The 72,089-nt window shown below is 37.6% G+C and overlaps 1 long non-coding RNA gene across 1 annotated transcript; it reads left to right on the forward strand.

Moving 5' to 3' along the window:
* The first annotated feature begins 49,013 nt into the window (after nt 1-49,013).
* On the forward strand, nt 49,014-54,392 carry LOC108592763 (uncharacterized). The gene is made up of 2 exons (XR_001913012.3): nt 49,014-49,115; nt 54,134-54,392. It is a non-coding gene; the product is annotated as an uncharacterized LOC108592763 (long non-coding RNA).
* The last annotated feature ends 17,697 nt before the right edge of the window (nt 54,393-72,089 follow it).

A 72,089-nucleotide genomic window follows, 5' to 3' on the forward strand; every position in this document is an offset into this window, starting at 1 on the left:
AGATACACAGTCCAGTGGTATTAAGTCCTTTCATATTGTGCAACCATCACCACCATCTTCTACAGAGTGCTTTTGGTCTGGTAAAATGGAATCCATGTCCTCATTAAACAACGTCCTCTGTTCCCCCTTCCACCCCAGCTTATGGCAATCACTATTCTACGGTGTCTGTGTGATTTTAACTGCTCTATGTAAGTGGAATCATACAATCTTGTATTAGTGGGATCATACAATAGTCTTTTCTGTGACTGGCTTAATATCTGTGACTTAGAATAATATCCTCAAGGTTTATACATGATGTAGCATGTGACAGGATTTTTTGTTGTTGTTGTTTTGTCTAGTTCAATTATATTCCATTGTATGGGTTTATCGCATTCTACTTTTCCATTTATCCATGGATGGACACTTGGGTTACTTCCACATTTAAACTATTTTCAACACTTTTGCTGTGAACATGGGTGTACAAATGTGCTCTTTCAGGCCCTGCTTTCTGTTGTATTTCTTCCTCCAGGTCTTTGAGGAATCACATACTGTCTTCCAGAATGGTCGAACTAATGTGCACTCCAACGTGTCAAAGTGTTCTTGTTTTCATAACAACGTCACCAGCATCTGTTTTGTTTTTTTTTTAACCTTTTAGTAATATCCATTCACTGGTGTGAGACGGTATCTCATTGTTGTTCTGTTTTGCATTTCTCCACTGATTAGTGTTGTTGAACACTTTTTCATATGCTTATTGGCTATGTGTAGGTCTTCTATGGAAAGTGTCTGCGTATGTCATTTGCCACTTTTTATAAGGGTTCTTTGGTTTTTGTTCATATGCTTTTTTTTAAGTTTCTTATAGATTCTAGATACTAGACCATTGTCAGATGGATAGATGGCAAAAATTTTTTTCATTGTGTAAGTTGTCTGTTTGTTCTGATCAGTTTCTTTTCCTGTGCAGAAGATCTTTAGTTTAATTAGATCCCATTTGTAAATTTTTGCTTTTGTTACAATTGCTTTTGGTGAGTTCATCATAAAATCTTTGCCCATGCCTATATCCTGAATGGTATTGCCTAGATTTTCTTCTAGGGTTTTTTTTTTTTTTTTTTAATTTTTTATTGGCTTATAGGTTTTGGGGTACATGAGCAGAGCATGCAAGACAGTTGCGTAGGTACACACATGGCAGTGTGCTTTGCTTTTCTTCTCCCCTTCACCCACATTTGGCATTTCTCCCCAGGCTATCCCTCCCCACCACCCCCTCCCACTGGCCCTCCCCTTTTCCCCCCAATAGACCCCAGTGTTTAGTACTCCCCTTTCTGTGTCCATGTGTTCTCATTTTTCATCACCCACCTATGAGTGAGAATATGCGGTGTTTCATTTTCTGTTCTTGTGTCAGTTTGCTGAGGATGATGTTTTCCAGATTCATCCATGTCCCTACAAACGACACGAACTTATCATTTCTGATTGCTGCATAATATTCCATGGTGTATATGTGCCACATTTTTCCAATCCAGTCTATTATCAATGGGCATTTGGGTTGATTCCAGGTCTTTGCTATTGTAAACAGTGCTGCAATGAACATTCGTGTACATGTGTCCTTATAGTAGAACGATTTATAGTCTTTTGGATATATACCCAGTAATGGGATTGCTGGGTCAAATGGAATTTCTATTTCTAAGGCCTTGAGGAATCGCCACACTGTCTTCCACAATGGTTGAACTAATTTACACTCCCACCAACAGTGTAAAAGTGTTCCTTTCTCTCCACATCCTCTCCAGCATCTGTTGTCTCCAGATTTTTTAATGATCACCATTCTAACTGGCGTGAGATGATATCTCAATGTGGTTTTGATTTGCATCTCTCTGATGACCAGTGACGATGAGCATTTTTTCATATGATTGTTGGCCTCATATATGTCTTCTTTCATGAAGTATCTGTTCATATCCTTTGCCCACTTTTGAATGGGCTTGTTTGTTTTTTTCCTGTAAATCTGCTTGAGTTGTTTGTAAATTCTGGATATCAGCCCTTTGTCAGATGGGTAGACTGCGAAAATTTTTTCCCATTCTGTTGGTTGCCGATCCACTCTAGTGACTGTTTCTTTTGCCGTGCAGAAGCTGTGGAGTTTCATTAGGTCCCATTTGTCTATTTTGGCTTTTGTTGCCAATGCTCTTGGTGTTTTGTTCATGAAGTCCTTGCCTACTCCTATGTCCTGGAGAGTTTTGCCTAGATTTCCTTCTAGGGTTTTTATGGTGCCAGGTCTTATGTTTAAGTCTTTAATCCATCTGGAGTTAATTTTAGTGTAAGGTGTCAGGAAGGGGTCCAGTTTCTGCTTTCTGCACATGGCTAGCCAGTTTTCCCAACACCATTTGTTAAACATGGAATCCTTGCCCCATTGCTTGTTTTTGTCAGGTTTATCAAAGATTGTATAGTTGTATGTATGTTGTGTTGCCTCCGGTGCCTCTGTTTTGTTCCATTGGTCTATATCTCTGTTTTGGTACCAGTACCATGCTGTTTTGATTACTGTAGCCTTGTAGTATAGTTTGAAATCCGGTAGTGTGATGGCCCCCGCTGTGTTCTTTTTGCTTAGAATTGACTTGGCTATGCGGGCTCTCTTTTGGTTCCATATGAAGTTCATGGTGGTTTTTTCCAGTTCTGTGAAGAAAGTCAATGGTAGCTTGATGGGGATAGCGTTGATTCTGTAAATTACTTTGGGCAGTATAGCCATTTTCACGATATTAATTCTTCCTAACCATGAACATGGAATGTTTCTCCATCTGTTTGTGTCCTCTCTGATTTCGTTGAGCAGTGGTTTGTAGTTCTCCTTGAAGAGGTCCCTTACGTTCCTTGTGAGTTGTATTCCAAGGTATTTTATTCTTTTTGTAGCAATTGCGAATGGCAGTTCGCTCTTGATTTGGCTTTCTTTAAGTCTGTTATTGGTGTAGACGAATGCTTGTGATTTTTGCACATTGATTTTATATCCTGAGACTTTGCTGAAGTTGTTTATCAGTTTCAGGAGTTTTTGGGCTGAGGCGATGGGGTCTTCTAGATATACTATCATGTCGTCTGCAAATAGAGACAATTTGGCTTCCACCTTTCCTATTTGAATACCCTTTATTTCTTTTTCTTGCCTGATTGCTCTGGGTAGAACTTCCAGTACTATATTGAATAGGAGTGGTGAGAGAGGGCATCCTTGTCTAGTACCAGATTTCAAAGGGAATGCTTCCAGTTTTTGCCCATTCAGTATGATATTGGCTGTTGGTTTGTCATAAATAGCTTTTATTACTTTGAGATACGTTCCATCGATACCGAGTTTATTGAGGGTTTTTAGCATAAAGGCTGTTGAATTTTGTCAAATGCCTTCTCTGCGTCAATTGAGATAATCATGTGGTTTTTGTTTTTGGTTCTGTTTATGTGGTGAATTACGTTGATAGACTTGCGTATGTTGAACCAGCCTTGCATCCCCGGGATGAATCTTACTTGATCATGATGAATAAGTTTTTTGATTTGCTGTTGCAATCGGCTTGCCAATATTTTATTGAAGATTTTTGCATCTATGTTCATCATGGATATTGGCCTGAAGTTTTCTTTTCTCGTTGGGTCTCTGCCGGGTTTTGGTATCAGGATGATGTTGGTCTCATAAAATGATTTGGGAAGGATTCCCTCTTTTTGGATTGTTTGAAATAGTTTTAGAAGGAATGGTACCAGCTCCTCCTTGTGTGTCTGGTAGAATTCGGCTGTGAACCCATCTGGACCTGGGCTTTTTTTGTGAGGTAGGCTCTTAATTGCTGCCTCAACTTCAGACCTTGTTATTGGTCTATTCATAGTTTCAGCTTCCTCCTGGTTTAGGCTTGGGAGGACACAGGAGTCCAGGAATTTATCCATTTCTTCCAGGTTTACTAGTTTATGTGCATAGAGTTGTTTGTAATATTCTCTGATGATGGTTTGAATTTCTGTGGAATCTGTGGTGATTTCCCCTTTATCATTTTTTATTGCATCTATTTGGTTGTTCTCTCTTTTATTTTTAATCAATCTGGCTAGTGGTCTGTCTATTTTGTTGATCTTTTCAAAAAACCAGCTCTTGGATTTATTGATTTTTTGAAGGGTTTTTCGTGTCTCAATCTCCTTCAGCTCAGCTCTGATCTTAGTAATTTCTTGTCTTCTGCTGGGTTTTGAGTTTTTTGATCTTGCTCCTCTAGCTCTTTCAATTTTGACGATAGGGTGTCAATTTTGGATCTCTCCATTCTCCTCATATGGGCACTTATTGCTATATACTTTCCTCTAGAGACTGCTTTAAATGTGTCCCAGAGGTTCTGGCACGTTGTGTCTTCATTCTCATTGGTTTCGAAGAACTTCTTTATTTCTGCCTTCATTTCGTTGTTTACCCAGTCAACATTCAAGAGCCAGTTGTTCAGTTTCCATGAAGCTGTGAGGTTCTGGGTCGGTTTCTGAATTCTGAGTTCTAACTTGATTGCACTATGGTCTGAGAGGCTGTTTGTTATGATTTCAGTTGTTTTGCATTTGTTGAGCAGTGCTTTACTTCCAATTATGTGGTCAATTTTAGAGTAGGTGTGATGTGGTGCTGAGAAGAATGTGTATTCTGTGGATTTGGGGTGGAGAGTTCTGTAAATGTCCACCAGGTTTGCTTGCTCCAGGTCTGAGTTCAAGCCCTGGATATCCTTGTTGATTTTCTGTCTTGTTGATCTGTCTAGTATTGACAGTGGAGTGTTAAAGTCTCCCACTATTATTGTGTGGGAGTCTAAGTCCTTCTGTAAGTCATTAAGAACTTGCCTTATGTATCTGGGTGCTCCTGTGTTGGGTCCATATATGTTTAGGATCGTTAGCTCTTCTTGTTGTATCGATCCTTTTACCATTATGTAATGGCCTTCTTTGTCTCTTTTGATCTTTGTTGCTTTAAAGTCTATTTTATCAGAGATGAGAATTGCAACTCCTGCTTTTTTTTGCTTTCCATTAGCTTGGTAAATCTTCCTCCATCCCTTTATTTTGAGCCTTTGTGTATCCTTGCATGTGAGATGGGTTTCCTGGATACAGCACACTGATGGGTTTTGGATTTTTATCCAATTTGCCAGTCTGTGTCTTTTGATTGGTGCATTTAGTCCATTTACATTTAGGGTTAATATTGTTATGTGTGAATTTGATACTGCCATTTTGATTCTAAGTGGCTGTTTTGCCTGTTAGTTGTCGTAGATTCTTCATTATGTTGAAGCTCTTTAGCATTCAGTGTGATTTTGGAATGGCTGGTACTGATTGATCCTTTCTATGTGTAGTGCCTCTTTTAGGAGCTCTTGTAAAGCAGGCCTGGTGGTGACAAAATCTCTGAGTACTTGCTTGTTCGCAAAGGATTTTATTCTTCCTTCACTTCTGAAGCTCAGTTTGGCTGGATATGAAATTCTGGGTTGAAAGTTCTTTTCTTTAAGAATGTTGAATATTGGCCCCCACTCTCTTCTGGCTTGTAGTGTTTCTGCCGAGAGATCTGCTGTAAGTCTGATGGGCTTCCCTTTGTGGGTGACCCGACCTTTCTCTCTGGCTGCCCTTAGTATTCTCTCCTTTATTTCAACCCTGTTGAATCTGACGATTATGTGCCTTGGGGTTGCTCTTCTTGCAGAATATCTTTGTGGTGTTCTCTGTATTTCCTGCAATTGAGTGTTGGCTTGTCTTGCTAGGTGGGGGAAATTTTCCTGGATGATGTCCTGAAGAGTATTTTCCAGCTGGGATTCATTCTCTTCGTCCCCTTCTGGTACACCTATCAAACGTAGGTTAGGTCTTTTCACATAGTCCCACATTTCTTGGAGACTTTGTTCATTCCTTTTTGCGCTTTTTTCTCTGATCTTGGTTTCTCGTTTTATTTCATTGAGTTGGTCTTCGACTTCAGATATTCTTTCTTCTGCTTGGTCAATTCGGCTATTGAAACTTGCGTTTGCTTCGCGAAGTTCTCGTATTGTGTTTTTCAGCTCCTTTAATTCATTCATATTCCTCTCTAAGGTATCCATTCTTGTTATCATTTCCTCGAATCTTTTTTCAAATCTTTTTTCAAGGTTCTTAGTTTCTTTGCATTGATTTAATACATGATCTTTTAGCTCACAAAAGTTTCTCATTATCCATCTTCTGAAGTCTAATTCCGTCATTTCGTCACAGTCATTCTCCGTCCAGCTTTGTTCCCTTGCTGGTGAGGAGTCTTGGTCCTTTCTAGGAGGCGATGTGTTCTGGTTTCGGGTGTTTTCCTCCTTTTTGCGCTGGTTTCTTCCCATCTTTGTAGATTTGTCCGCTGGTCGTCTGCGTAGTTGCTGACTTTTCGTTTGGGTCTCGTTTGCGAATTCAACGCGGGCTCCAATCCTGGGTTGTTCTCACAGCGCCATCTTGAGTCCCCTCACCTCTTCTAGGGTTTTTATGGTTTTGTGTTTTACATTTAAGTCTTTAATCCATCTTGGGTTAATTTTTGTATATGGTATAAAAAAGGGATCCAGTTTTGATTTTCTTCATGTGTCTAGCCAGTCCTCCTAGAACCATTTATTTAAAAAGGAAATCCCTTTCCTATTGCTTGTTTTCACCAGATTTCTCAAAAACCAGATGGTTTTAGGTGTGTAGTCTTATTTCTGAGTTCTCTGTTCTGTTCTATTGATATATGTGTCTGTTCTTGTGCAATACTGTTTTGGTTACCGTAGCCTGGTAGTGTAGTTTGACATCAGGTACCATGATGCCTTCAGCTTTGTTCTTTTTGCTTAGGATTGTCTGGCTATTTGCACTCTTTTTTTGTTTAATGTGAATTTTAGAATAGTTTTTTTTTCTAATTCTGTGAAGAGTGTCCATGGTACAAGGAATCTATAGATAACTTTGGGCAGTATGGCCATTTTGACAATATTGATTCTTTCTATTCATGAACATGGCATGTTATTCCATTTGTTTGTGTCCTCTCTTATTTTGTTAAGCCGTGGTTTGTAGTTCTTCTTGAAAATGTCTTTTATTTTCCTTGTTATCTGTATTCCTAGATATTTTGTTCTTTTTTTAGCAATTGTGAATGGGAGTTCATTCATGATTTAGCTCTCTTCTTGCACATTGTTGGTATATAGAAAGGTTAGCCTTTTTTGCAAATTTATTTTGTATCCTGAGACTTTGCTAAAGTTGCTTAGCATAAGAAGTTTTGGACTGAGACAATGGGATTTTCTAGATCTAGGATCATGTAATCTGCAAACAAAGATAATTTGACTTCTTCTCATTCTATTTGAACACTATTTTATTCTCTTGCCTAATTGCCCTGGCCAGAATTTCAAGACAATATTCAATAGGAGTGGTGAGAGAGGGCATTCTTGTCTTGTGCTGGTTTTCAAGGGGAACATTTCCAGCATTTGCCCACTCAATATGATATTGGCTGTGAGGTTGTCATATATGGCTCTTATTATGTTGAGGTATGTTCCTTCAACACCTAGTTCATTGGGAGTTTTAACTTGAAGGGATGCTGAATATTATGGGAGGCCTTTTCTGTATCTATTGAGGTAATCATTTGTTTTTTTGGTCTTAGTTTTGTTTATGTGATGAATCATATTTATTGATTTGCTACATTGAATCAATCTTGCATCCTGTAATAAAGCCAACTTGATAGTAGTGGATGAAGTTTCTTAATGTGCTGCTGGATTTGATTTGCCAGTATTTTATCAAGAATTTTTGCACCGATGTTTATTAAGGATATTGGCCTGACATTTTCTCTTTTTATTGTAGCTCTGCCAGGTTTTGGTATCAGAATGATGCTGGCCTTATAAAATTAGTTAGGGAGGAGTCCCTCTTTTTCAGTTTTTTTATACATTTTCAGTAAAAATCATACTAGCTCTTCTTTGTACCTCTGATAGGATTTAGCCCAGAAAAGTCTTGGGCTTTTTTGATTGGTAGGGTATTTACTACTGCCTCAATTTCAGAACTTATTATTGATCTATTCAGGAATTGATTTTCTTCTTGGTTCAGTTTTGGGAGGCTGTATATGTCCAGCTATTTAACCATTTTTTCTAGATGTTCTAGCTTATATACATGGAGGTATTTATAGTATTGTCTGATGGTTCTTTGTATTTCTGTGGAGTTAGTGGTGATATCTCTTTTATTATTTTTTATTGGATGTATTTGATTCTTCTCTCATTTTTCTTTATTAGTCTAGGTAGCAGTCTATCTATTTTACTCATTTTTACAAAAAAAAAAAAAAACTAGATTCTGGTCTTGTTGGTTTTTCAAAGAGTTTTTCATGTCACTATCTTTTTCAGACCCACTCTAATATTGGTTATTTCTTGTCTTCTGCTAGCTTTGGGGTTTACTTGCTCTTGGTTCTCTAATTCTTTTAGTTGTGATGTTGGGTTGTTAATTTGAGGTCTTACTAGTTTTTTGATGTGGGCATTTAAGGTTATAAATTTTCCTTGTAAGCTAATGTATTAGTCTGTTATCACACTACTGATAAAGATATACCCAGGACTGGGTAATTTATAAAGGAAAGAGGTTTAATTGACTCACAGTTCAGTATGGCTGAAGAGGCCTCATAATTTTGGTGGAAGGTGAATAAGGAGCAAAGTCATATCTTATATGGTGGTAAGCAAAAGAGCATGTGCAGAAGAACTGCCATTGATAAAACCATTAGATCTCATGATACTTATTCACTATCATGAGAACTGCATGGAAAACCTTGCCCCATGATTTAATTACCACACACAGATTCCATACTTACCAGGACATGTGGTGATTATGGGAGCTACAGTTCAAGATGAGATTTGGTAGGGACACTGTCAAACAGTATCACTTAACTTCAATAACATATAAAATCTTTGCTTTTTTAATAGCATCATACTTTTTAGTTTCAATGTTACAAATTGCATTTTTATACATTTATTTGTCCAAACACATACACTAATAAGTGGATTAATGCAGTAATCTCTTGAGTTATGTTAAAAAAATCAAGATGTGAAGTTAAAACCAAAATTATAATACTAGATATTAGACTAATAATTTTTAATGTAATTGTATCTTAAATCATGTAGAAAACAAACATTACAGCTTGTATCAGTTAGTTCTTACCCTACTAATTCATTTAAGAGAATGGATAATTCATAAAGAAAGGAGGTTTAATTGGTTCACAGTTCCACATGGCTGAGGAAGCCTCAAAATTATGGCAGAAGTTGAAGAAAGACCAAAAGGATGTCTTACATGATGATCAGTAAAAAGATAATAAAAGCCAAACAAAAGGGAGATCCCTTATATTACCATCAGATCTCATGAGACTTATTCACCACCATGAGATTAGTATGGGGGAAACTGCCCCATGATTCAATTGTCTCTCATCAGGTCCCTCCCACAACACATGGGAATTATGAGAGCTACAATTCAACATGAGATTTGAGTGGGAACACAGCTAAACTATACTGTTCCACCCCTAGACCCCATGTTCTCACATTTCAAAACTAATAATGCCTTCCCAACAGTCCCCCAAAGTCTTAACTCATTTCAGCATTAACTCAAAAGTCCACAGTCCAAACTCTTATCTGAGACAAGGCAAGTCCCTTTCACCTATGAGCCCGTAAAATTAAAAGCAAGTTACTTACTTCCTAGATACAATGACAGTGCAGGCATTTAGTAAATGCAATCATTGCAAATGAGAAAAATTGGCTAAAAGAAAGGGGCTACAGGTTCCGTGTAAGTTTAAAATCTAATAGGGCAGCCATTAAACCCCACATTTTTCTTCCACATTGTCATAAAGAGGTTCTCCGTGCAGTCCCCATTGCTGCAGCTAACTTCTGCTTGAACAACCAGGAGTTCAAGAACAACCAGGCATATCTGCATATCCTTTGAAATCTAGGCAGAGGTTTCCAAACCTCAGTTTTTGACTTCTGAGCACCTGCAGGCTCAACACCACATGGAAGCTGCCAAAGCTTGGGGCTTGAACCTTCTGAAGCCACAGCCTGAACTGTATCTTGGCCCCTTTTTGTCATGGCTAGAGTGGCTGGGACACAGGGCTGAACAGAGCAGGGAGGCCTTGGGCCTGGCCTACAAAACCGTTTTTCTCTCCTAGGCCTATGATGGGAGGGGCTGCTGCAAAGGTCTCTGGCACACCCCGGAGTTTACCCCATTGTCTTGGTGATTAACACGTGGCTCCTAGTTACTTATGCAAATTTCTGCAGCTGGCTTGAATTTTTCTTCAGAAAATGTGGGGTTTTTTTCTATTGCATCATTAGGCTGAACATTTTCAAACCTTTATGCTCTGCTTCCTCTTGAATGCTTTGCTGCTAAGAAAGTTCTTCCCTTAGATACCCTAAATCATCTATCTCAAGTTCAAAGTTCCACATACCTCTAGGGCAGGGGCAACATGCTGCCAGTCTCTTTTCTAAAGCACAGCAAGAGTGAATTTTACTCCAGTTCCCAATAAGTTTCTTATCTCCATCTGAGACCACGTCAGCCTGGACATTATTGTATCAACATTTTAGTCAAAGCCATTTAACAAGTCTCTAGGAAGTCCCAAACTTTCTCATATTTTCCTATCATCTTCTGAGCCTTTCAAACTGTTTCAGTCTCCCTATTACCCAGTTCCAAATTTGCTTCCACATTTTTGGTTATCTCTACAGCAGCATCCTACTCTCAGTACCAATTTACTGTGTTAGTTCATTCTCACGCTGCTAATAAAGGCATAAGCAGACTAGGCAATTTATAAAAGAAAGAAGCTTAATGGACAGGCCTCACAATCATGGTGGAAGATTAAGGGAAAGTAAAGGGAGGGTTTACATAGCCGCCAGGAGAAACAGAATGAGAGCCAAGTGAAAGGGGAAACCCCTATATAACCATCATATCTCCTGAGAGTTATTCACTACCATAAGAAAGGTATGGGGAAACTGCCGCCATGCAATGCAAGATGAGATTTGGGGACACAGCCAAATCATATCACTTAACTTCAATAACATACAAAATACTACGTTTTTTTACATCTTGATTCCCACCACTTTTAGTTTTAGTGTCACAAAACTACATTTTTATACATGTTTTGGTCAAAATTCATATACTAATAAGTGTTTTAATGCATTAATCTGAGTTATGTGGAGGTAGAAACCAAAATCATAATAGTAGATATTACACAAATAATTTTAATGTAATTGTCTCTTAATTCATGTCTAAAACAAAAATTTAAATTCCACATTGTTGTTAGAATAATAGTAGATTTTATAATTGGTCATGTACTTACCCTTAATGAGTTCTTCATTGCTTTTTAGAGCTTTGATTTATTATCTAGTATCCTCCATTTTAACCTACATGACCCTCTTTAGCATTTATTATAGGTGAGATCTAATGGTATGAAAGTGTCTCAACTTTTATTTATGTAGGAATGTCTTAATTTCTCGCTCACTTTTTAAGGACAGTTTTGCCAGGAGAGTTTTTTTTTTTTTTTTCTATCGTTTGATATTTTTTTGTCTATTCTGGGTTGACAGTGGTTTTGTTTTTGTTTTTGTTTTGTTTTTGCAATTTGAATATATCAGCCCACTGTCTTGGACTATGAAAGTTTCTGATGAGAAATTTGTTAATAATTTCAATTGAAAATCGTGGCAAGTTTTCCCTTGCCACTTTGCCTTTGGCTTTGGACAATTTTATTACAAAATGTGTTTTTACGTGTCTCTCAGTTCAATAAAACTTGAAGTTTATTAAATCCCTTGAATGTTTATATTCATGTCATTCATTAAATGTGGACATTTTTCAGGTATTATTACTTCCAACTGGCTTTCTCCCCTGTTTTTTTCCTCCATTTTATTACTCTGACCAATGCTCATTTGTTCAGCTCCATAGGGTACCTTAGGTTCCTAAGACTCAGTGATTTCCATTGCCCTCTCTTCAAGTTTGCTGATGCTTTCTTATGCCTGTGGTGACCTCGGGAATCAGATTCTTCCCCTTCCCCCAGGGTTTTTCATTTTTCGGTTTTGTTATTTGCATGTTTTCCATTGTTGTAGATAGCTTCTGTGCTGAGTATCGACCTCAAGTGTAAACTTAAGGTCTTCTCAAGTCTTTTCTGAGCCTGTATCTTTGTCTGGGATTTGTGGTGGCTTTCTAATTTCCATCTATATTTAGTTGCTTTTGAATGGTTTAGTCTCCCATGTCTGATTTCCAAAAGATAAAATAAAATTTAAAAAAAAAAAGGCCGGGCGCGGTGGCGCTCTCCTGTAATCCCAGCACTTTGGGAGGCCGAGGCGGGCGGATCACAAGGTCAGCAGATCGAGACCATCCTGGCCAACATGGTGAAAACCCGTCTCTACTAAAAATACAAAAATTAGCCGGGCGTGGTGGCACGCACCTGTAGTCCCAGTTACTCAGGAGGCTGAGGCAGGAGAATTGCTTGAACCGGGGAGGTGGAGGTTGCAGTGAGCCGTGATTGCGTCACTGAACTCCAGTCTGGTGCCTGGTGACGGAGTGAGACTCTGTCTCAAAAAAAAAAAAAAAAAGAAAGAAAGAAAAAAAAAGTGAAGGGAGTGAAACTGAAGGCTTTTTAATTCCCCTGGATGTCACTACATCCAATGAAAGAGTGGCATGCAACAATGGAGAGAAGTGCAACAGTACTGTCAGCCACTTACTTTTCTGTGATTAGAAATAGCAGTCAACAATCAGAGCACAGATACTCAATATTTGGAAGGCAGGATCCTTTTTGTCCACTTGGCTCTTGGAGACTGTGAGGAAGCTGCTCCAGGAATATGTGCATGGGGCTAAGGAGTCAGGAATGGGTAATTGCTACTGTGCTAAATCAAGAAATGGATCGACATTAATAGTAATTTATACTTCAGGCCTTCCCATGGAGGTTTCAAGCCTACAATAGATTATGGATTTTCAAAATGCTTACATCAGATTGCCAGTGCAGTTGTGGTCTAAGTAGGGGACAGATTTCTGGTGCTTTTTACTTTGCTGTCTTTCCAGACCTTCTCTCCTATGCCAGACTGTTGCCTTTTCAGGAAACAGACCATGAATCATCTGGGAGAGATATATGTCTGGCAGAGAGCCAAGTCAGAATATCACAGACACAGAGAATGCAAAATGTATTGCTTCCCTTTCCTTACAAAATATATATCTTTAAAATTATTATTTTAATATCACTGAAGGGAACTGAGCCCCTAAGAGCACTAATAAATATGTGGATTTATTAAACGGTGGTCAAAAACTTTATAATGCATTTCATTAACTCTTGTGGAAGTATGGAACACTGCTTCTTCGGAATTTCCTTTTACTAGATTCAACATAAATACTATAGTGAGAGTTTCCATAACAGTAGACTATAGACCCTTATGACAAGGCTAAATCAATAAGAGAAATACCAAAAATGCATGGTGAATAAGGACAATAAAAAAATAATATTTACTGAAGAGTGAAAATAGGGTAATCAAGTGATAAAAATGTATGGAATTAGATTATTATAGTCCAGATTATTATTACAAAACATCTAAGCATGTTTGCATTTCATGCTGTGTGTGTGTGTGTGTGTGAGAGAGAGAGAGAGAGACAGAGAGACAGAGAGAGAGAGAGGATGCACTTTTACTGTCTATAATTTCTGTATGCCTCTCCCTTGCTCCCTAATATGGAATTCCTACATATCTTTCCAAACTGGACTCAATTATCAGTTTTTCTATCAAGTCTGTCAAGAGCTTCCTGATCTGATATCTGATTGACCACCTCCAGGATTCATCGTTATCTCTCTCATCTTCATCTAGAACTTTCATACATAAGCTCCCTGGATTTATGAACAGGCTGACTTTCAGTACTGATAAATTGCATAGCTGCTTGTCCTCCTTAAAACATAATGGATATATTACTTTAGTGCAGATGTATAATTTATCTTTGACTTCTTAGCACCTCACAGATACATTCAATAATTCATTCATCAGTTGTATTTCATTTTATTTTTGCTGATTTTCATTTGTCATTTATAATTAATCTGGTGCTTACTGAATTTCTACTAGGAAGCAAACTGATTGCAACGTATCTAATGTTAAAAATAAAATCAAGTTAGTGTCTGGCACACAGTGGTGAGAACAGTGATACAGAAAGCTGAAATAATTTAAAATACAGTGTGAGTGGCAACATAGATGTAAGCATACAAGGTGAAGTGAGGTAAGACACAAAATTTAAGCTGATTTATTTTTATTTATCAAGAGTCGCCATCTACTTTTTGGATTCTGTATTTTGAGATTTGGTATAAGAATACTCATTGCCATAGAATGAAACAGGCCAGACTGTTAACATTCAAGGAATTCTCTGTTTTTGTTTGTTGTGTGTGTGTGTGTGTGTGTCTGTGTGTGTGTGTGTGTGTGTGAGCATTGTAGAATTTTTTACAAAAAAATAAAAAATATAAAATGCACATACTAGAAAGTAAATTATGGAATTTTTGTTCAGTAATTTACTTCTTCACTCTCTGTTACCCTTGTAAAATATCTGCATATTTCCCTTATGAGCTTCACTGATCACTTTAAGAAGTGCTTAATTTATGTATTAATGTATGCATAACACCTAGGTGGTATTTAGTAGTCTATTACTGATGATAATCTTGCCTACATCTGAAAAATGCATGTGAAAACTGAACCAAGCTGACAGCATCCTGTGAACATTGCTGCATTTTGTTTTTTACTGAGTGAAGCCAAACCAATGGTACCATGCCTACAAGCACTGCTTTTTTCCCTTGTACATTGTTCAGACTGAACTTTGCTGATATTTTAAATTTTAAGAAGTTTTGAGCAAGCACTATGTTTTCTGAAATGCCCTGTGAGTTTTAATTCAGACAAGAAGAAAGTTTCAAATTCAATTTGTGTTCAAACAAGAAATTTTTAAATCAATCTATCAATTTAGAAATATCTATTGAATATCTCTACTATATGCTGAATGTTTGAATAACTACCATAGAATACCACATAATTTAAACCCAACTTTAGTGATTTCATATGAAAGCAAACAAAATTCTCATATAATATTTATATTTCTTTGGCTTTGGAACAAACATTGCTTTTGATAATGAGCTTGAATGTCATTTTTCATATGATAATTGTTATGTGTTTATGTTAAAATTAATTAACAATTAAGACCTCTCTCAATAAGCATACATTTATCTAAAAATTAAAATGCAATCCTATTTGTGAAATACAGATTTTTTTCATACAATATCATTATCTAACTTGTAAAGAAGTGAAACACTAAAGTTATTTATTCAACTAAATAATTAATTTATAAATTTTTGAAATATCTCAACTCTTTTTCTAAAATATAGATAAAATTTTATTTTACTTACATATTCTTAATGAAAAAATACAAAATAGGCTACATCTCACATATAACTTTTTCACCAGGTACATTTCCTATGTTCTGCAAAAAGAGTTCTAAATATAGAGACGATCAAAGCATAGTTATGTTTCTAATTTAATAATAAACTATTTCTATTTATTTTAAACTAATATTTATTTATGAAGAAAAACTCAATCTGTACAGACCTATGTCAGGAGAAACTGATAAAAATTTAAGATGGGCAAGATACAGAACATCTTTTTATGGCATATAATCTAGTAGACAATGCAGAGCATGTTCACTGTATTAGTCTGTTCTCACACTGATGTAATAACTACTTGAGACTGGTTAATTTATAAAAAATTGGTTTAATTGAATCACAGTTCCACATGACTGAGAAGGTCTCAGGAAACTTACAATCATGGTGGAAGGGGAAGGGGCAGCAAGGCACATCTTACAAGGCTACCACACACTTTTAAACCATCAGATTTCATGAAAACTCACTCACTATCATGAGAACAGCATGGGGGAAACTGCTGCTATGATCCAATTATGTCCTGCCAGGTGCCTCTCTTGACACATGAGGATTACAATTCGAGATGAGATTGGGTGGGAACATAGAACCAAGCCATATCATTCTGCCAGCGGCCCCTCCCAAATCTCTTGTTATTCTCACATTTCAAAACACAATTGTGCCTTTCCAACTGTCCCACAGAATCATTACTCATTTCAGCATTAACCCAAAAGTACAAGTCCAAAGTCTCATCTGAAGCAAGGCAAGTCCATTCCACCTACGAGCATGTACAACTAAAAGCAAAGTAGTTACTGCCAAGATATAATGGGGTTACAGGCATTGGGTAAATGCTCTCATTCCAAATGGGAGAAATTGGCCAAAACAAAGGAGCTAGAGACTCCATGCAAGTCCAAAACTGAACAGGGCAGTCCTTAAATCTTAAAAATAATCTCTTTTGACTCCATGTCTCACATACAAGGGATGGGCTCCCAAGGTCATGGGCAGGTCTACACTTGTGACTCTGCAGGGTACAACCCTCGTGGCTGCTTTCATGAACTAGCATTAAGAGTGATTGTGCTTTTCCAAGTGCATAGGGCAAGCTGCTGGTGGATCCACCATTCTAGAGTCTGGAGGATGGTGATCCTCTTCTCACAGTGCCACTAGGCAGTGCCCCAGTGGAGACTCTGTGTGGGGGCTTCTACCCACATTTCCCCTCTGCATTGCCCTAGCAGAGATTCTTCATGAGGGCTTTGGCCCTGCAGCAAACTTCTGCCTGAACATCCAGGAAATGCCAGGCAGAGTCAGCCAAACTCTTGTCTTCTGTGCATCCACAAACCCAAAACTACCTTGAAGCCACCACTGTCTGGGGCTTGCACCCTCTGAAGCCATGGCCAGAGCTGTACCTTGGCCCCTTTTTCCATGTCTGGAGCTGGAGCAAATGGGATGCAGAGCACCATGTTCTGAGGCTGCACAGAGCAGTGGAGTACTGGGAATGGTCCATGAAACGATGCTTTCCTTCTGGGCCTCCAGGCCTGTGATAAGAGGGGCTCCCATGAAGATCTCTGTAAAGCCCTAGAGAAATGTTTCTCATTATCTTGGCTATTAATTTGTGGCTCCTCTTTACTTATGGAAATTTCTGTAAGAGGCTTGAATTTCTCTCCAGAAAATGGGTTTTTCTTTTCTACCACATGGCAAGCTGCAAATTTTTCAAGCCTTTATGCCCTGCTTCCCTTTAAACCTAAGTTCCTATCTCAGACCATCTCTTTGTAAAAGCATATGACTGTATTATTTTGGTAACAGCCAGGCCAATTATTGAATGCTTTGCTGATTAGAAATTTCTTCTGCTTGATACTCTAAATCATCTCTCTCAATTCCAAAGTTTTATAGATCTCTAGGGTAGGGCAAAAAAGCTGTCAGTCTCTATGCTAAAGCCTACCAAGAGTGACCTTTACTCCAGTTTCCAATAAGTTTCTCATCTCAATACCATCTCAGTCTGGACTTCATTGTTCATATTATTATCCGCATTTTGGACAAAACGATTCAACAAGTCTCTAGGAAGTTCCAAACTTTCCCACGTCTTTCTGTCTTCTTCTGAGCTATTTAAACTTTTCCAACTTCTGCCTATTACCTAGGTCCAAATTTGTTTCCACATTTTCATGTGTCTTTATAGTAGCACCTCATTCTTGGTACCAATTTTCCAAATTAGTTCATTCTTATGCTGCTATAAAGAACTACCTGAGACTGGGTAATTTGTAAAGAAAAGAGGTTGAATTCACTCACAGTTCTGCATGCCTGGGAAGGCCACAGAAAACTTACAGTCATAGTGGAAGGCAAGGGGAAAGCAAGACGTATTTTATATGTCAGCAGGAGAGAGAAGAGTGGGGACCACTTTACACTTTTAAAGCAACAGATCTTGTGAGAACTCACACACGATCACAAAAGCATGGGGGAAATCACCCCCCATGATCCAATCACCTCCCATTCAGTCCCATCATCGACACATGGAGATTATAATTCAAGATGAGATTTTGATAGGAACAAAGTTTCAAACTATATCATTCACAAAGAGCAAACAATGCAAACAATATTTGCCAGTGTAATACATCATTATGGAATTCAGATGCTGGTGGGAAGAAGGGCAGTTATTTTCTGTTGGACATGAAATTATATAATAGAAAATCTCTATCAACTAACTTCATAAAACCAAATAGCCTCATTAACCAATGCTCTCTATTTTCTCTAAAAACAGCATAGTCATTAATGTCCCTAATATGCTGAAAACCACTAACTAGCTCCCTCTTTAATATGGCCTTGCTCATTTGCCTGCAGCAGTTGCACAGAATGCTTTCCAGGTGTTATTCATGTGTCCCTAAACTTGTTTTTGCTAGCAGTATTTGTTAATGTAATTACATAATTGAATATTAAAATATTATTAAATTTGTGTCTATGTAATTCTAGCTTAAAAACTATAAAGTTTTAGTGAAATGACCTAAAATAGTACTTTTAATTTAGAAATGAAAAAGATGTCTTAATTTTTGTCTCTATTTGCTTCACAAACATCTTTATATTTTTGCTCCATGTTAAATAAAATAATATTAAAATAGTTGCATTTTGGGTATGGTGAATAAATTCAAGATTTCTAAATAAACATTAATTTCTACATCTTAAGTAAAAATGAAATATTAAAGATTTCTGTCAGGGTGTACTGTACTAATTAATAGTACTTTCATATGATTTTGACAATTTTGAACAATAGCTAGGGTAGATGTAATCATTTTTCTACAAATAAAAAATTAAGATTCCTGTAAGTTGTTATTTCCCAAAGACCACTCAGTGAGAAAGTGACCGAGACGGAAGTTTAAACCAAATTATTTAGAGTTAAATCTGTTTGTCCTCTTTTTGTTTTTTTCAGTGAGATGGATTCTGCTGCATCACCCAGGTTGAAGTGCAGTGGTTCAATCCTAGCTTACTTTAGCCTCAAGCTAATGGGCTCAAGCAATCCTCCCACCCAAGCTTCCCAAGAAGCTGTAGTCTCTACCTGTTTTTAAGTGGAATATTTTTGGAGAAGGAATCCATTTGTTATCATTGAGGAAACTGCTTTGGTAAATGTGAAACATATAGATATAAAAAATAATAAGAGGTGAAATATCACTACTCTAGTGGGCCATGTGTTATCTCTCTCAAAAGTTTTGTCTGCACAGAAGCTCAGACCATAGATATATGTGGAATAAAGAACCTTGAATATGTAATTAAGAAGAAACCCCAAGATGAGATTATCCTGGATTAAAGTAGATTTTAAATCTGATCATAAGTGTGTCCTTATTAAAAAAAACATAAAAACAAAATGACACACAGAAACCCCGGAGCTAGCCATGTGAATAGAGATGTGGAAATTGAACCGTTATATCCATATGCTGAGGAACTCAAGAGTCACCAGAAGCTGGAAGAGAGGCAAGCAATAAATTCTCCATGAGAGCCTCCAGAAAGCAGCAACCTTACTAAACCTTGATTTCAGTTTTCTGGGCTTCAAACTATGAAAAACTAAGTTTTTGTTGTAAGCCACCTAGTTTGTAGTAATTTGTTTTGGCAGTTCTAAGAAACTAATATTAATATAAGAACTAAGGCACATAATTGAGAAGTCACTGGTATATTTTGCTAGTATTATCCCATTTCAGGTATCTAATTCCAGACATTGAAAAACTTTTGTATTACAAAGGAATTGTTCATTCTATTTTTTAAGAAATGGATAATATTTCAATATCTGTTCTATTTGACTATTTCCATTCCAGAAAATGCATATTACTCTTTAAATTAGATTGAAATAATCAGAAAAAAAAATTGATAAGTAAATACCTGAGAGTAAATTTCTCCAGTAAAAAAGACCCCCCTGTGAAAGTAGTTCAAAGTGCTCAGGTTTTAAATAAAAAGATCCATGCATTTAAGTTGATTCCAAATCAACTTATGGTTATTTTTGGTTGCATTTAGTTGTGAAATGGTGAATTACATATGGCCAGAAGTGAAACACAGGTGTTTCTTTGCCAACCTGAACTATAAAATAAAGAAATCAAAAGGAGTTTAGTGACCTGATGAGAAACAAAAAAACAAAAAGACTTTGTACATTAAAAATTGTGTTTAGATTTATTGAATGATAACTACTGAATGGAAGCTTATCACCTATAAAGCTAGTTCCTCAAAATGAGTTTTGCTCTGATACTTAATACATACTATGTGGTCACTGCTATTAGAAAGGAAACACAAAAGTAATGTTCGGGTCACCAGCAGCTGGTCTGACAAATGACACATGTAAGATTCATTCACTGCCTGAAAAGCACTTTTCTATACTTATTAGCTGTATTGAAAATCTGTTTTTCCTGGTCATTGACTAACGCTTTAGATGAGTGGTTCTCAGCTTTGGTTACACACTGGAATTGCCTAGATGATTTTTAAAATGCGAGGTCTCTCTTCTGCTGATTTTTATTTAATCAATATTGAGTAAGACCTGTGGATGAGAATGTTTTAATATTGCTCATGTGATATTTATATCCCACAATCAATAAACTAGATGTTAGCATCCTATGGTTACCTTTTCAGCAAAACCCTAGAAACACTGAGTGTTCACATTTTGTCTGCTAGTCTTAGCAACATTATTTAATTTTGAGCACATAGAGAATTTTTCCCCCTAAGATCAATTTTTTTTCTGGGAAAAAGTATAGACCACTTTACAATTAAGAGAATAAGTATGTTCATAGGCCTCAAAGATACTAACTCTCTTCTAAATGTCTGAGATGGAATCCAACATTGTGAAATATTTCTTGGATACAGAATAGCAGTTTCTCAAAGTATGATCCAAGTACTGCCTGCATTAATAATTCTTTATGAATAAATAAAGGAACAAATAAATACATAAAATTCTGAACATATCTCCTGAATTATGGAATTGGGAATTTTGAATTTACAACCCAAAAATATGTATTTTTAAGAAGCTTCCCAGGTGATTCCAGTGTGTATACTAAAATTTCAATAGATGGTTATAAGAATTCCATCTCAGCTAAGCATTCAAATTGTTCTCTTCTAAATTGAATTTTTAATATTTGGTTATATGAATAAAATAAATGTAGTCTTATGAATCTGAGAAGAAAAAAAATACTACAGAAAATGGCTCAATCAGTTTAGTATTATAAATTGGAAAGTTTCGTCTGAGAAAATGTAGTGCAAAACACTTAGAGGAAGCAAAGTCATGGCCTTCTTTATCTGCATTAATATGGATTTGGGGAAAATTTTTAAATGTACCTAGAGATTGTTGTTAGAACTCTTGACATTTCTATGAGGTAAGTTTTTTCCTAAAAATTTCTGTGTGTAGATAATTTTTATATATGGAATCATTTTCTTTTTTCCAATGACTTATAAACTAACTTCAAAAAAATCAGAATGTTAAAAAAAATTTTTAAAGTGGAGGCATCTTCAGAGACAGTATAGCTCAAGTGAGAGAGAAAAATGACACATACAAAATTAAACTCCAAATTAGATCCTTTCTAGTTTTTTTCTACGTTGATAATTTATTCTTCTCCTTTCCTACCTCCTAAAATCAACCTCCAAATTATTTTTGATCTAATTTTTAAATAGCTTGTTTTAAGCAATTCTGGTCAAAGTCACCATTGTCTCTCACCTGGACTGCTTAAGGTTTTCGGTTTGCCATAGAATCTCCCTCTGATTCATTCTGCAGATGGTAGACCAGTTACATTTTCTAAAATACAAATGCCATTACTTGATTCTTTGGCTTGAATTACTTCAATGGTTTTCGATGATCTTAACCCATAAATCCTTCATGTATATATTACAAGCTCTCTATAATATGACTTCTACCCTCATTTTCACTGTTAAAGATGTCATTTTCAGTGTGGACCTACAGAAAAATATTAAAATTTGTGTAGAGATTTTTTCTTTACCACAAAAACTGTGGAAAGGTGGGCAGTATTGCCATTTTTAGATAGTAACTAGAATGTTTGACATCCTTCATGGCATAGGAAGTGCCACATAATGAAAAATTCTTCATAGTTCTTATATTTCTCACTAAATATCATGTAGATTTTAAAAAACTGTTTATGGACGGGCGCTGTGGCTCATGCCTGTAATCCCAGCACTTTGGGAGGCCGAAGCGGGTGGATCACGAGGTCAAGAGATCAAGACCATCCTGGTCAACATGGTGAAACCCCGTCTCTACTAAAAATACAAAAAATTAGCTGGGCATGGTGGCACACGCCTGTAATCCCCGCTACTTGGGAGGCTGAGGTAGGAGAATTGCCTGAACCCAGGAGGTGGAGGTTGCGGTGAGCCGAGATCGCACCATTGCACTCCAGCCTGGGTAACAAGAGGGAAACTCCATCTCAAAACAAAAACAAAAACAAAAAACAACAATAAAAAAAAACTATTTATATGAGCTTAGGATATAAATCAATTTTGTACATGAAAAGCAATTATTCTGGGCATGCTGTTAGGATTTTGCAATTTTTCCAGGTAGGGAACTATGGTATACATCAGTAAAAGATTTACTAAGGTAAAGGATAAACAAGTGTACTAAGCATTGTTTACCATTTTGGAAAGTGACAGTCATTGCAAGAAGCCATAGAAACTCATAAAGTTAATTGTCATTCAGGTTAGGGCGCTATTCTCGCATGGGATCTGGCATACTGGGTTGGAAGATTGATTTTTATGATTAACTCCAACACCTGGGCACAGTTAGGGGAAAATTTTGGGCTAAAATTCAGTGAGCATGTACGCACTCACCAATAATTTAGTCCAGGTAAAATATATACTAGATGTATGACAATGTCTAGATGCCCAAAATATTGACCAGTAATCCACATATTACCCTGGAATTAAAATTCTCCATGATAAAAACTCAAATCTAGGGTTCAGAACCATCAGGTAATATTAACATTACATAAAATTATCAGGCTGGGTGTGGTGGCTCACGCCTGTAATCCCAGCACTTTGGGAGGCTGAGGCGGGTGAATCACCTGAGGTCAGCAGTTCGAGACTAGCCTGGCCAATATGGTGGTACCCCATCTCTACTAAAACCACAAAAAATTAGCTGGTTACTGAGTGGCATGTGCCTGTAATCCCAGCTACTTGGAAGGTTGAGGTAGGAGAATCACCTGAACCTGGGAAATGGAGGTTGCAGTGAGCCGAGATCATGGCACTGCACTCCTGCCTGTGTGACAGTGGCACTCTGTCTCAAAAACAAATCAGAGACAACTTCATGAAGAAATTGACTTGAGTTGGCACTAGATTTCCTAGGATTTGGTTGACACAGTAGTTGGCAAAAACAGAAGTAGAAAGAAGGAAGAAAGAGACAAAAAATAACAACAAAAACACAATCTTGAAAGTAAGTATTCAGCAAAGTTTAAATTCCCTTTATGTAATATGGAATCATGAAAATATATTCCCACCCAGAAAAGTGTCAACAACTAAAGAAATATTTTAAGTATAATCTTTGTCTTCTAATGGAATATTCTTTTCCACAGTGTCAGGAATAACTATGTGGTATAATTCCAGTGATTTGTATTTACATTGTACTTTGTGTTGATTTTTGAAGTTGTATAAAATAGAAGCCCTTTGTAGATTATTAACTCTAAGGGAGTTATGCTTCTCAGAAGAATAATTCTGTTTCAACTTTTAATGAAAAACTGTTGTGAAATTCCGTCTCAAAAAAAAAATGTTTCTGTCGTCTATTTCACATACATTTTGTCAAAGTCATATTTAATAATTTATTTCAAGGCTTGATAATTTAAAACTTTAAAACTGATTGAAAATAAAGGTTAGAGTAGAGGGAAAATATATCTTTATCTGTAGAATGCCAATATATTTTATTGAATACATTAAGAGTTGCACATATTTTGAGTTGCATTTAAAGAGGAGGATAATGTAGTGTTCTTTTGCTTACATATGCTGCAAATTCAGTACATTTACTGAATGTATTTATATTAATTGAGTAAGAACGAACATGTTCATCTCTTTTGAGTGTGGTTGGTGGTATGGAAAAGGGGGTTAAAAATTGCCAAGAAGTTCAGAAAAGGTAGAATCGGTCCTGGTTATAGCACTCCTGAGCCATGTTTGCCTGTTTCCTGGTTAGGGGAACTTCATACCAGAGTATGTCTGTCCCTTCATAGTGCTTCTCAGAGCCATTGAGGAGTCTGTATTGCAGAAGCAAATATATTCTCTAGATCCCTGAGAGCAGCCTCCACAGTTTAGATTTCCTCTGAAATATGGAGTTTGTTGAAAATAAAGTTTGTTAATAAGTTCTACTTACTCTTAATTTCCATGCAGAGAGTAAGCTCTGAATTGTGTTTACGGCATAAAAATTGTACTAAAATTCTAATTAAATAAAACAACAATTATGCTTTACTTCTGTTTTTCAATTGGCTGTAAATCACTGATGGTAGTCTTCTAAGTTCCTATCAACTTTACAGATTTAGGCAACATTATGAATTCGACTTATAATAGTGGACTCCTATCATCTGTTTTTGTCAGTCCTGGTGAAACAAATTATATTAATTATATTTCTAAATGAAAGTTTTATGTGTAATTTTATTCTTTCTTGAGTTATACAATTAAGATGTGCTTTTTCCCTTTCCAAGACATAACATCACTTTATTTTGTCCACAAGTTGGTCTGCCAGCCTTACACCCTTTATACCTTCCTCTTTTCTTCCAGCGTCCACTATGTCCTATTTATGCTGTGTAATAAAACATAGTGGAAAACAACACAGGTTTTTCCCAATCCAAAATAACACATAGATTGATTACTAGCTATATGGCCTTTATAAAACATTTTAGCACCTTAGTTTTCTCATTCATAAAATGAGAATGAAAACATTATTGAATTCGTCTATATGTTATAATGATTCAAGGAGATAATGTATATATGAAGCTTAACATGGTGCCTGATAAGTAAAATAGACACAAGAGATATTGTTGTTGTTATTATTGTTAATGATGATGTTACAAATTTCACATAATTTCAATAAATCTAGCCAGTCTTAAGTTTTTAAACTGAAAATTTTTTCACAAACTGTAATTACATGCATTTATATAGACTCTAATATTCAAACAAACACAACTTTTAGCCTGTGCCTTCATTTCTTAGTATTTTTTGCTGGTAATGGCAAAGTATCTTTTACTAAATAGACATGCTTTGCTATGCTTGTTCTTCTGTAAAACATACAGACAAGTCATTTCTTAGTATTTTTTGCTGGTAATGGCAACGTATCTTTTACTAAATAGACATGCTTTGCTATGCTTGTTCTTCTGTAAAACATACAGACAAGTGGCAAGCTATCCGTTACAAGAGCTTACAGAACTACCCCGATGAGGATATTTACTCACAAATGTGTCTAATGATTTACAGCTGTAATATTGTTGCATGTTAAAATATCAGGCTGTGGCAGTAAGACAAGAATAGATTATTTATGCCAGCAATTCTTACCTGTTAGATTTTATGAACTCATTTCAAAGGAAAAGTAAGCATAATGAATCCCTACCTAATAATAATTTCACTTTTTGAACTTTTAATATAAAAAGTGGTTTAAAAAGTACTGTAAATTTATTAATAATTTTAATATAATTTCTTATTTTATGACATAGCAGTGTTTAAAAAGTTATGTTAAGAATACGTTTGTTCACGCAGGTATTCAGGCAGGCCTAGGGAATATTTCACAAGCCAAATCTGGCAATGGTTATAGACTCCCAATAGTTACAGACTACTGACTTTGTCACCAGGAATATTCTGTCCAAAGCCTCAGTAGATGCCCTTTACTTATTTACATTATCATAGCCTTTTTCTGAAAACTGAACTCCCCTCTAACCAGGGTAACTCAAGCAGAAACAAAAATGAATAAATTTAAAAATTAAGTAATAAGGAAAATAAAATTTTGCTTCATATTCAAATAACTGCTTTAGGAAACAGAAAAACACTTTTTTTAAATCATTTTGGATTAAAAAAATTTGTCCCAATAGAACACTTAAACTTTTACTCCTTAAACCAAATAGGAGTCAGCAAAAAATGTTAATAATGTGCATTAAAAGTCATGAATAAATATAAATATGTTTTCTATTTATGCAAAAGAAAGAGGGAAAGGCTTTTTAGCTGTCCATATTTATTTATGTATTTACTTAAGACAGGGTCTCACTCTGTCGCTCATGTTGGAGTGGAATGTCACAACATTGGTTCACTACAGCCTCAAACTCCGGGGCTCAAACAGTCCTCCTGGGTCACCTCCTGAATAGCTGGAACCAAACGTGCATACCACCATGACGGTCAGCAAAATAATCCTATAAATCCTCTTAGGCCAAGTGTAAGACTCTCTCATCTTACAATTATTTATATTTGAATATGACTCATAAATGTTTCACATATCAGTTACTTGTAGACATTCTTCTGACTGAAGATATTTATTCAGAGTTACACAATTAAGAGTTAAATTATTGTCTAAAATATTGTCTTTCTAATAGATATTTGATATGCAACACATTTTTAATATGTTATCTTTTAAACTATGCATATGCTATATTCAGTCTCCTTTTAACTCTACATAGAACAAATGCTGGGCATAAATAAAACCTCTCTAGATTTCAAACTATAAAAATTCTATAGATTAAGCACAGAAATAAATCACATTTTAATCACATAGCTTAATTAAATAAATCAAAATGTAATAGCATCACAAATATGGTCATTTATATTTGTTCATTAAGTATCATCCAGGTATTGGTATGCGTCCTTGGATACCAAGATAGGTAGACACTCAAGTCCCTGATATAAAATGCTGTAGTATTTTCATATAACCTATGCACACTCTCACATTTACATTAAATTATTTCTAGATATCTTATAATAGTAAATACAATGTAAGTGCTACATAAAGAGTTGTTAACACTGTATTATTTTTATTATTGCATTGGTATTATTATTATTTATTTTAATTGGTTTTTAAATTCAGTTTTTGTGGGCACACCTAGGTGTATATATTTATAGAGCACATACGATATTGGTACAGGCATGCAATGCCTAAGAATCACTTCATGGAAAATGGGGTTTCCATCTCCTGAAGCATTTATCCTTTGCATTACAAACAATCCAGTTATACTCATTTCATTGTTTTTAAAAGTACCATTGAATTATTACTGATTATACCCATCCTACGGTGCTGTCAAATACTAGGTTGTATTCATTATTTCTAACTATCTTGTTTCTACCCATTAACCGTCTCCAACTTCCTCCCCAAACCCTGACTACCCTTCTCAGGCTCTAGTAGCCATCCATCCACTCTCTATGTCAAGAGTTCAATAGTTTTGATTTTTAGATCCTACAAGTAAGTGAGAACATGCAATGTTTGTCTCTCTGTGCCTGGCTTGTTTTACTTAACATAATGACCTCCAGTTCCATCTATGTTGTTACAAATGACAGGGTCTCATTCTTTTTTAAGGCTGAATAGTACTCCATTGTATGTATGTACCACATTTTCTTAATCTATTCATCTGTTGATGGACACATAGACTACTTCCAAATCTTGGCTATTGTGAACAGTGCTGCAAAAACATAGGCATGCAGTTATCTCTTAGATATACTGACTTCCTTTTTTAGGGGTATATATCCTGCAGTGAGACTGGGGGACCATATGGTAGCTCTGTTTATAGTTTTTTGAGAAACCTCCAATCTTTTCTCCATGGTGGTTGTAACCAATTTACATTCCCACCAACAGTATATGAGAATTCCTTATTCTCCACACCCTTACCAGCATTTGTTACTACCTATTTTTGGATAATAGCCATTTTAGCTGGGATGAGACATCTTATTGTAGCTTTGACTTCCGTTTATATCTCTCTGATGACCAATGATGATGAACATCTTTTCATATGCATGTTTACCATTTGTATGTTTTCTTTTAAGAAATGTCTATTTAAATGTTACCTATTTTGAATTGGATTATTAATTTTTAAATCAAGGTATGTTTGAACTACTTACATATTCTGGTTTTTAATCCCTGGTCTTGTTTGTAACTATTTCCTCCCATTCTATGGGTTATGTCTTCACTTTGTTGATTGTGTCCTTTTCCATGCAGCTTTTTACTTAATGTAATCCAATTTGTCCATTTTTGCTTATGTTGACTGTGCTTATGGAGCATTCAAGAAATTTCTGCTCAGACCAATGTCCTGGAGAGTCTCTCCAATGTTGTCTCATAATAATTTCATAGTTTGAGGACTTAGATTTAAATCTTTAATCTATTTTGATTTTATTTTTGTACATGCCAAGAGATAGGGATATGGTTTCACTCTTCAGGACATAGACATTCAGTTTTCCCAGCACCATTTATTGAGGTGACTGTCTTTCTCCAGTGTATGTTCTTGCAACCATTGTCAAAAATGAGTTCACTCACTCTTCACTGGATTTGTTTCTGAGTCTATTATTCTGTTCCATAGGCCTATGTGTCTGTTTTTATGCCAGTACAATGCTGTTTTGGTTACAGCAGCTCTTTTCAGTAATTGAAGTCAGGTAATGTGATTCTTCCAGGTTTGTTCTTTTTGACCATGATAGTTTTGACTATTCTGAGCCTTTTTTCATTTCATATAAATTATTTTTTTCTATTTCTGTGAGGAATGTCATTGGTATTTTTATAGGGATTGCATTCAATCCACTCTGCATTGTATGGATACTTTAACAATATTGATTCTACCAATCCATTAATATGGAAGATCTTTTCATGTTTTGTGTGTATTCTCTTCACTTTCTGTGATCGGCATCTTATAGTCTTTATTGCAGTGATTTCTCAATTCTTCTTTTATTCCTAGGTATTTACTTTTATTTGCAGCTACCGTAAGTGGGACCACTTTTGATTTCTGTTTTAATATTGTTCACTGTCAGCATAGAAAATGCTACTTATTTTTGTATGTTGATTTTATAGCCTGCAACTGTACTGAGTTTATCAATTCTAATAGTTTTATTTGTGGTGTCTTTAGGTTTTTTTCAAAATATAAGGTTATATAGTCTGAAAACAATGATCATTTCTCTGCCTTTCCAAGATGAATAGACTTTATTTCTTTCTCTTATATGATTGCTATAGCTAGGACTTCCACTACTGTGTTGAATAACAGTGTAAAACTGGGCATTCTTGTCATATTCCAGATCAAATTGGAAAGGCTTTCAGGTTTTCCCATTTCATATAGTAGCTGTGGCTCTGTCAACTATGGCTTTTACTATATTGAGGTATGTTCTTTCTATACTCAGTTTGCTGAGGGTTTTTATTATGAAAATAATATCAAATTTTATGAAATCCTTTTCAGCACAGATTGAAATAATCATATGATTTTTGTCCTCCATTCTGTTGATATGATGTACCACATTGATTGTCTTGCATATCTGGAGCCATCCTTGCATCCCTGAGACAAATCCTGCTTGGTCATGATGAATGATCTTCTTAATGCATTGTTGAACATGGTTAGCTAGTATTTTGTTGAGGATATTTGCATCAATATTCACCAGAGATATTGGCCTATAGTTTCCTTATTTTGATGTTTCTTTGTCTGATTTTGATATCAGGGTAATACTGGTCTCATAAAATGAGCTTGGAAGTACTCCTTTCTCTTCTATTTTTTAAAACAGTTTGAGTTTAGTTATTCCTTAAGTGTTTGGTAGAATTCAGAAGTGAAGCCATTAGGTCTTGGGTTTTTTTTTTTTAACTGGGGGACATTATTATGGCTTTGATCTCATTACTTGTTTATTGGCCTGTACAGGTTTTGGATTTCTTCCTAGTTCAGTTTTGATACCTGGCATGTGTCTTGAAACTTGTCCATTTCTTCTAGATTTTTTAACTTATTGGTTCATAGTGCCCGCTAACGATTCTTTGAATTTCCGTAGTATCTATTGTATTGTCTCTTTTTTAACCCTGATATCATTTATTTGAGTGTCGCCCAAGACCCTTCTCTTTAGAGCGGCAAGTTCTCCCAGGCCCCAGGCATGTTCAGAGATGCTGTCTGGGAGCCAGGGATTGGAGTCAAATATCTCAGCAGTTTACCTAACGTTCTCTTCTACTGTGGCTAAACTGGCACTCACACCACAATACAAAGTCCTTCCTGCTATTCCTCCAACCAGAAAGACCTCTCCCTATGGCCACCACCACCACCAGAACACAGAGACTCTACCAGGGCACCAACAATGCTGACTTAAAGCCCAAGCATTTGGCAGTCAGGTTGTGGTGAATGCTGCCAGGTCTAAGATTCACCCTTTAGGGCAGTGGGCTTCCTCTGGCCCGGGGCAGATTCAAAATGCTGTCCAAGAGTGCAGGCGTGGATTCAGAACCCCAAAGCATTTGCTTTTGGCTCTAATCTTCTGTGCCAAACTGAAGTGCAATAAAAAGTTGCTTTACTTTTCCCTCTGCTTTTTTCAAACAGAATGAATCTTTCACCACAGCTTGTAATGTACTGTATGACATCTATAAACAGAAAGTCTCAGGACCCAACGTCCATGGCATACTACCTGGGTATTGCTGCTGGTTATTCATAGCCCAAGAGTTTTTAAGTCAACAGATGATGAGTCCTGCCAGAACTGGGTCCTTCCCATCAAGGCAGAGTGTTCTATTTGGCCTAGAGTGTATCTAGAAATGTCATGAAAGACCTGGGGCCTGAAATGGGGGCCTCACAACTTTGCCCAGTGTGCCATCCTGTTGTGGGTGAGCTGGGATCCAACATGCAAGACAAAGTCTCCTTACTCTCCACTCTCATCTCCTGAAGTAGAAGTAGAGTTACTTTTGTTGCTGCCAGTTTCACCACCTGGGGTTGAGGGAGGGATGGTACAAACACTCCTTTAGCTGCACTAGCTAGTGTCTCCTTAGGTAACATGTCACCATAGTCCTCTGGCTCTAAGTCCAGCCTAGCACTACAGTTGCCTAGGAATTACAGGCTGTGTTTCCTAGACTGTCTTTCAAGTTTACCTACAATCCAAGAGCCCCTCAGCCTGCAGTGGTGAGGCTTGTCAAAAAACTCAAGTTCCAAATGCTGGAATGGTTGATTTTCCTCTGCTAAGGGCTGGACCAAATGTTCTCTCCATGGGGAGGGGGGCTGTGCCAGATATAACTTTATTCTCTGATATGGAAGAACAGTATTGTAGATCAATATAAAGTTCCCCCAGTCATTGCACTGTCTCTTCCCAAAGTGCACAGATTCTATCTCCTTTCCGTGCTGCACGGTCACTGATGGGGGATGAGGGAGGGGTGACACCCGCAATTTAGGACTCTCTCTTCTGTCCTTCTTGATGCTTATCTCAGCGATATGTAGGTAAAACCAAGTACCATGGTTGCTAACCTGGTTTTTTTTTGTCTCTTGTGATGGTGCTTCTTTTCTGCGTGTAGTTATTAAAATTTGGTGTTCCAGCTAGGACAGGTAATGGGTGGGGGTAGAGGATAGGGACAAATGGTGCAGGCTTCTATTTTTCCATAGTGTTCTGTCCCTCACATTTGTGTCATTTATGTATTTGTTTAGGAATATTTTTCATCTGCAGTTGAATCCCTAGATTCAACCTGTAACAGGAACCTGTAGATATGGAGGGTTGACTCTATTAACACAGCATAATTTTAAAGACTCCAAATACTTTTTCCTTGCTAAGGTATTTGGCATTTGAGTATAATCTTTTGAAACCTCTATATAAGCCCAACCATAAGGGGTAAATAATAAATGACTTTAGTAAGTCAGTGACATGTTGAATAGAAAAATTGCTCAGCCAACTCTGACTCATAAAATCATGAAACATAATAAAAGTATTATTTTAAGCTACTGAGACAATCTCTTGTGTTTGCTGACACTGCTAGAACTGTTATCCAGAAAGTACAATTGTATCTTAGACTAAATCCCAAGTTCAACCATGATTTTCCAGGTGTTGCAGCACAGGACAAATTTTGGAAAGCATCCACTCCAGCTGTTGCTCACACCAAGGGATTTTATGGGAATTTTGGGAATGAGATAATGGAGAGTGAAAGTATATGTGCAGTTTCAGAAGTCTGGGGTTGAGAGAATAAAGACGGAGATAGGAGCATCATGTAATCTTGGGCTAATGATCAATTAGGCCTGAGTCTTAGTAAGTGGAAAGTCACTGGGCATGAGACATTTTCCAGGACCATTGATTTTTCCACTGGACATCTAAAAACTCCTACTCATTGTTCAGTTGCTAAGCCTAAATGCTCTGGAAAGGAGGGGAAGAGTACATGAATTTCAGCAGAGGCTTAGATGCAGAGGAAAAGCTGATATATCTGAAGAATCTCACTGTCTCAGTGAGGAAGTCACACATGTGACGACTTCATCAACAAAGAAAGATACAAATGTGGGTGTCTCAGCGTACTCTGAAGAGTTAGATGCTGACACTTTGGAAGCAGTAGAAATGGGATTTATTTCTTTATTATACTTTAAGTTCTGTGATACATGTGCAGAGCATGCAGGTGTGTTACATAGGTATACATGTGCCATTGTGGTTTGCTGCATCCACAATCCCATCATCTACATTAGGTATTTCTCCTAATGCTATCCCTCCCCAATCTTTCTCTTGTCTAGCCCCCCACCCACCCCCCGACAGGCCCTGGCATGTAACGTTCTCCTCCCTGTGTCCATGTGTTCTCATTGTTCAACACCCACTTGTGAGTGAGAACATGTGGTGTTTGGTTTTCTGTTCTGTCAGCTTGCTGAGAATGATGCTTTCCAGCTTCATTCATGTCCCTGCAAAGGACATGAACTCATCATTTTTTATAGATGCATGGTATTCCATGGTATATATGTGCCACATTTTCTTTATCCAGTCTGTTATTGATGGGCATTTGGGTTGATTTCAAGTCTTTACTGTTGTAAACAGTGCCGCAATAAACATATGCATGTGTCTCTATAATAGAATGATTTATACTTCTTTGGGTATATACCCATAATGGGATTGCTGGGTCAAATAGTATCTCTATTTCTAGATCATTAAGAAATCACCACACTGTCTTATACAATGGTCAAACTAATTTACACTCCCATTAACGGCGTAAAAGTATTCCTATTTCTCCACATCCTCTCCAGCATCTGTTGTCTCCTGATTTTTTTAATGCTAGCCTTTCTAACTGGCATGATGAGATGGCATCTCAATGTGGTTTTGATTTGCATTCCTACATTTAAATGATAATGATGATGATGATTAAGGACTATAAGTCCCACTATCACTACCACCATAGCTCCATGGAGGTTATTTAGACCTTCAGATCTTAGATAAAACCAAAAAACTCAATGAAGAGAGCAAAAATAAACTCTGACTACAACTAAAAAAAAATTAGATTGGTTGACTTTCCCCTAATACAAATCATGTTATATTTCAACCTCTAGTTTACGTACGGACTACAGATAGAATTTAATTTTTTTTAATGAAGTACATACATTTTACAGGTTTTTTTGTATTATTAGAATTTTAGTAAATTTATGACTATTAGTAGATTTCAATGCAAGATTTAATGAATATGCTGTTTTTAAAGTTTTATTTGACCATAGTTTAGGTGTTGACTATTTCAGAGTCAAATATAAAAGGCCTTGTTTTAGAATTACCAGCTCCCTAAGAATGTAGTTAATTTTTATCATTTTAAATGTTATAATAAAAACATATTTGTCTTCTGTTTCTTGAGATATGAATATAAACTATTATTTTACATTCACTTATCTTCATGCATAATGGCTGTTCTTAATCATCTTTCCCCAAGTCCTGCTGTCACAGAGATGGAAAATGGCATAAAACATTTTTAGTCTCCACAGGTGACTTAAAATTATCAAATGACCTAGAGGTAAAACAACGTTCTATCACTAAACCCAAGGAGTCACTAACCTTTGTTTCAGCATAACGAAGTAATAGAATGTACTTTCCTTGCTAAGAGTGCAATAAAATTCACTTACCTGGCATATTGGGAAATGTTTCATTTACATCTTTATTTTCTTTGTTTTATGAGCACACAATTGAATTCTAGAAGACAATAAAGGACCTGAAAATAATTGTTTTTAAACTATTCATAATGATTCTTTGAGAAGTCAGAATTATGTATAAGACAAAGATGAACTCCAGACTGCATAATGCATCTGACCAATGTCTTTCTGTTTGCATTTACTCTCTATGTACGTCCTCTCCCATCCTTGTCTAGCAGTTTCCTAGATTTTTTTTTTTTTTTTTGAGGTGGAGTCTTGCTCTGTCACCCAGGCTGGAGTATGATGGTGCGATCTTGGCTCTCTATAACCCCCGCCTCTGGGGTTCAAGCAGTTCTCTTGCCTTAGCCTCCCAAGTAGCTGGTACAGGCACCTGACACCATGGCCGGCTGGTGTATTTGTATTTTTTAGTAGAGATGGGGTTTCACCATGTTGGTCAGGCTGGTCTCGAACTCTTGACCTCAGGTGGTCTGCCCACCTTGACCTCCCAAAGAACCAGGATTACAGGCCTGAGCAACTGAGTTGGGCCCCAGTTTTCTAGATTTTAAAACTACTTCCATACTTCCCACTATAGCAGTTCCTGAGTGAGGAATATGCCATGGTTTTGATCTTTTCCTTTCTCAGTTTATTTAACTTGGTATGTCTTCAGGATCTGCTCAGAAACAGATTGTTGTTCCTAAGGTACCAAAGGGGAAGAAAATGCTGCCTGCCTTTGCTGAGATAATGTTTGCAATTCAAGTGCTACCTTAAAAGGAATGAATTTTACGGGGACCTGTGGCAAAATACTATAGGGCAAATTTTATAAATACAGACCAGCTTTTTCATTTTGTTTCTGTTTTCAATGAGAGGCTAAGAAAGTAGTATGTGGAATACCAGTAAATAGTAGTAAAAGAATATATATCTGGTAATTTTACCATGACATTATCTATTGCAGATTTGTTCTTTCCCAGTGAATTTATGTACCAAATATCCTCAAACCTAGATTTATTGCTTCTTTAAACATTTAGGGAAGAACTTTGAATTCTTATCATGTCAAACTATATACTTTTACGAAAAGATCCCACATGTTGTACATATATTATGAGTTTGAGTAAGTAAAATGTTACAAGATTGAAAAGTTCTACTTTAAATGTAAGTGTCAGTGTCTTAAAATTGTATTTGTTAGTAGTTACTAGATGCTTGACAAAGGCAAGCCTTTTTTTAAATGAATTACTCATGTCTTACTTTTTTCACGGGCTTTATTTTTCAGCCACCTATTCTTAGAAAGATAATGCTATATTTAAAGAAAAAAAGAAACACTAACTGTGATAAACCTATATATTTATAGCACAAAAACGCTGTTACCTTTGGTTTAGAAGAGAAGAAAATAAATAATTGGGGCATATATAGTAATGCTGATATAATACCCTCCTGTCAAAAGCAAAAAACAAATTTTAAAAACCCACAAGAAACTCCATTAAACTCAGTAACAAAAAGGTAACAGAAAAACAGAAAAAAAAATTGACTCTTTAGATAAAATATTGCTAGTTTTAACATTTAAACTTCACCTCAAACTTAACATGTCTAAAAAGAAACTTGATTTACTTATTGCACACCCACCCACATCTGCTCCTTTTTGCCTTGCCCATTTTGGAAAATGACATTAGTTTTTCCATTGTTACTTAAGCCTAAATCCTATAAACCATTTTTGAAAATGTTCAGTCATACTGTGTATTCAGTTTCCCAGCAAGCCCTGTTCATTTCATCTTCAAAATATTCTCATTATTGCCATTGATTCTGCCCTTTTCCACACCACTGTCAGCTTTCCTAAACTAGGCAATGTCTTCTTAATGACACAGTTTCAAATCCTTTTCACCTACAGACACTTTTCCAATCAGCAGCCAGACTGATCATTCGTAATTGTACATCAGATCACACCATTCCTCCACTCAGACCTCCTGAGCCTGCTTATCTACTCACAGCTAAAGGCAAATTTTACTACACCAAGGAGGCACTACAGGACCAAACATATGCCTGCTTTTCTGACCTTGTCTCCCATATGCTTCTAGATGGTTCCCTTTATTTGCCACACCTATTTCTGACTTATTTTTGATAAGCCAAGATAGTTCTGACTTCAGATTTTGCACTTTATTTCTTCTTTGCCTGGAGTGTTCATTTCTCCATGAAGCTCATGTTCTTACTCTATTCAGAGTTCCATTCAACTATCCTCTATGGAGAGAGAATTTGATCATCCCATGAAAAATTTTCTAGCCCTTGGTCTGCTTTGTTTTCTATAAACGATTTATTGTCTTATTATATTTTTCTATATTTACTTGCCTATTATTTGTGTCATCGGCAAGGACATAAACTGTGTGAGAGATTTTAGCTAGTGGGATCTACTTTGTTTCCTACACTAACAAATAAATTGCAGGAGACATTCCCTATCTAATGCATCAGAAACTTCCCAGGCCTACAGATTTTCATTTCAGTACATCATAGAAAAATTAATTCGAATGAGAGTAAATATTTTATTCTATTTTAATCTGCATGTTTTATCTTTAATTTCAGGTGTAAAGAAAACATTAATACTTATTTCAAAAAACTTATTTGTATCTTATTACTTCAATAGAAATAATGGTAAGAGTGATTCATTTTTATAGCTGAGAGGATAGATAACGTGACTCTAGAGATGACAATGCTGGGTATAATATTTATAAATTAGACTCATTATCTGATAAATATAAAATCTTAGGATATAAGTTTGAAAAATTCTGCAGTATAAATTCAGGAACATTAATATCAGCAGACAAAGAAAACTCAACTTCTTACACAGGTACTTGGAGAAGAGCTATTTCAGTGCTTGTTAATAACCAAAGTATGAGATTTAGCTCCAAATAGTGTAAAGTTTCAAAAGACAACCAACATCTCAGATAGATTTTCTCAGTAGAGGATCATTTTACCCACCAGGGAATCTTCAACAGTGTTTGCAGACATCTTAAATGGTTGCAACTTAAGGTGGGGAAGTGTGCTACTTGACATTTAACGGGTAGAGGCCAGGTATATTAGTCGATTTTCACAGTCCTATAAAAAAATACGCAAGATTGGGTAATTTATAAAGGAAAGAGGTTTAATTGGCTCAGAGTTTCACATGACTGGGGTGGCCTCAGGAAAACTTACAATCATGGTGGAAAAGGCAAAGGAGAAGCAAACACATCCTTCACAAAGCACCAGGAAAGAGTGGACAGCAGGGAAAACCACAATTCATAAAACCATCACATCTTGTTACAATTTCTTCTCTATCATGAGAACAGGATGATGGAAACCATCTCCATGATCAAAACACTTTCTACCATGTCCTTCCCTCGACACGTGGGGATTATAGTTCAAGATAAGATTTGGATGGAGACACAAAGCTAAAACATATTATTCTACCTCTGGCCTCTCTGAAATCTTATGCCTTTTTCACATCTCAAAACCAAGCATGCCTTCCCAACAGACCACCAAAGTCTTAACTCATTCCAGCCTTAACCCAAAACTCCAAATCCAAAGTCATCTGAGACAAGGCATGTCCCTTCCATCTATGCACCTGTATAATAAAAAGCAAGTAATTTACTTTGAAGAATCGATGAGGGTACAGGCATTGAGTAAATGTTCCCATTCCAAATGGAAGAAATTGTCCAAAACAAAGAGACTGCAAGCCCCAAGCAAGTCCAAAATCTAGTGGGGCAGTAAGTAAATATTAAATCTTCAAAATAATTTCCTTTGACTCCATGTCTCACACCCAGGGCATGCTGGTGCAAAGGGCAAACTTCCAAGGCCTTGAGTAGCTCTGCCTCTGTGGCTTTGAAGGATTTGGCCTCTGTGGCTGCTCTCACGGTCTGACGTGGAGTGCCCAGGGGCTCTTTACGTGCACAGTGCAAGCTCTTGGTGGATCGACCATTCTTGGCCTGGAGGATGGTGTCCCTCTTCTTACAGCTCCACTAGGTAGTGCTCCAGTGGGGACTCTGTGTCGGTGTTCCAATTCCATATTTCCCTCCTGTACTTCCCTAGCAGAGGTTTTCCATGAAAGCTGTGCCCCTGCAGCAAACTTCTGCTTGGATATCCCAAGAATCATTTGAATAATTGAGGGTCCCAAACCTCAATTATTGACTTTTGTGCAGCCACAGGACCAAAACCAGATGGAAGCTGCCTAGGATTGGGGGTTGCAATTTCTGAAGCAAAGGTCTGAGCTGTACCTTGATCCCTTTTAGCCATGGCTGGAGCTGAAGTGGTTGGGAGGTAAAGCAACAAATCCCAAGGCTGCACACAGCAGTGGAGCCTTGGGCCCTACCCACAAAACAACTTTTTCTTGCTAGGCTTCTGGGCTTGTGATGGGAGGGACTTTCATGAAGGTCTCTGACATGCCCTGGAAACATTTCCCTTTGTCTTGGTGATTAACATTTGGCTTCTTGTTACTTATGCAAATTTCTGCTGCTAGTTTGAATTTCTCCCCAGAAAATGGGGTTTTCTTTTCTGCTACATAGTCAGGCTGCAAATAATCCAAATAATTATGCTCTATCACCTCTTGAACACTTGGCTGCTTAGAAACTTCTGCCACATATCCTAAATCATCGCTCTCCAGTTTAAAGTTCCACAGATCTCTAGAGCAGGGGCAAAATGCTGCCAGTCTCTTTGCTAATGCATAGCAAGAGTGGTCTTTACTCCAGTTCCCAATAAGTTCCTCATCTCCAGCTGAAATCATCTCAGCCTGGACTTCATTGTCCGTATCACTATCAGTACTTTTGTCAAAACCATTCAGCAGGTCTCAGAATGCTCCACGCTTCCCCAAATCCTTCAGTTGAGGGACTATGTTACAGGGACTTCCCAGGGCTGGCTAGGGCCATTTGTTTCCACTTTCCCGCCTCTGGCAGGTCAGGTAGGGCCTTTGTTTCCATTATTCCCCCTCTGGAAGGCTAGGCAGGTGTTTTGCTTCCACTTTCCCACCTCGGGCAGGCTAGGTAGAGGCTTTGTCTCTGATTTTCCTGCCTCTGGCTCTCAAAGGTGGGGGCTCTGTGACTCGGAGTTGTAAAATAGTAGCCAATCCGGTAAGGGATTCAATGGTCAATTGAAAGAATGATTAAAACTTTTTGTACACAAATGACAGGATTGTCTTTTTAGAAAATCTAAAAAAATCAATAAAAAATTTTGGAGTTAATAAGCAGTTATAGGAAAGTTGTAGGATGCAATGTTAATAAATAAAATGAGTTTTTTAAATACCAACAATCAGTAAGTGTAATTTGCAATCAAAATTATAATTTCTTTTTTTATATAATTTCATTTATATTCACACTCTTCAAAATAATTATGAATCTAACAAGATTTTTATGAGGAAAATTGCAAAACACTGATGAAAGAAATTAGAGAACTGAATAAATGAAGAGCTATTCCTTGTTCATGAATAAGAAAATGAAATATTGTCTAGAAGTCAGTATTTCCCAACTTGATCTCTAGATTCAATGCAATCTCAATCAAAATCACAGCAAGTTATTTACTGGATATTGATATATTTATTCTAAAGTTTATATAGAGAGGCAATATAGTCAACACAATATTGAAAGAGAATAAAGTTAGAGGACTGACATTACTCAACTTCAATATCTAATGTAAAATGATAATAAACAAGATAGTAACCATTACCCATGTGGTATCAGTGAAATAAATAAATAAACAAATAACACAATGGAAATGAACAAAGAGCCCAAAAATGGATCTAAATAAATATAGTCAACTGATATTTGACAAAAAAGCTAAGGTACAGGAAATATAATCTTTCACACAAATGGTTCTGTTGAAATGTAAAATGGTTCTGACACGTGGGCATCCAATGTAAATAAAATAACTTGACACAGACCCTATATCCTCTGCAGAAATTAAATCCAAATGGCCCCCAGAGCTAAATGCAAAGTACAAAACTATGAAACTCCTAGAAAATAACATCGGAGAAATTCTAGATGACCTTGGGCTTGGCTATTGCTTTTTACACACAACACTGTTTAGATAGCATAACAATCCATGAAAATAAGAACTGACAAACTACACTTCATTAAAATGTCTGCTTTGTGAAAAACACAAGAGAATAAAAAGACAATCCATAGACTGGGAGAAAATACTTTCCAAAGACATATCTGACAAAGGACTGTTTTCCAAAATGCACAAAACACCCCTAAAACAAAAGGAAAATAACCTAATATAATATGCATCAAAATTTTAACAGAAATATAATCAAGGAATATATACCAATAGCAAACAGACATAGTTAAAGATATTCCATGTTATTTGCCGTCATATAAATGCAGGTTAAAAATGACAAAAAGACACCATTACACTGCTATTAGAATGCTCAAAATCCAAAACACAGACAATATGAAATGCAGGAGAGAATGTGGAGTCATAGGGACTCTCATTCATATCTGCTGGGAATGCAAAATGGTACAGCCACTTCAAAATATACTTTGGCCATTTCTTATAAAACTAAACTCACTCTTAATATATAATTCATCAATCATCATGTTTGATATTTACCCAAAGGAGTTGAAAACGTGTCCACACAAAACTTGCACATGGATATTTGTAGTTGTTTTCTTTTCTTTTCTTTTTTTTTTTTGAGACGGAGTTTCGCTCTTGTTACCCAGGCTGGAGTGCAATGGCGCGACCTTGGCTCACCGCAACCTCCGCCTCCTGGGTTCAGGCAATTCTCCTGCCTCAGCTTCCTGAGTAGCTGGGATTACAGGCTCGCGCCACCGTGCCCAGCTAATTTTTTGTATTTTTAGTAGAGACGGGGTTTCACCATGTTGACCAAGATGGTCTCGATCTGTTGACCTCGTGATCCACCCGCCTCGGCCTCCCAAAGTGCTGGGATTACAGGCTTGAGCCACCGCGCCCGGCCCTTGTAGTCATTTTCATCATCATAGCCAAAACATGAAAGCAACCAAGATGTTCTTCAGTAGGTAAATGGATAAATAAACTCGAGTACATCAGTCAATGGAATATTACTCAATGCTAAAAAATGAGCTATCATGCTGTGAAAAAATAACAAAGAAACTTAAATACACATTACTAAATGACAAAAGTCAATCTGAAAACATTATATGCTGTGTGATTTCCACTCTGACATTCTGAAAACAGAAAACTGCAAAGACAGGAAAAAGATCAGTGAATGTCAAGGAGCAAGAATGTATAGTGTGGAACACAGAACACAAAAAATTCTTAGGGCAATGAAAATACTCTATGACTCTATAATGGCGGATATATATCTTTATACATTTTTCCAAACTCATCTAATGTAGAACACCCAGCGGGAACACTAATATGAACTATAGTCTCCAGGTGATTATGAGGTACCTGTAAGCTCATCAGTTGTAGCAAAGATGCCACTTTGATGGAGGATGTATATTGAATGTGAGAGAACTTATGCATATGTTGGGAGAGGAAATACATAGGAAATCTCCGTGCTTTCCTGTCTATTTTACTTTGAACCTAAACTTGCTCTTTGAAAAATTTTCCAAAAAATTAAATAGAATAAATCTTCTGTGATTCAACAATGTGTGGACCAAACAAAATACGTCTGTGATATACAGTCATTTGTGAATTAGCAACCTTTGCTTTGATTACTGGCTTTACCATAAAATAAATAAGTCTGGGCCACTGTACCTCAGTTTCATCAAGTGGTCGAGGGAATCGTTTGCTCTACATATGCCCTGAGCTATTCTGTTTTATTTATTTTTCTTTCATTAAACAAATAGTAATTCTGACTGGAGAGAGTGGAGACAAGATAGTAATCTTGTGGAGTTCATTCACCAGAAGACAGCTGAGCTTTTAGTCAATGTAAGCGCATTATGATCTACGGATAGCTACAGCAATGTCAGCATTGCTAAAAGGTGCTTTTATTCATAAGAAGCACATTGTTTTGTCTGATCATATGATTTTCAAGGAATTTCAGTTAATGAAAAATAACCTTTTTATACCATGTTTTTTCTGTTTCCAAATCCATGTGATTGGTCCAGAGAGAGCATAACATTATGTCAGGTGCAGTGGTTCAAGCCAGTAATCCCAGCACTTTGGAAGGCTGAGGCGGGTGGATCACGACGTCAAGAGATCGAGACCATTCTATCCAACATAGTGAAACCTCATCTCTACTAAAATATAAAAACTATCTGGCTGTGGTGGCGTGTCTGTAGTTCCAGCTACTCGGGAGGCTGAGGCAGGAGAATTGCTTCAACCCAGGAGGCGGAGGTTGCAGTGAGCCGAGATCGTGCCACTGCACTCCAGCCTGGCGCCTAGTGACAGAGCAAGACTCTGTCTCAAAAAAAAAAAAGATTATGCTGAGCCAATGAGTCTCTTTGCCAGAATTCTGAAATTAAGAGAAAGGGAACATTTATCTTGCATTAAAGGTTAGGAGCTGTTAGAAAGGCCAAAGAACCACTAAACAAGAGAAGAGAAATGAATGAGAAGAAAACAACGAAGTATAAAGGCAAGTATGGGAGGATGTAGGATCTTTGCCTTTTTCCTTTTGTGACTCAATGTCCGTTCCAATACCTGGTCCTAAGTAGACAGGTAACATATATTTAAAATAAATTAATGAATGAATCATATAAATTACCATGCATAATGTATATTATAAAAATTACAATGCATAACTTTTGTTTTACCTCATCATAATCAAAGATTTCCTTCCTTTTTGTCTTTTTTTTTTAATTGTTTATTGGATTTTAGGTTTTGGGGTACATGAGCAGTGCGTGCAAGACAGTTGCGTAGGTACCCACATGGCAGTGTACTTTGCTTTGCTTCTCCCCTTCACCCACATTTGGCATTTCTCCCCAGGCTATCCCTCCCCATCTCCCCCTCCCACTGGCCCTCCCCTTTTCCCCCCAATAGACCCCAGTGTTTAGTACTCTCCTTTCTGTGTCCATGTGTTCTCATCTTTCATCACCCGCCTATGAGTGAGAATATGCTGTGTTTCATTTTCTGTTCTTGTGTCAGTTTGCTGAGGATGATGTTCTCCAGATTCATCCATGTCCCTACAAACGACACAAACTCATCATTTCTGATTGCTGCATAATATTCCATGGTGTATATGTGCCACATTTTTCCAATCCAGTCTATTATCAATGGGCATTTGGGTTGATTCCAGGTCTTTGCTATTGTATGAGAACCTTATTTGCTATGCAGAACCAATTCCATACGTTTTAGCTGTGGTGCATTCACATTCCTCTGCTGGTCATTGACAAAAGCACATGATCCATGCCAAATTAATGAGAAGATTTTGTCTACCCATAAACAGAATTTTTCTCAGTGAGAGTTCCAGGTTCAAAATAGTTTGGACCAAGCAGAATCAGGTTATTCACTAAAGTTTGCTGCATTCACAGACAGCAGTAAGCATGCTAATTTAGTTCTAGCTGAGGTATTTGCTACTTGTATACAGAGCCAGTATGGAAATTAAGTGAATACATTGTTAGTTGGACAAAATGATGGGTGAACAAAGTTCTAAATTTATATCCCTGAATTTAGCTATTTCTAAAACTAGATCTGTTAACTGTCATGAATCAGTAAGTTTTTCCTCAGCATAAGCTGAATTGGGTTTCTGTGATTTACATAAACTAGACCTTATAATACAAATATTACTTTTAAAACCGTAGGAGGTTATAAACATATTTTGTTTATTTTTCAATAATTACTTTTCTTTGATTCTGAAAACTCCCCTATGGCAAAATTTCCAAAGTACTTGAAGTGCTGAAATGTGTTATAAACTTTTTCATCCATTACATTGAAAAGTACTGGTTCAAGATATTTGAAACCTCAGCTCTGCTTTTTCACTCCAAACACTGGAGTTAGCCACTTCAAACAACATGCAATCTAAGTAGAAGTGGCAAAACACAGTTTCGCAAGTCCTCAGCCCATCCTTTTAACCATACTACCACACCAAAAGCTCCCATTTCAGAGATTCTAGAGCCATTAAGGTGTATTTATATACCAAACTTCTCCAGTGAAGATTCCTCCATTCAACCTATCAGTTAACAGTGTTTGTTCAGTGTCTATTACTGTGTGCCATGCATCATGTGGTGCTCTCAGGCTGTAAAGGAAAGTAAAATAAACCCCCAAATCCAGAGGGAATCATACTAAAATAAGAAAGATGGATGAATAAATAAACAGTTGCAACACACTGGTATAGAGGTTATGATGGATGTTTACAGGGGTGTTTTATAGGAAAGTGTTTTGCCATCCTGCAGCAGGGTGTGTATGTGTATGTGCATTTGTGTTCGTGAGTTACAATAATGAGCCAGTCTTCCCACATATATGGTATTGCATAGTTTTAGATAAAGCATTTCTGGAACTTTTAATTATGATTGATTACTAAATAATTGAATATTCATCCAAAGACCTAGAAGTCCAAACATAACCAGGGAGCACATGTTCTCATACCTGCTTACTCACAAGGTTTCTTTTATTGTCTATTTGAGTTCAAGACAACAGACTGAGATTCATTAAGCTTTATAGAACTATTAACAAATTATGGAACAAAGATTTATGATTTATACATTATATGATTATTTATCTAAAAATAAATATATTTACTTTTATTACCAAATACTATATAGTCCTATTTTTAGAAGTAGAATTTTACTGGAGTCATCATTTTAAGAAAATACATTGTTTCAAGCACTGTATCTTTATATGAACACAATATGGGATAACTCCTAGGAGAATTAAATACCATTCAGTATGTGATGAACAAAGAGAACTGGTTGAATAATTGCTCTCTGTTCATGAGTAGAAAGTCTGTGGTGTTACCGACGCAGAGATGTGGTCCAGAGTTCTGATCATTGAAATCGAAGGGGCATGCCCATCCAAGATTAGGGCCAACTATGATCTCCTTGCCCCAGCTGGATTCTGCTTCTCCCGAGCGAGGTGGAAGGAATCCTTAAATGAAACAAAAATGCCAGCTAACATTCTGGACTGAGGCCAAGGTCTAAAGCCAAGGAAAGGAAAACATGGTCTCTTCAAGATGTAGTGGCAAGGAAATTAACACACTAGAACATGCTACCTATTTAATTTCTTTATCTGGCAACTCTGGCAAATTATGATGTTGGACTATGTCCCACCTTTTAATAGAGTATGCATGTGCAGAATCTTTAAAATCTGTGCATACAGCTTCTGGGGTGCATTCTCACTGCACCTGGCAGAAAGCTCCATCTGTTTCATGCTACCTCAGTCACTGTCCGGTTCCCTCTAAGCTCCCAATGCCCCAGTCTCTTCTTGCTTGCCTTACAGCATTTCACTCTCTCTCACATCTGGTTTCGATGATTCCTCCACATTGTCTTCATCTGACCATGTAAGCTTCTCTATCTGCTAAATCCCTTTCCATTTAAAAGAGTCTCATTGGAGAATCTAAGACAATATTCTAGTTGTATTTAGCAATAAGGAATAGAAATGAGTACGCATATTAGCATTGACAAATGATGCATTAGAACCCTTTTATTACAAGCATCACTAGAGCATAGAGCCCAAAAAGCTATAAGCCTAAATATAAATTGCACATGTAACAAACTCCTAATATAAAATAGCATGAAAACAAATATTCGCCTATCTATCTCACAGAAGCCATGTTAAGAGGTTGAATTGTCTGTGATTATAATGACAGCTTTATAACTATGAGCACTTGTCACTGTCTACAGGTACAAATGCAGAGTTCCTCTTTTGGCTTGGTCATTCATTGACAGTTCTTATATAAGTCAATTTAACCTCTGTGACACATGACTTGCTACCTTTGTATTTCACAGTGAGACTATAAAGATTTGGATAAATCTAAGTTAGTAAAACTTTGTTTATAAGATAGCTAACATCCAAAAATGAGAAATGAAATATAAAATAATGCATGCCCAAGTGTGATAATCAAATACATATTGCATTGTTGATAACTTTTACAAAGTTGTCATTGAAGGCAGAATTTTTTTTTTAGTTCCGGTTACTTGTTTTTTTGTTATTTGTTAAAACAATTCTTTACAAATATTTGTATTTCTTTATTAACAGATCACACTGAATACTAAAAATATTCTGTTGAATTTGAATCAATATAGCAAGAGATTAGTTTTTACGTCAAAAGAACAAGCATTGATTTACACTTATAGTTAAGCATGTCTGTTGATATAAATGTGCTTGGCAGAAAACATATGTTGTGTTTAATCCTGATCTTACATCTGGAAATTTGAGTAGATCTATCCTGAACCTTATTTAGGTTAACTTTTATTCTTCAAATTTGTAAATGGCTTCTTTCAACATGTACATTCAAGGCTGCTAGATGAAAAAATAAAACACCCACAAAATATTTTCTTCTACAGTATAATACATAGAAAATGGGGGAAACATGTTTATTTCTAAATATAAAACTTTAATTAAAAGTGGCCATAAAGGCTTTATTTAGAAAAATATGCAGAAAATTATTCAATGCTGCCACCTTCAGGACAAATTTTAAAATAGCAACGAAAAGCATAGGATTTAAGAATTTGTTTTTTGTTTTTGTTTTTGTTTTGTTTTTGCCATGACTATTCCTTCTACAATATTGATTCAAGGTTAACTACTTAGGCATTTTCAGACAACTAAACATCTGACTTTTAAAAAATTGTTCTTGCATTCAAATATATGCCTGGAAAACTTCAACTAAAATATACTTTTATCTATTAGTTCCCTGATGATAGATATTTATTTAACAAACATTTGTTGAGTGTTACTATGTATCAGGCACTGTGTTAGGTGCTAGAAACACAAAGATGACTAAAAAGTTTGAAAGTTCTCAGAAGTCTATATTCCAAGAAAGAAAATCAGTACATAAACCGAATATTCCAACAGCGTGGTAAGTGTTCTGATAAACGTAAGTAGACTAGTGTGGGAGAACATGAGCTACACACCTTAGCCCAGAGAGTAAACAGAGGGACAGTGGGGAAAGTCACGCTGCAGGTGACAACCACACTTAATCTCTTATTATAATAATTTTAGGAAATACTTTAGAGTGAAATTAACTAAATCGTTTCCCTTTGTTTATTTCTAGTAACCTAAAGAAAAGGGAGGGAGAAAAAAGAATGCTAAAAAATAGAACAATTATCATGGAGTGAAAGTTCAGTGAAGTCAATTATTGCATAGTACCTGATGTAGATAGGTTACTTTTTTTGTTTCCCTTTGCTGTCTTTTAACAAATTTCCAACAGAGTCCTCTTCATAGAGCAATCCTGGGGAAAAAAATACATTGTCATTTGCCCAGTTCATATTCTAACTACAGACAATACAGCAGAATTGTAGGTACTGAGTTATTGATTGGCAGATGTTGTCTTTCTCAAATGCTCCACAAACAACGAATTTTTTTATAAGATACAGTATGATGTCAGCATTTCTTTCTGTAAGAAAATCTTCTGTTCTAAAAAGAAAACTTCGTGGAAAATTTCTATTCCTACTATGTTACTATCATTTTATACATATGCATATACAATTGTTACATAAATAATTGCTTTACATATAAATATGCATATATATAGAGCTATACATAAAACAGTAAAATTATGTAACATATGGAGCCTGTCAAATGTCCTTTACCTGAAAATTTGCTAGACCTCCATCATCCAAGGCAGATTTTGATCTACTTTTGACTATAATAATTTCTCAGAAATGTCATTGAAAATTTTTTAGATTAAAATTATTATTATTATTAGATATGGAATTATTTATATCACAGGAAATGGTAGCAGTAATGTTGATGGAAGAAATTATATTTATAGATAAGTGCTTAAACTCACTATAGGAAACCAACAGCCCAATTTAAATCCATTTCTACTCAAATTCAAATTCAAAGAAGAAAGGAAAACAGGGTAGCGTGCTGAATTATGTCTTTTCTACTTTGGTAGAACAAAAAAAAAATCCAAATCTGAATAAAGTAACCTATATATTTCCTAGTCAAAGATCACACAGATATGCTAATTAGAGAGCAAGCTGGTTATTTTTTAATTAGCTGCTTATGAGGTTTCTGTTCAAGTTTTAACACTCTAATTAAAAACCTAATTGCACATGTAAGCAAACAATGTTCCTCTTGAGGTACCATCACTGAAAGAGAATTATGGAGAGATGGATTTTTATCCTGGATTTAACTTCGTCTTCCATGTGACCATGTCTTTCCTTCCAGGAATATTTACTATAGGACTAAGCTGCGCTCCAGTTTTATATGCCAAATGATGTAAATAATTTAACTTTAAAAGCCAGTTTATACAATCTCAGAGACTACAAAAAAAATATAATCATTCTATCACTTTACTAGTGAGAAATCACATTTTTAGAATTGAATGGGTAATATATGGTTCCAAATTCAGATTGTGTTACCAAAATAAGACTATTTTTTTACCATGATTTTATGGAAAATAAATTTTGACACCTAAAATGTGGAAGATATGTGCTTTTAAATTAAGGATGTTATGCTGAGTTAGATCAACTTATCTTTGTTTAAAACTCACATTTTTCTATTAACTTTACCACAACTCAGAGAAATCCCTCACAGATAGGATTAGTCCATATAAGACCCATGATAATCACGATCCATTCCAACTCTACTTTTCCCTAAGTGAACATTAATCTGACATTTCCGCTTAAATACTACTTGTTTATAATGGTCTCTAATTTTAATTTATAAATCATGCTTAATATTTAAAAATAACAATTTAAAGTTATTTCAAATATTTTCCATGTTTGTAATCAAGAAGATTTAGTTTAAATCTTAGTTGAAGTCTCAACTGTGTAAGTTTAAAATCTCAACTTTTTCCATTTGAAAAATAGAAATAAGATTCATTTCATTCAGAGATAAGATGAGGCAGATACTTATATAGAAATAAATTACATAATTCCAATTCTCAAGATTCAGTTTAATGGGGATTACAGAAAAATTATAATATCTCACAAAGATTTATTTAGGTTATATTTCAGAAGCATTTCACAGACCTTCAATTATAATTCAAAGTTATGTAATTAATGTTGCACACAACATATGTAGCAATATGAACAGCTTAAAACAGTTGCTGTATTCTATGAATCTTGTTTACCAGTTATACCCAAGCCAAGTATAAATACATTTCCTGTTTCCTCCTTCTGCCCCTGTTCGTGGCAGGTAGACAAAAGCAAGTCTCCTGTAATCCAAGGCTATCAACTTACCTCTTCTACAGTTACAGCTCTCCTGGGTAATGACATAGGGAGGTAGATAACTTACCCATACAAAGTCACCAACCCCACTCTTGAGCTTTCAGAGTTGCTGACACCATTTCCGGATACTCACAACACTCATTTAGCCCCAGAGCAGATGGAAACCTCATAGCATCCTCACAAAGTGAGGTAAGTCTCCTCCACCAACCAGATCAGTCTTAAAGTCAGTTACTTGAGCCCCAAAACACTATGTTCTTTCTTATCCAAAGTCTTTAGCACTTTAGCAAAGGAGCTCTTTTCAGTATCTTTATATTATTATTTATTGATTTTATTCCACATACAGAAAAGTATACACAGCTCATATGAACAACTTAAAAATGAAAATAAAACATATAGCAGCCTCCTGCTGGGTACATTTCTATAGCTCTAGAGCCTGTTCTTTATAGGATTATATTCTGGGCTAACTGTTGGCTATTTCTCTCCAAATGAGGAAAGACGTTTCTAGGGCCAAGGGCACATTCTCACCCAAAGCCCAAGTTCCAATTTCTCTGGGCACTCAGAACCTATAATTTTCTGCCAACATGTTTTACATTTCATGTCAACTTTATATAGATTTTTCTAATTGTGTTCAGCAGGAGAGTTGATCTAATGCAAGCCAAACTGCCACGACCAAAAGCTAATATCATATTTGGTCTGAAATTTCATAGAGGACAACTTTCATATTTCATCTATTTTGCTGGGCAGTCAGTGGTGTTTCAATAGGGAATTTCATAGCTTTTCATTCATTCCTGTAATAATTTTTTATATCATCATTCTATTTTCTATGTTTATCTTTCTGAACCTCTTATTACTCAAAAGTTCACATTCTGAATAGTTCTTACATTTCTACTACTTTCTTTTTTAGTTTCCAAGAGTTGTTTTTTTCTAATAGTATTTTGTTTTAATTTATTGACAAAATAAGTTGTCTTATATCTTTAAAAATATTGCTAATAATTATTCTTTTAGTTTTTTTCTATCTGTCAATTTGGTGTGTGTGTGTGTGTGTGTGTGTGTGTATCTTTCATATGAGAAATCTTATCATCTCTGAGTCATAATAAAAAGTGAGAGAATTAAAATCTCATTTGCAGTTTGGAGCATGTAAGTGCAATTTGTCAACTTTGAGTTTCAGTAAAGCATGAGGTAGCCATGTAAATCATTGTCTAAAGTTTTGAGATTAAGGAGGCACTGTTCGTATATCAAAACAATATGCATAAACTAGGACTATAGCAGACACATCAGGTTGTATGTTCCTTCATTTATTAGAGAACTCCACATCTTTTGGTATTTTGTTTTGTTTTGTTTTGAGGCGGGTAGGATTCCTCAGATAAAAATCTTTATAACTCTTGCCTAAAGAGTCTGATTTTCTGCACTTAGGGATAAAGGAACAAAAGTAAGGCTGACAGGTCTTTAAATCCACATTCAGTATGGAGGAAAAAAACATTTCATTTCATCTTCCGGAAATTTTACCTGCAACATAAAGTTTGTATCATGACCCAACTCCATCAATTCAGAGACTGTCGGTTGAACTTCCTCTGCAGTCAAACTTCAGATTTTTATTAGGGATCATAAAGTAAGAGAATGTGAGAATTTGACTTCTCAAGTAGCTTTCACCGTAGTGCCCCATCCAATTAATTTCCAGTCCTATATGCTTGGATCTGTCAGTTTCTGAGACTTTTGCTGATTCTACAGTGTAAATCAGGATGATTTCACCTCTCCTTACTGCCATTGTGGAATTTGGCTTTATTTGGATTCTATGTCAGTTAATCATCCTCCATTTGTATAATCTAGATATAATTTTTTTTTACTGTCACCACTACCCCTATAATTCTATCCTTGTTAGCTTATGTATTTTTTAATGTTCTCACTGTGGCTTTAGTGGAGTATCAAAAGAGAAAATAATTCAAAGTACATTCAATCTATATCCTTAACTTGGATATGTTCTTTCCAGGTTCATTGCTGATTCTGCCTCTCAGGATTCAGATATGAATTTGAGAAACATATTATAAAATATGATAACAATCTGATTAATAACAAAATAGACAGCAATCTGATTAAACAAAAAGTTCTCTTCATTAAAAGGTTCACAGCCCTCTGACATGGAGTCACTTCATTTGAACTCATTTGCCCTCCTTTTAGAATTAGTCATTACTCAAGTCTTAACCCAACGTCTTGTCAAGTATACACCCCAACACCTTTCAGATATGCAAACTATACATAGTTTAAATTGTATTTAATCACCCTTTGGAGATTAAATACAGTATTGGCTATGACACATATATCTACTTATTTTAGAAAAGTGCTGTTATACCTATAATTCAAGTGATTTTCTCACACAAAATTATTAACTCAGCAAATATTTACTAAGGGTTTCTATATAAAAACCATTTCATTAGTATCCATTATTCACAGTGTTTCTTCATATATTATCAAGCAAACAAACAACTGTAAATCTATGAATTAGTTGGAGACAACTACGTCTAAGGATTAGAGTCAGAGGATGCCAGGGACACCTAGCCTTCATTGTGCAAGTGAGAAAACTAAAACATATTCACCTTTAATAATTCGGAGCTGGCACCCTTATTGGGGATTAATGAACTGTCCTGGGGATTTCGAGTCTGGTCAACCCAAATTGAAAGTCAATGGAGTAATTTGGGGAAATTCTACATTAAACTAGAAAATCAATTGCCTATGGAATATTAGCTAGCATGTTGGGTAAAACATAATCCTCATGTTCAAGTTAGTCATCAAATCAGTTCTGAACCCACTCCAAATGCCTTATTCTAAGCAGCTTCAGTCAGTGCTGTGGTAACACTACTCCTGCTGTATTCACCAGGATGCAAAGACTTACTTTAAACTTTCTCAGCCTTAATGAAAAAGGCAAACTGTTTAAATGTATGCTATAAATTAGACACGAACAAAATTTCACTGCAATTTTGTGTCTGATTGAAAATATAGAGGCCGGGCACAGTGGCTCAAGCCTGTAATTTCAGCACTTTGGGAGACCTGGGCGGGTGGATCATGAGGTCAAGAGATCGAGACCATCCTGGTGAACATGGTGAAACCTTGTCTCTACTAAAAATACAAAAAAATTAGCTGGGTGTGGTGGTGCTTGCCTGTAATACCAGCTACTCAGGAGGCTGAGGCAGGAGAATTGCCTGAACCCAGGAGGCAGAGGTTGTGGTGAGCCGAGATTGCCCCATTGCACTCGAGCCTGGGTAACAAGAGCGAAACTCCGTCTCAAAGAAAAAAAAAAAAAAAGAAAAAGAAAGTATAGGTAAGAATATTTGTTGTAGTTTTCTCTTGCAATCCTTAGGTCGATAAGCTGCAAGGCACACAACTTTTATCTCTCTCCTTAAGGTCACTTTCTGATACCAGGTACCTTGTTGGATAGTGATAGTGCTGAATAAGTGCCACTATTCACAGAGGTGCTTCAGTGCCACACACAATAGCTCCTTCATTAAGGCGCAAACAAATGAATACCATGAAGCAAGTGTATGGTGCAGAATATGCTGGCACAGGGTAAGGTGTTTGAACTGGATGATCCTCAGGTCACTTCCAACACTCAGCAGTAAGTTTCTCAGAGAGTATTATAACATAAATGAATATTTTCATGCCTAGAAAGAAGTAATGATGTGCTTTTCGTTAATGCTTCATTAAAATGTCTTTACAGATATATTGCTGTAGTATCTACTTCTTTTATGTTATATTGTGTCATCCTATAAATTTATATTATACCTTCATAATTGTGTGCTATATATCTGGACAGTATAAATATTTTCAATACTAATATGAATTATAAACAAAATATTATTTAGCACACGAACCTACATATTTCAAACATCATGCATACTTTTACAAGGAAAAACAAGTTCTGACAAAGTTGAATTAATAAATAAATGCAATGATGACTTTGAGAAACAGAGGTATCCCAGGGAATGGTTTCTTCCCTCTAGGATTCCAGACACAGAATGAGAGGTTTCCATTCTTGTAAAAGCAAAATCACTTGACTTAAAGTAAAGACAAATCCACAGTAAGCAGTTAATCCCTTGAGTGCACTTCACAAAGTCAAGCTCTCATGGCTGAGGTGTTGGTAGATGCCAAGTCAGCATGAAGCAGGAGCTTAGTGACTTTAATTCCATGGTCACAAAAGACTTTCCGCTGGATTTCTAACTCCACGGTTTTTAGAAATGAATGTTTGTGTTTCCTTCTGTGTACCTCAGCTGCAACCAGAACCATTATCTGCCCCTAGAATACAGTTTTAGGTTTATTGGACAGATAGAAAAAAAATCCTAGATGTTTCCATTATGACAGCTAAAAAATGGTTGGCAAATGTTCTTTTAAATTGCTTTTTGCTGCACCGACATTTTGAGATGTTTGTAATCATGAAAATATAAAGCATTATATTTCAATTTACAAAGTCCAAACGATTGATCTATAAGTGTAGTGAATTTGTTAATCATCACGTACAAATTGTCAAGCTAATCTCTCAGCAGGATAAAATGCCATTTAAGCAACATGGACGAAAGAAAACAGAACTGACATGACAAGGCAATAAATGAATTAGGGATGGTAGAAACTCCATGAAAGAGGCAGTTTAAAAAAGCTGAACAAGGTTGAGGAGCCAAGTTTTGCTTTCCGAAGAGGAGAAACATCGTTAGAGAAGAAAGGAGAGGTGAAAAAACACAAGCACTTCATGATGGGCGATGAGGAAGGAAAGTTAAAAAGATTAAGGAAGTTTGAGGGAACCAGAGTCTCTGTATGTGTGAACAGCACTAGATAAGGAGGAAAAGAACTCTGACTGGATTGGCATGTCCTGACCAAACAAAGGAAGTTTTTGGCAGACAATGTGATACCATTAAAAGATTTTCACAGAAAATTTAAGAAATAATCAGAGCTTTGTTTTTAGGAAGTTCGTACTACTACTTGTGTATAAAGAGAAGTGTACAAAGGGATGGCAGGGGAAGAATAGAAACAGGAAGGACATCCAGAAACCCCTGTAGCATTTCAGGTCTCCAGGAACCGGGGCTTAAACCAGAGATAGTGGAAATGGGAGTAGGAATGATTTGTGTTTGAAGACACTAGAAGTTTTTGGTTAATGACATTGTGAGATGTCACAGTGAAAATTGACATTGAAGATGACATCATGATCTTGTCTTATTGATTTACAGGAAAAAAATAAGCCAAAGGAGAAAACTGTTATGAAAGGCAATGTAACAACTATTTACAATCATAAGCTCTGGAATGGAAAAGATCTGACTTTGAACTGCAACTCTACTGCTGACCAGCCTCATGATCTTAAAGAACTTATATAACATCTCTGTGCCTCAGTTTTTCCATCTATACAAGGGGGCTAATAAAGTACCTATCACACAGGGATGGCAAAACACAAAAAATAATATATGCAAATAAACATTGCATTATACATAAGTTTGAGTCACTGTTATTGGTAATATATTATTTTGAGCAATAGGGATTAACTTTATATTTCTTGACATTATGGAAACTTACTAGTATTAAACAGGCAATTCGAATTGTGGCATTGGAGCTGTAACAGAAAGCAGAGAGAGATATACAAATATTTGAAACTCTTGAAGTCAACTACAGGATATCACAGGATTCTAATTTTCTAGTCCCTGAGACAAAACTTAGGCATGTTCTGTGAGTCCCTGGTAACCTTGCAATATCATATAAAATTGTGTATTTCAAGGCCTCAGTTGACTGGATGTCTGACCCATGTGCACCAATCAGAGCTTTAAAACAAGAATTCAAAACTGGTTTGAAATTGGAGAAATCTTCAAAAATCATTGACAGCTGCATAGGGGTTCAATGACTAATGTCAGGCAATTGTACAAATTGTCAAAAAGGAAGAACGTTGTAATTTGAGAATTATAAATAATTAATAGTAATTCTTAGGAACTTTGTATAAAGGATAATTAAACAGAGGATTTGTGTGTATGTGTGTGTGTCTGTGTGTGCTTATTTTAATTAATCATTAGAAGCTTGCATGGGTTCACTAAGAAAACAAATTTCAGACTAATATCATTTGGGAATTTTAATGAATTTGTATAGGAAATTTAATTTTTTTCATAAGCTAAAATATTTGAAAGAATTCACTGGATTCAAAAGAGTAATGGTTTATAGTAATGCTTTACTAAAAAGCAAAGGTTGCAGTGTAAAAACAAAAAACAAAAATAAAAAATAAGCACAAAAACAGGAAGAGAGTTTAGGTAAGCGTTGGAGTCCCAAGAGATACCGTATATGCAAACTCTACAGCAAGCCTGTACAACCCATGACCCGTGGGCCTCATGCAGCCCAGAACAGCTTTAAATGCTGCACAACACAAACGCATAAACTTTCTTAAAACATTGATATTTATTTATTTATTATTGTTTAATTAATTCATTAATTTTTTAGCTCATCAGCTATGGTTAGTGTTAGTGTATTTTATGTGTGGTCCAAAACAATTTTTCTTTCAGTGCGGCCCAGGGAAGCCAAAAGATTGGACACCCGTGCTTTGCAAGGTCCTTTTCAACACACTCAAGCCACTTCCTGTCCATATGAAACCATCAAGATCTTCGCAATAAATCTTGGCTTCAGGAGAACTGGTATCATAAATTGCCAGGATGTCTTTTTAGCCAAATAGTTAATTAAGCCACGCTGTCTAACTAGTTGTGCTGAGTGAAAACAATCAACAAACAAACTAGCCCAGGGAGTTACCAGAATAGTTTCAGACTTTGAATTCTACTTCCATTATTTTAACAAAGAAGTGAAGCCAGACCTCCAGGCAACCCCAAAGTCTAGAGTTTTCCAGTACAGTGCATGTCAACTCTATGCTATGCACAGGTGAGAGGAGTTCATACATGGAGAATGTCATAATTTCAGTGATAAATTTGATGTCATGTCATATGAAATTGTTACGAGCAAGATGAAAAAAAATCAATGAGATAACACTATGATTAGGCTGATTTATAGTTGGAGGAGAAATTTATCCAAAAATGTCAGTTAGGGGGCCACAGTGGCTCCCGCCGGAGGTCGTGGCGCTTGTGAAGGTGAGGTTATGAGTTCAAGGCTAACCTGAGCAACCTCATAAGCTCAAACTGATTGGCAAAAAAAAAAAAAAAAAAAAAAAATGTCAGTTAGTTGCATAAAATTACCTAGGAAGGCAAGTCAGTTAATCAGTGAATGAAAGCCAGCAAAATCAAAACAGTGTTTCACAAATATAAAGTCTATGTTTAGAACATCTTAATTATTTGCTAAATAGTTAGTGATCAAATCAATGAACAGTTTATGTGGGAGAAAAAAATCTCAGTGCTTTCAGTGAATCAGTGCATTCAATTTAAGCAGATATGGTTTTATTGAAATACACACATACATATTTTAAGCCTAGTATAGTGTGCAATTTAGAAAATTATTGGAATTCTTCACTCTGTGGTGGTTTGTATGGGCGACTGGTTCTATTTCTGTATATCACAATCATAACATTATGGTAACATCTGTATTCTCTACCACAAGAGGCTAAGCTAAACTAGGAATCCTTCATTGAGGAAATATAACAGTTCTTTAAAAACTAATCCACACAAAATTTATTGAGTAGATGTTAGCAGACAAAAATAAATGTACAAAATTAAGTAGACAGGAAAGGTTACATAGGGAAGTTTTGTGTTTCCTAGGACTCAGTTTTTCTACCACCACTGTCCAGTTATAGTCCCAGAGAGATTTTATGCATATACAATCAAGTGCCCATTTTAAACAAATGATCACATACTATATGCATTATTCTGAATCTGTTCACTGTATGTTTCAGTATATGTTGCCTAGCTTTCCATTATCAGTACATAAAAATTGGTCTCATTCTTCTTAAGAGCTGCATAATATTGCATTGTATAGATACGCTGTAAGTAATTTAACGACACCTATTAATAGATTTGTAGGTGGTCTAAAACACTAAAACAATGTTTCAACAAACAACCTTTATAAATATTTTATACATATTTCAGTGTATTGAATACTAATTTTTCTAAGTTGAATGTCTGGGTGAGAGTGAATTTCATCTTAAAATTTTAATCTGTATTTTCAAATTGCTCTTATCATTGTTTTTACCCTTTCATACTGTCATGAGTAAAGTACACAGTGCTCACTTTCATCTTGGCCGATAGAGTGTTTTACAAAATTTCTCTTTTTCAAAGTGGAAAATTGAATCTTCTTACATTTTTCATTAATGTTTCTCACACTTCCATGTATTTGACACATGTGTGTGTGCTATAGCTGGAACCTGAGCAACACCATTTTATGCAAGACAAAGCTGTTTTTCAGAAATAAGTTGTAACAGCTGCCCCATTCTCCTCACAATGACTGCTAATCTTGGCTTCTGTAAATAAAACCGCTTACCTTTTCTTATCAGTGACTGCCCGAATTGCTGGCCTTTGCTTACCAGTAATGACCAGAATAAGCAGCCCAAGTTAATTCCATTCTGGCCCCTGCAACTTGTAATAAGTAACTAAGATCTGTGGATTCCACCACTGCCCAGACGATGTGTAAACTAACACTTATCTTGACTTCTGTAAACCACTTAGGTAACAAATGAAGTGAACACAAGTCCCCTAGCCCTTGGAATGTCTGGAGACCTGCACCCTCCTCTCTGCCAGGGAGGTGATTTACAGAATTCCCTAACCCTCAGAATGTCTGAATCCCTTCACCCCCACCCCGCTCCACACCCTCACCCCCAAGGTGGTTTACAGGCATAAAAGAGTCTTGTCACCCTCTTTTCGGGGCCACAGGTTGGAGAGACGTGAGTCCTCTATGGTCACTGGCAATAAAGACCCTGCAATTTGGCATACTTTGTCTTGGTGTTAATTTTATAATCTCGCATTTCAATACATCATTTGGAGGCCCCAGCAAGATATATTCTCTTTTTAACACCAGACAAAAGCTATCTCAGAATCTTGCCCAGGCGGCAGCTCCTACCTCAGGGGCCTCTAAGGGGAGGCACCCCCTGATTTGCCCCAGGGCCCCAGAGAGTCACTGTGGATGATAAGCAACCGCCCGGCTGACATCCACCCAAAATTCTTCAGGGTCCTAAAACCTCCGGAGGTAAGTTTGGTCTGTAATCTGGTCTGGAATCTTGGAACTAGTTCAAGGGGGGCCTGAGTCAGGGGACTGGATGCAACTCTGACCTGGCAAGCCTCACTGAGACGTCGCTTAAGGCTTCTGGTGGCTGGCACAGTAGGTTTCAGCCTTCTAGTGGCTGGCACGGTGGGTGTCAGCCTTCTGGTGGCTGATGCAGTGGGTATCAGCCTTCTGGTAGCTGGTATAGTGGGTATCAGCATTCACAGCCTTCTGGTAGCTGGCATAGTGGGTGTCAGCATTCAGTTGTTTTCCATAAACACAGTATGAATGAGAGAGTGATTGTGTATATATGTAGTCCCACGGCTGAAAAGCTACACGGCTTGTGTGGGCCTTCACCTGTGGTTCCACAGGAGCATCATAAGGCATAACGGTGATTCATTCCAGAGTTGTTGGGTCGAGCCAACTTCCTTCCTTAAGTGACCAGGCCTGGGGGTTATATGGGTTCACCTTAGCCAAGAAGCTCCTGAAAAATCCCTCCATGGGCATGGCCGGGCAGTGGTTTAGATCTATTATTCTTGAGGTGGATAATATTCTCCATTGGCTATGTGACCACTGATTTCAAGAAACTCTAATCGAGTTTACACCTTTGGAAATAATTCTGTTCTCTTTCCTTTTCTTCTTCTTATACTATCATTGAGGCCTTATTCTTCCTTTTTCCATATCTGAGAAAAAAATCTGCCCCCAATGACTTGGGTGTAGTTTTTTTCTGTGTTTTAGAGAAACAAACTTTAAATAAGAAACTACCACCCCTCTTTGCCTGTTTAGGGTTTAAAAAAAAAAAAGGATTAATTGTCTCTTCTGTCAAAAGAAACAGAAACAGGAAAGGAAAGAGGAGACAGAAGAGAAAGAGAGAGGAGACAGAGAACAGGGAGAAAGAGAAAGTGGACATAAGAGAGAGGAGAGAGGACAAGAAAGTAAGAGAGGGGAAGAAGAGAGGAGACAGAAAAGAGAGAGAGAGGAGACAGGAGAGAGAGAGGAGAGAAAAAAGTAGACAGAAGAAAGGAGAGATGAGACAGAGACAAAGGAAAAAAAAAGAAAGCGATAGGGAGACAGGAATTTAATGCTTTTCAGGGTCCCTGTGTCAAGGTGAATGAAAGCTGCAGGGGTGGGGAAATTGCAGCCGGCAACTTAGAGCTCAGTTTTTAAACTGACACAAAAAGCGTTTTTCTTTCTCCGCCAGCAACCAGCCCTACCCGACTTTCAGGCGGGTCACACTGCCTCAGGGTGCAGTATTTGCATTTAAAATCTGGCTTTAAGAACAGCTTTCTAGCTCTTCTTAATGCAAGTTACTTGTTACACAGTAGTTAAAGTGTAGGGCCTGCAATTGCAAGGTTGTTAGTTCAAATCCTCAGTGAAGCCAGTCTTAAATTAGTAAAATCTCTTAGGGGAAAATTCAAAAACTGAAGGAAAAATCAAATAGGGCCGTCTAACTCCCGGCCTTGTACCCCTCTCAAATGCATGACAGCCAACTTCGAAGTTAGGTTTTCAGTTCAATATGGCGTAAAATTAACCCCGGGAGAACTCTGCTCTTTATCTAAACTAGAATGGTCATCCTTTGGAATTAGGTGGCCTGACACTGGGACCTACAACTCAAAAAAAAATTGCCCAGACTGTATGGAAAATGGTTGCAGAAACTCCTGGACACCCTGACCAGTTTCCAAACATTAACCAATGGTTGGATTTAGTCCAACAACTTCCCCAACCTCGCTGTGGCTGCATAAAACAGGCTAGACTTCAGGTCATGTTAGCCGGCCCAGAGAAAGCCCCTTCTGGGCCAGCCATTCTCCCCACCCCAGTTGAGAATCAGGAAATACCTCCATCCTATTCAAGGCCCTCTGAACCAGGGCCTCAGTACCCCCTTGGCAGTACTGGTAACTAAACCTTGTCCCCCTTGCACACCCACAGCAGGGCCCCACACCCACCAGCGGTCCTTCCTTTCCAAGAGGAGCCCCCAACAGCAGAAGACAATGGGGGTTGCCCATTCTTTATTCACATCCCCTTCCTGTCAAGAGACTTATATAACTGAAAGGTGATCAAAATTAAAGACAGGGCCAAAACGCCAAGTGCTGGCACAAGCTTTATTAAGAGCAAGGGAAAATCTGCCGGGCTGCACCCAAAATTGGCACACAACACCCGTGGCGTGGCAAAGGGGATTTTTATGGCCTGCAAGCCGGCAAATGCCTCCAGTGTGAGGAGCTGTGCAGGAGGGGAGGGGCTGGGGAATTGCTGAGTTTAATAGTTCCTGGGAGGGCTTGGGGAACTGCTAACATGGCGAGATGGGGAGGGTTAGAAGCCCGCTGAGATGGAAAGTTCCCCTGGAGGGGGTCATGCTGGGAGGCTGGGGATCCTAAGTCAGTGGTGGGGTTTTACAAATGGAGTAAGTTCTGTCATAAAGCTCAACATCCCCCGTTCTCTGAAAAGCCCCAGGCTTTGACAGGTCTCTTAGAATCTGTACTGCAGACTCATTGCCCCACTTGGGATGACTGCCAACAATTATTACTGAGTCTGTTCACCACAGAGGAAAGAGGCAAAATTAGACAGGAAGCCCTGAAAGCCGTCATAGGTCCAGGGCGAGGAAGAGTAGAAGAAAAAAAAAGGGTGGGGGATCAAATTAAAAAGGTTTTTTTCCTCTACCCGACCCCAATGGGGGCCCAACACCTTGGGGGGTCACCAGGCTCTGAACACATTTCACCGGTATCTTTTAGAAGGGGTTAGGGAGTGACCCGTAAGCCCACTAACTTCTCCATGGTAGGGACTATAACTCAGGGTCTGTAGGAGTCACTGGCTGCTTTCCTTGAGCACCTACAGGATGCCTACCGCACCTACACTCCTATTGACCCTGAGGCCCTAGAAAATCAGCAGGCCATCAATCTGGCTTTCGTTTCCCAGTCTGCCCCAGACATCAAAAGAAAATTGTAAAAATTAGAGGGGTTCCAGGGAATAAGTTTAGCTCAGTTGTTGGAGAGTGCCCAAAAGTTTTTAACAATAGAGACACCTTAGAGACCAAGCAAGATAAGAGTTACTAAAGCAGTGAGAGCAGCTCTCCAGGAAACCTGAGTTATCGCACAGGACCAGAAATCCAGCAGAGGGGCCCAGCGAGACAAAAGCGCAACTTAGGGCACAACCAATATGCATTCTGCTGCAAGGTTTTAAAAATTCCCCCACTTTGTTTGATGAGGAGCTGAGCAAAGATCTCATGGTCTTCCAAGCCGAACAGCCAAGGTGTACCCTCCTCCATTATAGGGATGACTTACTCTTGGCGACAAAAACCCAGGAGGCCTGTAAAGAGACCACCCAGTCATTACTAAGGACCCTATAGACTTTGGATTACCGGGTCTCATCTAAAAGGCCGAACTCTGCCAACTGAAAGTTACTTACCTGGGCTATATCATAGAGAAGGGCAGCCGGGTGCTGGCACCCAGCCGAGTCCAAGCTGTACTGCAGATACCCACCCCTACCACCAAATGCCAAGTTCGGAAATTTCTCGGAGCAGTAGGGTACAGCAGGCTATGAATTTTGGGATTTGCTGAAATAGTGAAACTCTTGTACGCGTGTACTGGAGGGGACCAGCCTTTGACATGGACGGTAACAGAACAGCAGGCTTTTGGCAGACTAAAAGAAGCCTTAACCATGGCCCCAGCCTTGGCCTTGCCTGACATTTCTAAGCCGTTCTAGCTATTCGTACATGAAAGACAGGGGGTTGCTAAGGGGGTACTCACCCAGACTCTGGGTCCTGGCCAGTCGCCTACCTCTCTAAAATACTTGATATACTATAGTCTCCAGATGGCCAGCTTGCCTAAGAGTGGTGGCAGCCACAGCCCTATTAGTCAAAGAGGCAGACAAGCTGACTTTGGGGCAGGAGTTAAACTTAGTGGCACCCCACGCGGTGGAGTCACCACCCCATGGAGCTCCGGGAAAATGGATGTCTAATGCCCGCATAGTACAATACCAGGCCTTACTTTTGGACCAGCCCCACATAAAGTTTTCTAAAACCACAGTTTTAAACCCTGCCACATTGCTGCCTGACAGTGAGCTAGAGGAGCCCATACATGACTGCCAACAGACAATAGATGTCCTCCACGCTGCGTGACGGGATCTCACCGATGTCCCCCTGCAGAACCCGGAAGAGGTACTGTACACAGATGGCAGCCGTTTCATGGTCGATGGAGTCAGGTATGCCAGGGCAACTGTGGTCACCCTAGAGCAGGTTATTTGGGCTCAGACTCTTTCACACAAAACCTCAGCCCAAAAGGCAGAACTCATAGCTCTGATAAAGGCCTTGAACTGGGCAGAGGGAAAAACTGTCAACATTTATACAGATAGACGATATGCTTTTGCTATGGCCCCTGTACATGGAGCCATTTATAGAGAAAGAGGGTTGCTTACCTCAGAGGGAAAATTCATCAAAAACAAAGAGAAAATCATAGCTCTGCTAGAAGCTATATGGAAGCCCAAGGCAGTGGCATTAATACACTGCAAAGGACACCAGAAGGGAAATTCACCAGAGGCAAAGAGAAATAGAGCAGCTGACCTGCAAGCCAGACAGGCAGCCTTGGAACTCATGAAACCTCTGACTCTTCTTGTGACTCTGGGGACCCCAACCCTGCTCGCTACCCCTATGTACTCACCTGATAAAGAAAGCTTTGCTAAGGAACAGGAGGCATGACAGGATTCCACAGGATGGTGGATTCTACCGGACTCAAGGATTGTGCTCCCCGAGGCTCTAAGATGGACTCTAGTTAAGGACATACACCAGGCTACCCACTTAGGGCAAACAAAACTAACTGAGCTGCTGAGGGCCAGATACTACATTCCACATTTATATGAGATTGTTAGGGAAACTTCTACTCGTTGTGATGTATGTGCCAGAGTAAATCCAGGAGGCAGTAGGACTAGTCAGGCAGGAATCAGACTTAGGGGCACTAGCCCAGGGGAACACTGGGAGGTAGATTTCACTGAAATAAAGCCCCCAGCGTGCAGCTATAAATACCTTCTTGTGTTTGTAGACACTTTCTCTGAATGGGTCGAGGTTTTTCCTACTAGGTCAGCAACCGCACTGTTAGTAACAAAAAAATTGTTACAGGACCTGGTTCCTCAGTTCGGCTTGCGCCTGACACTGGAATCAGATAATGGCCCTGCATTTACAGAGCAGGTTTTTCAGGGCCTGGCCAAGGCCCTGGGCATATCCTGGAAACTACACTGTGCCTATCACCACCAGAGTTCAGGGCAGGTTGAAAGGATGAACCAGACCATAAAGGAGACATTAACAAAATTTATTCTAGAGACTGGTGAAAACTTGGTCAACCTCCTTCCTTTTGTTCTCCTCCATACCCGATGTACTCCCTTACTCCCCAAACTTGCAGACACCATACATGCTGAAGTCCATAACCACATACTTCTTAAGTCCTTACAGGCACTCCAGTCTGTTCAGTCCCAGGTGCACTCGCTCATCAGGGCAACTCAACCCACTCCAGTGGACCTCACTGACCAGCTGGTACACCCCTTCCAGCCAGGGGACAAGGTCTTGGTAAAGAGATTCACTGTCTCTGGCCTAACTCCTCACTGGAAAGGACCCTACACCGTGATCTTGGTCACCCCCATGGCCATCAAGGTGGATGGACTGACTGGCTGGATTCACCATTCACATGTCAAGACTGCCCCCCGGGATGCACAATAGAGAGTGACCTCAGCTTCAGCAGACCACCTAAAGCTAAGACTTCCGCACTCCTCACTGTAACCTTCCTTGTCCCCCTGATTTCTGGTGTAGCCCCTCAGAGGGGACCCCCCTTGACTCCCACCTATTACCGGTGGGTCCTTACTGAAGGATCCACTGGAAAATATGTTAGTTCTGTAATTGGAAAGGGATCCACCCTTGTCAACTTAACCCTAGAGTACATTCCCAGAGATCCCATAACCTTCTCCCTAGACCTCTGCACTCTCTCTAGCGAGATCCTAGATGTAAATACTATAGGACAAATGAAGACAAGAAGATGGGGGTGGGGAAATGCGGTGAAAGCAAAGGGTATGGGGTGGGGGAATGTAGAGGCCAAAATACAGCTTCAGACTATGGGGCTATATCTATGCCCAGGGTCTACCCCACAAAGGAGATGAAATTGTGGAAACTTAGAGGAGTTCTTCTGCCCCCATTTGGGCTGTGAGACTATCTCCAATATATCAGGATATACTGCAAACAGGGACTCTTTCATTTCTTTCACCTAAGACTCTCACCGAAACCCCTGCTACACCGGTTCTTGTAACCCACTCAAAATAACAATCCTGTGTCCAGATAGGAGATGGGCAACAGGGTGTACCTGGGGTCTCCGAGTATATATGAGTGGGTGGGACAAGGGAAACATCTTTACCATCCAGTGTATACAAAATAGGAGAGGATTAGACCTGCTGTTCTTAAAGAAAGGAGGGCTGTGCGCTGCACTCAGCAAACAATGTTGCTTCTCCGCAAACAAATCCAGGCTCATTCAGGACAGCCTTACCATGGTTCGGCAGAACTTAAAAACAAGAAAACACCTCAGAGAGGCCTCAGGAAATTGGTACCAAAAACTGTTCTCTTGGTCCCCCTGGCTAACATCCCTACTCACTGGATTAGCAGGACCCTTAGCCCTAATGGTCCTAGGGCTAATATTTAGACCATGCCTTTTAAACATTCTCCTCAAATTTATCCAGGAAAGAATAGACTCGGTCAAGTTAATGGTTCTGAGATCCAATTATGGGCCCCTGTGTCAAGAAGAGGAAACCTATTAAAGATTTAATACATGTTAAAAGAACAGGGGGGAATGTGCTATAGCTGGAACCTGAGCAACACCATTTTATACAAGACAAAGCTGTTTTTCAGAAATAAGTTGTAATGGCTGCCCCATTCTCCTCACAATGACTGCTAATGTTAACTTCTGTAAATAAAACTGCTTACATTTTCTTATCAGTGGCTGCCAGAATTGCTGGCCTTTGCTTACCAGTAACGACCAGAATAAGCAGCCCAAGTTAATTCCATCCTGGCCCCTGCAACTTGTAATAAGTAACTAAGATCTGTGGATTCCACCTCTGCCCAGACGATGTGTAAACTAATGCTTATCTTGACTTCTGTAAACCACTTAGGTAACAAATGCAGTGACATCAAGTCCCCTTGCCCTTGGAATGTCCGGAGACCCGCTCCCTCCTCTCTGCCCAGAGGTGATTTACAGAATTCCCTGGCCCTCAGAATGTCTGAATCCCTTCACCCCCACCCCTGCCCCACACCCTCACCCCGGAGGTGGTTTACAGGTATAAAAGAGTCTTGTCACCTTGTTTTCGGGGCCACAGTTTGGAGAGATATGAGTTTCATGGTCGCCGACAATAAAGACCCTGCAATTTGGCATACTTTTGTCTTAGTGTTAATTTTATAATCTCACATTTCAATACTTCATGTGTATCTTTCTTTTGTGAAAGCTCTTTATTTGCAGGGCTAGATGAACAACAAGAGGTAAGTGAGAAAAAAGAATATACACTGATCCAGGTAGTGGGAAAAGTATAGAGTATATGAAAAATTCACATATATGTTTACATTTTTTTATAACATTAAGTGGGAAAAAAGTAGTAGTACAAAATGAGGTTAGGAAGAATGACAGACACCAGAGCATCGAGAATCTCATGTGTCTACTAAGTAATTTAGACTTTAGATTTAGCTGAGACTTTATTTATGAGGAATACCTGGTCTGCTTTTAAAGTAGTCTCGGGATGCAGCCCTCGGGATTGTAATTCTACAGGATTAATGTGGAAACCAAGAGCCAAGGGCAGATAGTGATTCATTTTGATGTCTGCAAATCAATTCAATGGGTACACATAATAATGTTTTAGAGTTTTTGTTTGCTTGTTGTTACTGAATAAAGAAGAGAAATGAACAAAATAGAATCAAAAAGAACAAGGAATGAAAAGCAGAGGGAAAGAGAATGGAAGAAAGAAAAAAGAAAAGAAAGTAAAGAGAAGATGAAAGTGAGGTGAGAAAACTAAATGGAGAGAATAAAATATTAGAACACATTGATGAACATGTGATGCTGATTTCAATAAGTATGTATATAGACATAGTGAGTATGGGTTTGCATGGACTGGTGTTCTAAGAAGTGATGAGAAAATGTAAAATGTAATTCTTGCTGTTAGCTATGGCTTCAAAAGTTTGAAAATAGCTACCTTAGCTTAGATGAGAGCATTGAAGGGTTTTGAACATATGAATGACACCATCTTGCATTTTAGATTCATCTGTCAAATACCTATGGGCAAACAGTCACCCTTAACATATTATACATACACATGTTCTGCGATTCTCATTTCAACATATTAAAAGCAAAAGTCTTTAATTTGACATGCAAATGAGTCTGCACATTTTACAAATATAAGAATGGTAAGTTTCCATAAGAGTCTTTTCTTATTCAACATTTAATTCATTATTTTACTTAAATATACTTATATAGAACCTGCTTCTACTCAGACACACTTTTACACTTTTAGGTGCTGAAACCCCAAGTCCCTGCATTCGTGAAGCTTACATTCTGGTCAAGAGCACCACACAATAGTAGTTTCTGTGACAAATTGTATAGTCCAAAGATGACAGCAGCATTACCTTCCATCTCACGTTCTCTTCTAATAATGTGTCTTTGATATTTCTCATCAGGTGGTGGAATTTACAACCATTACTCTTTAAGATGTGCATACTTTTGTGATTCTTTTGGTTAATTGTATCCTGAAGTATTACCTCTTGATTTTGTCAGCAAGGAAGTAAATAATGTGACTGCCTTGGGAGCTCCATACTGTGAGGAAGCCCAAACTAGTCCTGGCTGAGAGCTCATATGGAGATGCCTGAGACTACATGGGCAGAGAGAGAGAGAAAGACAGAGACAGAGACAGAGACACAGACACAGAGAGAGGTGTCTAATCATCCCCAAGCTGTTTCAGCCCTATTCTCCCAGTTGTGGCCACTATGCCACTGCAAATGTGTGAGCCAGAATGATACAACAGAGCCTTTTCTTGAACTCTGGCTCACAGACCACATGAGAGATAATAAAACGATTATGCTTACTTTGAGCTACTAATTTTTGGTGTGATTTGTTAGCTAACAATAAGTAAAGAGATATGCTGACAAACCAATAAACATATAACCAAATGATAATTAAGTGCTATGAAAAAAATTAAAGAAGAACATGGCTAAGGGATATAAGAGAAATGGGGAAGAAAAGTACTGTATACTATAAATGCTAGTCAGAAAAAGTCTCACTAAGAAGGTAATATCTGAGCAGAATAAAGAAGGTAAAGGAGAAGCTCTACACTGATTTAGGGAAATAATATTCCAGAGTGAAGACGCAGTATATACTTAGGCTGGAGCCCAGAATACTTGGTATGTTAAAGGAACATTAGAAAAGAGTGAATAAGAAAGAGGATATTTATTAATCCATTCTTACATTGCTGAAAAGAAATACCTAAGACTAGGTAATTTATAAAGAAAAGAGGTTTAATTGGCTCATGGTTCTGCAGACTGTACAGGAAACATGGCAGCAGCTGCTTCTGGAGAGGCTCCAGGGAGTTTTTACTAATGGCGGAAGGCAAATCATGAGCAGGTGTCTCACATGGCAGAAGAAGAACCAAAAGAGAGGAAAAAGATGCCACACATTATTAAACAACCAGATATCATAAGAACTCACTCACTATTTTGACAGAGTGCCAAGGGGAAAATTCACCTCCATGAAATAATCACCTTCCACCAGGCTCCACCTCCAACATTGAGTATTACAACTCAACATGAGATTTGGGCAGGGACACCATAACGTTCAAACCAGATTCAAACCATATCGTTCTGCTCCGACCCCTCCAAATCTTATGTCGTCCTCACATTTCAAAATATGATCATCCCTTGTCAACAGTCCCCCAAGTCTTGACTCATTCTAGCATTAACTCAAAAATTCAAAGTCCAAAGTCTCATGTGAGACAAAGCAAGTCCCTTCCACCTATGAGCCTGTAAAATCAATAACAAATTAGTTACTTCTAAGATACATGGAACATACAGGCATTGAGTAAATATTCTAATTTCAAAGGAAGATATCAGTTAAAAGAAATGGGCTACAGGAACAATAGAAGTCCGAATAATACCCAGCAGGGTAATCACTAAACCTTAAAGTTCTCAAATCTTCTCCTTTGATTTCATGTCTCACATCCAGGGCACACTAATGCAAAAAGTTGTCTCCCAAGGCCTTGGGCATCTCTGCTTCTGTAGCTTTCCAAGCTTCAGACCTCACTGGTGATTTCATGGGCTGACACTGAGTGCCGGTGGCTTTTCCAAACAATAGGTGAAAGCTATTGGTGTACCTACGCAGTTCCAAAGTCACTTTCATAATTTTGGATATCTTTTCAGCACTGCCCCACTGTACTGGTACCAATTTACTGTATTAATCCATTTCACGTGGTTGATAAAGACATATCCAAGATTGGAACAATTTGGAGAGATTGGAACAGTTTGGAGGGCTCAGAGGAAGACAAGAAAATGTGAGAAAGTCTGGAAGTTCCCTGAATGGCTATGACAAAAATGCTGATAGTGATATAAACAATAAGGTCCAGGCTAAGGTGGTCTCAGATGGAGATCAGAAACTTCTTGGGAACTGCAACAAATGTGATTCTTGCTATACTTTAGCAAGGACACTGGCAGCATTTTGCCCCTGCTCGAGAGATTTGTGGAACTTTAAACTTGAGATGATTTCAGGTGTCTGGATGTCTAAGCAGCAAAGCATTCATGAGGTGACTTGGGCACTGTTCAAAGTATTTCATTTGAAAAAGGAAATGGAACATAAAAGTTTGGGAAGTTTGCAGGCTGACACTTTGATAGAAAAGAAACACCATTTTCTGAGGAGAAATTTAAACCAGCTGGAGAATGGGAATTATGGGAGTACAATTCAATATGAGATTTGGGTGGGGGCACAGAGCCAAATCATATCATTCTGCCCCTGGTCCCTCCAAATCTCATGTCCTCACATTTCAAAACCAATCATGTCTTCCCAACAGTCCCCCAAAGTCTTAACTCATTTCAGCATTAATTTAAAAGTCCACTTAATTGCATAAGTAAGGAAGAACCAAATGTTAATTGCCAAGACAATAGAAAAAATATCTCCAGGGCATGCCAGAGGTCTTTACAGGAGCCCCTCCCATCACAGGCCTGGAGGCCTAGGATAAAATGATTTCATAGGCTGGGCCCAGGGTTCGCATGCCATATGCAGCCTAGAGACTTGGTTCCCTGCATCCCAGCTGCTCCAGTCATGGCTGAAAGAGGCCCACTTAGGGCTTGCTCTGGGTCTTCAGAGGGTGCAGCCTCAAGCCTTGGCAACTTCCATATGGTGTTGAGCCAGTGGGTGCACAGAAGACAAGAACCTCCACCTGGATTTCAGAAGATGTATGGAAATGCCTTGATGCCCAAGTAGAAGTTTGCTGCAGGGGCAGGGTGCTCATGAAGAACCTCTGCTAGGGCAGTGCAGAAGGGAAATGTGGGGTCAGAGCCACACACAGTCTCCCAACTGGATAACCACTTAGTGGAGTTATAAGAGGAGAGACATTGTTCTCCAGACCCCAGAATGGTAGATTCACTAACAGTTTGCACTGTGTGCCTGAAAAAGCCGCAGACACTCAACACCAGCTCATGAAAGTAGCCAGAAGGAAGACTGTACCCTGCAAAGCCAGAGGGGCAGAGCTATACAAGACCATGGAAACCTCTTCCATCAGCATGACCCAGATGTGAGGCATGGTGTCAAGGATCACTTTAGAGCTTTAAGATTTGACTGCCCTGCTGGATTTCAGACTTGCGTGGGGTTTGTTCCTCCTTTGTTTTGGCCAATTTCCCTCATTTGGAACTGGTGTATTTACCAATAATTACCTCCATTGTATCTAGGAAGTAACTAGCTTGCTTTTGGTTTCACAGGCTTATAGGTGAAAGGGACATGCTTTATCTCAGGTAAGACTTTGGACTATGGACTTTTAAATTAATGCTGAAATGAGTTAAGACTTTGGGGGACTGTTGGGGAGGCATGATTCGTTTTGAAATGTGAGGACATGAGATTTGGAGGGACCAGGGGCAGAATGATATGATTTGGCTCTGTGATCCCACCCAAATCTCATATTGAATTGTACTCCCATAATTCCCATGTGTTGTGGGAGGGACCCAGTGGGAGATAGTTTGCATCATGGGGGTGGTTCTCCCATACTGTTCTCATGGTAGTGAATAAGTCTCATGAGATCTGATGGTTTTATGAGTGTTGTATACAGTGAGTTCTAAATTTCTCTTCAAAGAATCAATATGCCAGTGTGTTCAGTTTCTGTGTTCTTCGCTCTCCATCTTAAAGTTTAACTTCCTCATTCATCTCCTTGCCCCTGGTTTCAGTAAACAACCTTCTCACCAGTTCTAATCAGTAGTTCACATCTGTTCCCCTGATGCCGTGCACCTATACCTCTCGCTGAAACCTCACATCCCACTCACCTATCCCCTCCTAATCCACATGGAGTCCTGACTCATCCTGGTCACCTGCTCTGACCTGAGTCACCTTTAGTTACTGACAAAAGGGGAAATACAAATTAAAAATGAACAGCTTAATTCTCTCTGTTGAAAATAAGAGAGTTTCCTCTTCCTTTTCTTGGAGCATTTACTTTAGAAATCTTATTAGTCCTCTCCCGGTCAGTTTAAAATGCACATAAATGTTTTTAAAACTAAATAAGCTTCTTGCTAGCTTTACAACCCCAAAATGTCTTTCTCAAGAACTTCAAAGTCACCTACATGAGATATAGTCATATATATATATATATATTTGTTCATATGGTCACATATACTGGCACCCCTGTCTCTCAGTTTCTGCGGGAAAGCAAAGCCTAACTTACTCAGGTGACTCACTCCACATTGTAAAACAAACTTTTGTCATGAAGATACAAACAAAACTTCATGTGTCTTTGGATAAAGCCAGTTAGTTTACATAGATGGTCACCCTTACTATCAAATGAATTTAGAATGAACTATGTGTGACAAATGGTGCTGTCAAGACCTCTGACTTGAGGCTTAGTTGTTATCTTGAGAACCTTTACATAAGGAATTATATCTACTTGGATAAATAAAAGGGTGAATTCTTTTTCTGTCTTTTCAGTCTCTTATCAGATTGCCTGTGATACATATTACATTCTCGTTAAATGCTTATTTAATAACCAGACTGTTACTTTCTCTTCTGCAATTGTGGAGAGGTTTTTTGAGTCGGGAGGATATTTTGTTTCTATTTCCCAATGAAGGCAAGAGCAAAATCAAAGAAAATAAGTTAAGAAATTACTGTGGTATTCCAAATGACCAATAATGATGATACCTGTCATGTGAAGCATTGGAAATTAAAATGTAAGTTTTGTGAGGATCAAGGCTGTGTTTTCAGGAACTAACAATGTGTCATGTGGTCAAAGTCATCTATTTGTTCTTTAATTCATCTAATTAGCATTTGTATAATTATTTGCTATCTGTCAGATATGAACTTAGACCCCAAAGGAAATTAAAAGAAATTCTACTTGCATTATTTATCAAAATTACGAAGTTTTAAATTTTTATCTGATAATTATTACATAACATCTTAATTATACTTGGCTCTCAATAAGCATACAAGATACAGAGCAAATTTATTCAATTTAATATAAATTTTTAGTGTATTTTCTTCTGAAGTTATTCAAATCAAAATATACTAAACCATTTTGAGTAGTGTATTTATCAATAAATTATATGAAATTATATATATGTTTATATGAGATATTAATAACAGTGACAATGATCTTAAAATAATAAAACAAGATTTTAAAACAATGTTAATTAAAATTTGTGTGCCCATTACTTATATAGTTAGTCTTATTACCTTTCTGGGTTTTTGTTGTTGTTGTTGTTTTGTTTTTGTTTTATTTTTTAAGATGGGGAAAGAAAAAAATAAAAAAGGAAAGTATCTTGGATAATTTTTCCCATAG

This window comes from Callithrix jacchus, chromosome 7, assembly GCF_049354715.1.
Source record: "Callithrix jacchus isolate 240 chromosome 7, calJac240_pri, whole genome shotgun sequence".
Lineage (NCBI taxonomy): Eukaryota > Metazoa > Chordata > Mammalia > Primates > Cebidae > Callithrix > Callithrix jacchus.